Source organism: Natator depressus, chromosome 3 (assembly GCF_965152275.1).
Source record: "Natator depressus isolate rNatDep1 chromosome 3, rNatDep2.hap1, whole genome shotgun sequence".
Lineage (NCBI taxonomy): Eukaryota > Metazoa > Chordata > Testudines > Cheloniidae > Natator > Natator depressus.
This window is the reverse complement of record NC_134236.1, coordinates 193,755,574-193,827,662: the sequence shown is the minus strand read 5'-3', so window position 1 is coordinate 193,827,662 and position 72,089 is coordinate 193,755,574. Positions and strand designations below refer to the sequence as shown.

General features: G+C 45.8%; 1 protein-coding gene and 1 long non-coding RNA gene across 2 annotated transcripts; one reads left to right on the top strand and one right to left on the bottom strand.

The window, feature by feature from the left end:
• Nucleotides 1-18,035: 18,035 nt before the first annotated feature.
• LOC141984226 (uncharacterized) lies at nt 18,036-23,278 on the bottom strand. Its single transcript, XR_012638694.1, has 3 exons — nt 23,159-23,278; nt 19,342-19,718; nt 18,036-18,300 (listed from the first exon to the last, which is right to left on the bottom strand). It is a non-coding gene; the product is annotated as an uncharacterized LOC141984226 (long non-coding RNA).
• A 10,184-nt stretch (nt 23,279-33,462) lies between these two features.
• On the top strand, nt 33,463-71,797 carry SLC1A4 (solute carrier family 1 member 4). The gene is made up of 8 exons (XM_074949567.1): nt 33,463-33,998; nt 46,702-46,744; nt 48,735-48,797; nt 55,300-55,466; nt 59,157-59,390; nt 60,078-60,272; nt 61,905-62,039; nt 63,798-71,797. The coding sequence occupies exons 1-8, from the start codon at nt 33,463-33,465 to the stop codon at nt 64,030-64,032; spliced, it is 1,608 nt and encodes a 535-aa protein (XP_074805668.1). The 3' UTR covers nt 64,033-71,797.
• Nucleotides 71,798-72,089: the final 292 nt, after the last annotated feature.

Below are 72,089 nucleotides of genomic sequence, written 5' to 3'. Positions count from 1 at the left end.
AGGGCCCCCAAACCAAGAGGCATTGCAACCTGGTGCACCGGGTCACAGAACCACTCAGGATTGGCCAAGTGGCCCTCCATCATAATGGAGAGCTGCCAGGCCAAACCTGAGTGGCACTGCAACCCCATGCACCAGCAGGGGTGGTGAGTGATATCTCCATGCGGTGCCTTAGCATCAGCAATATTCAGAGCCCCGGGGCCCAGCTCCACCTGCTGCCCCCCCGCGCCTCCCCCGAGTGTCCCCTGGCCCCCTCTTGCTGCCCCCAGCCCCCGCCGCGCGCCTCCCTGGGCCCTGGAGCAGAGCGTCTCTGCCTTTTCCGTGCAGCTCCGTGCTGCCTCTCTGCAGCAACTTCTGCCGCAGGGTCCTAGTGCCCCATCTAGACTGCCAGGGCAGACTGACTGACTGAGCCTGCCCTTCCACCTCAGGCCCTTCCCTTTTCCGGCGTGACCCTCCACCAGCACAGGGCCTCCCCCCCCCCCCCCGCAGTCACCGCTCCTGCCCCATGCTGGGCAAGGAGGCAGCCCCATCCCTCGCCCCCCAGTGAGGCTACAGTCAGGGGCAACAGCAGGGGAGGAGGCGCGTACAACACACCTCGGCACCCACCATGGGGGAGGCGAGGGAGATTCCTGGACCTGAGATGGGCCCTAGGAGCACATGCAGTGACTGGGGTGGGGGTGCTGCTGGGGGGGCGGGAAAGGGGGGCTCCTCCCCCAGAGCTCGCTCCTCCCCCAGTCCTCCTCTCTGGCCCCCATCCCGGAGCAGCCTGCCTGCACCCCAAACTCATCCCCTGCCCTACCCCGGAGCCCACACCCCAAACCAGACCATTCACCCCCCCCCACCACACCTTCAACCCTCTACCCTAGCCCTGAGCCCCTCCAACACCCCAAACACCTTATCCCCAGTCCCAGCCAGAGCCCTCATCCCCCTGCACTCCAACCCTCGGCCCCAGCCCTGAACCCCCTCCCACACCCCAAACCCCTCATTCCGAGCCCCACAAAAAGCCCTCACCCCCTACACCCCTACTCTTACCCTGAGCCCCTCCCATACCCCAAACCCCTCATCTGCAGCTACACTCCACAGCCCTCACCCCTGCACCACCTCCCTCCGCAGCCCTTCCCATCCCCAAACTCCATCCCAGAGCCTGCACCCCAATCCCCTGCCCCAGCCTAGGCCCTGCACCCAGACCTCCTCCCCCACCCAAACTCCCTCCCAGAGCCTTGGGCAGGTGCGGGGGGGGGGGAGTTTGGGCGGGGGTGGGTTCTGGGCACCACCAAAATTTCTACAAACCTGTCACAACGCCCAGAGTAGGGAGCCAGGCCCTGCCCTGTGGGACTAAAGCTGCTGCTGCAGGGTGATTGCAGTGTGGGTGCACTCTCCAAACCCACCACCCTCACCCTCCCAACTGACCACACCTCAGTGGTAATTTTTTTGGTAGGGTAGGGGGTCTCAGTTTCAGATTTTGCCACAGATCCCTGAAAACCTCTGTGCAGCCCTGTCTTAATCCCCCTCTCTGCCCCATCTCTAGCACCCTTTGTCTGGATCCTTATCTTGCTGTCTTCTTCTAGCCCTTCACTCTTCATATAAGCCAAATTACACATGTGCTTAAACATTTGCAGCATGAGGACTTAAGACCTGCTCTCCTTATTACAGATCTCTGTTGTATGTATCTGCTTTATCCTTTGTCCTGGATAACTGTGGAAGAATAAAAGAAAAGGAGTACTTGTGGCACCTTAGAGACTAACCAATTTAGTTGAGCATAAGCTTTCGTGAGCTACAGCTCACTTCATCGGATGGAAGAATAATTTAGAAAGACAGACATACCATCTCCACCATGTGGAGTGTTGTACTTTTCTCTGCCACTAAGTGGCACTATGCAATCAACATAGCTTGGATTCCAACAGCAATCAGTAGACTCCTGAATGAAAGGATCTCATTTTTCTAAAAGATTTTCATGGTCTCTGGTTCGTGGTTTTTTTTTTTTTTTTTTTTTTTTAAATCGCTGATCACATCTGATAAGCCCTGCTAATGGTAGGGGAGTTCATACAGCACACAGTGGGCTGACAAGATGACCTTTTCGAAAGAAAAATAAGAAATGATGATTAATACCGGGACTGCATCTGGTTTGTGTTGTGATGTCCAGAACATTTTTCTGGGCGCAGGAAGCTTCAGTTAAAAATGGTTGAAGATTCTTTAGCTTATCCCCATTTTTGTCACACAATGTATGGAATGTCAGCAGAAATATAGGCCTGGACCCTGAGAGGTGCTGAGCACCTACTATCACCATAACAATGATTGTAATGATGACTTTAATAGGAATTGCACTAGGTCTTGCGAGGGCTAAAGTTGGTCCATTATATTTAGAGTTGTCCCTACTTTAAAAAAAAAAACAACTTTATCTCGGTCAAAGAGAAGGGCCCAAGCTACAAAACAGGATCAGGCCTAGAAAGAATATTCTATTATTATCACTTGTAAAGATTAGCAACCAGGAGACCATTAATAATAATTAATTATTAATTCCTCCTCCTTGTAACTAGATTCTGCCACCTTCACACACACTGCCTGGCTCTTCCTTCCTCCAATAGTTCCATTAATTTCCATGGGACTACAGGAGTTAGGCAAGTGGCTAACTGTGACTTCTGCTTTTCTGCTAAACTCTGTTTGTTTTATTGTTACGTCATCATCCTAGCCCCCCTCGACCCTGTGTGTCTGTTTCATCTCCCTGGTGGGTCCTGCCTGTGCTTGTAGATTGTGAGCTCTCTGGGTTGAGGACTGTCTTCCTTGTTCCATCTCTGTACAATGCCTGTCACAATGGTGCCCTGATCATTCAGTGGGGTTCCCAGGCCCTCCCTTCATACACAATAATAACAACTGAGGAGTAAGGGACTCTTTAAAGTTAGATAAGGATGATAGAATCTGGCCCCTAATTCATTAATTAAAACCATTCTTTCAGTGTTACCAAATTAGTTTTGATTAAAAGCTTGTCTGGAGATGGCATTGGTGAAGTCGCTACACCAAGAGGATGCTCTGCAGAAGTATCGTTACTGAAATGAGTAAATAAAAGGTGTGAGATTCATTATAGCCAATGGTACTTCGGCTTTACAGCTGTACATAGACATCTAAATGACCTTAATCAGACAGAAAAAACAGAGACCAGTGTGTGAATCTCTCTTCTTATGTAGCTTGCTCAAGGTTACCCAGAAAATCTGTGGCAGAGCTAGGAACTGAAGCTGGGTCTCCTGATTCCCAGTCCTGTGACTCAGTCACAAGACAGCCTGCCTCCCCTAACAGATATAGCAATTCTACTATCTCACAGCCAGACACCCGGGGCTACATGACATGCTCTATGCAGATCCAACACTCCATATTCCCAGTAACACTGTGCGTTTGTAAAGTTTCTCAGAGACAAACAACACAGAAACAGAAACAGCATCAGCATGCCATGCAGAGAGACACAGTCATAGACAAGACCCAAAAGGGGCTAGACACATATATGTAATGGAATATTACACAAGCATCCTGTACTGTCTTACCAGCAGAGAATCTTGAGAAAGATTACAGAAGGGTAACCTTCTTGATCTCAGACCCAGGTTAGAGAAAAGAAACCCTCCAAAGGGGTGAGAACTGCACTTTACAAATCAGTTGAGAGGCACTGGGCATCTAATTTCCATAAAGCTCAGTGAAAGGTTGCCAGATCTGCTTGTACTCAGAGTTTATTCAGCCCGACAAAGGAGACCCTCACAAATTTTGCAATGCTTAAGAGGACATGGCGCTAATGAACTATATTTGGTATGGCAGTACTTTCCTACTTAGAGAGAGGATCTTCTTAGCAGCCAAAGTAGCTCCTGAAAGCCATCCTTTACCATGACTGTCCAGGCTTAGTAAGTGACTAGTGTCTACAATGCTGTGGATCACCTGAAGCTCAAGGAGTAACTGCTGCTGCAAGACTAAATTAGTTCTGGCTCAGTTCACTCTGTCCTCTGGTCTGCTGTCAGTGGCATCCTCATCTCTGTTCTTTCCTAGTTGTGGTGGAACCAAATTCTTTTCTCATTTACCAAAGAGTAAATGAAATAACTCTACTGGCCTCAGTCCAGCACATTTAGCCCTCTAATGGGCCAGTTCCTCAGCTGGCATAAATCAATGTAGCGCCATTGACTTTGGTGGAGCGATGCCAGTTTGCACCAGTTGAGGATCTGGTGCAGTATGTTTACAATTTAATATAATTCTAAAGAAGGGAAATGCACATTCTGTCCAGAACAAGTAGAAAGACAAAGGACTGTTGACCCATGAGGATCTCTAGGGTGCTAGACAATTTAAGTTGCTCCAGGAGAATTAAAGTTGCAGACAGATCAGATACTGAGGCCTTGTCTATACTAACAAGGTAAGTTACGCTAGTTAAGGTATATAAGTAACTTAAGTCAACAAAGCTTATATCAACTTAAAGGGATGTCCACACCGTGCTATGTCAACGGGAGACATTCTCCCATTAACATAGCTTCCACCTCTCATTAAGGTGGATTAATTAAGTCAACTGGAGAAAGTTCTCCCATAGACTTATTGTGTCTTCACCAGACCTGCTAAATTAATGCCGCTGTATTGATTGCAGCACCGATGATTTAGCCTGTAGTGAAGACAAGCCCTGAGTTACATAAAGGAACCAATGAGGCCTCTGAGTGATTGCCCCTCCTGGATCCTCAATGGATAGCGGTGCACATAACTCAATCACAACATGCTGGGCCAGATTCTCCCCTCATTTACACAAAGTGCCACGCAGGAACAGCACCAGTGAAAGCAATGGCATTTAACTGGTGTGTGGGAGAGGAGAGTTCATGGCTTGTATAAACTTCTCAATGCACAAAACACGACATACGTTGATTTGAGGGCCATTTGGGACTATAATGTTAGGCAGGAGCTGACTAAATCCTTAGCCAGAGCTGGACAACCTTTACTTCCCCAAAGCCTGGATCTGTCCAGTGTAAAACCATGCAGAGGGCACACTCAAACCAAGTGCATTTTTTGAGATGGTCAGCAGGAGGGAATAGGATGGGAGCTGCAGGAGGAAGTAACGGGCCCCCTGTGCCCATATGTGCCTGGGCCCAAGGTCCAGTTCAGAGGCCCGTGGAGTGGGGGAAGTCTGAGCATTCAGGCTGAGGGACAAACTAGACCTATGTCTTCTCAGCACTCATTCAGCCCGAAATGCTAATGGACACCCAGGGCTGTTCTCCGGTGGTACCGTCCCTCTGGCTTTCCTTGGTATTGACTGTAGTGATCCTCTTTTGTCTGTCAAGTGCTGAGCTTGTGCTCAGTGCTGTGTGGGACATGTGGTGAAGGTAGTCCCTGCTGGAAGAATCCCTTTAATGGAGCACTTACCCATCTGGTCATCCACTGAGAAATATTTTGCCTGCTGGGCTGCTTGGTATGTGCCAAACATCACTTGAAAGCTCCTGAGGTGACATCCTGGCTCCAGTGGGGCCAGGATTTCACTCATGATACGTTGACATCAAACAGTGGCTTTTGTCTATCAGATTAGTCAACTGGCAATCCATTGGCCTGAGTGGATCCAGCTAGATAGATTTGCTCATGATGTGGATTCCATTCCGGATAGACAGCTTGTTCACTTCAGGCTTTAGCAAAGCCCTAGATGGTGGCTAGTTGTCAGCAGCCAGCCAGCTGCACTGCCTTGGACCAGCTGCCGAACTTTGCTGCTAAGCAACCAATAAGCCCAGCTGCACTTCCTTGGACCTGACAGAATGGCCAGAGCCCCTGATTGGTTGCTGGCTCAGCAGCCCTGTTTATAAGCCTGGCCCCCACAGCAGGTCAGTGGCTGCTCAGCTGTACCATGCCTGCAGCTGTGCTTGCCCTTGTTCCAGCACCGCCCCTGGCTCTGATCCTCGGCTCTGCCTCTGGCTTATAACTCTGTTGACCCTCCAGCTCTGGCATTCAGCTTCTGTCCCTCCTGTACTGACCCTTGGATTGTTCCTGGGCCCCAGATCTAACAGAGAGCCCACACTCTTGTTTCAATCACGAGGCCTAACCACTCACAGCCCAGTCAGCTACACTAGTGGCATTTGGCATAGGGGCTCTTTGGTTAACTCCTTCCTTTGGCAGAAAGAAGTGGAATTTAATTTTGTCCCTGTTACTGTGAGCCAAAAATAACCCAGTGTGGTGCAGAGAGGGTGGAAAGGGACAACATGAATAAACATGACCTGAGGTGCAGAATAACCATCCACAATTTGCATGGGACTTCTTACTCCCCATCATCCTCTGGGGCTCTCAGCTTGTGAGATAGTGGGGTTGCTGCTCTGCGGCAGGCTGATGTTTTCAGGGGCAGGCTCAGTGGCCATGGTGACTTAACACAATCTTTGGGCTGTTTTTTGAGACTCCCAAGAGCCCATCCAGTGAGTCTTCATTTTGCCTGAGCCCACGAGCTTTGCACACAGAATCAAATCCACGTGCAAGTTGGAAGGTTCAGGGCGAGCTGGTGCTTCCATGAAAGGGAGGAGAACGAGCACTAGCAAACCAATAGGTAAAAATTCCCAACCCTGTCAAACTTCCCCTTCTTGTCAGACATGCGCTTTGTGCACGGTGGGCTGATAACTGAAGGTCAATTATCCTAGAGTATGCACAACATTAAATTGGAGTCCATGTGATTTGCTGTATTCCTACTGGCTAAAAAAGCATGGGAACCGTAAATGTCACATACATTGTTTCAACTAACAACCTTTCCAGCACCTGGATTTAATGAATTAATTGGGAAACAGAGCTGTGTTTGCCTGGGAGCTGTCAGGGGGCCAAGAAGTGCAGCGGTGAGGCCGGACGCTCCTAAGATAGTTGGAGCTTTTGCCCTTTGGAATTGTTTTTCTTGTGTAAACTAAAAGCTAAGTATTTTGTTAAGGAACGCCAGGAGTGCCAGCACAAAGCACTTTCCACAGAGTGCCGCTCTCAGGGAATGTTTCAACATGCCCCCCAAGTTGCATACCCCAAAATTGTTGTTGTGCAACGGTGAGAGGGACATCCCACCCCATGGGGCTCGGGTCCCAGCCGCGTGGCACCAGCCGTTGCCTCAATAGGCTCGACGGCCGTCAGCAGGGTGCCACCCGCGGCCGGGCAGATGGAGGAGCCCAGGGAACCCTCGGAGGCAGGAGCAGAAGCAGCAGTTAGGGGGAGGGAGCATGGAGAAGGGGGGGCCGGGGTGAGATCGCTCAGATCGAGGCCCGCTGGCAGAGGGTCGTCCTCCCCCTGGGTGACCAGGGTCAGACCCAGGGCCTAGACCTCCTCGTAGATGGAAGGGAGCTCTCCTTCCACCACCCTGGAGTTCTCCCTGCCAGTGCCCGAAGCAACGCTCGCCTCAGGGCTCACAGGGGCTCCAGATGGTAACGGGGCAGGAGGGGCTCCATCGGGGGCCTTGGAGGGAAGGGACTCCAATGGAGGGGCGGTACTGTTCTCCCGTGCTGCCACGTCTTCCCCAGCCGGTACCAGTGGATGGAACGCACCCGTGGGCAAGGCAAAAGGCTCGGCATCGGTGCCCCCCTTTCTGGTCTTCCAGGGGGCTTCCGCATCGGTGGAAAGGAGCGGAGTTCGAGCCTTCCGCTTGCCCCGCTTCCCCTAGACTATGGCCCAGCCCTCCATGGCATCATCCGGGGGCCGGCTAACAGGGGTCGGGTCGGGCCGGGGGGCAGGGGCGATGGCTCAGGGACTGTGGGAGGCAGCGGTGGGGCAACATGAGGGAGGGAAGATTCCCCCTGGGGTGGGCCCTCTCCCATGCTCGGCGGTATCCCTGCCCCACCCTCCTCTAGGGGCCCCGCGGGATTGCAGGCAGCAGAGGCGGGGGCTCTCCCGTTCATCTGGGCGCACTGGGGGAAGCACCCCTTGGGCCTGAGCGGGAGCACTGGTGGACTGAGTAGGAGGAGGGGCGGCTCTGGGCGTCAGGCAGCCAGCGATGACGGGGCCGGTGCCCTGCCGGGGCTCGGAGGTCCCGGATGCCTCTCCTTGCCGGGCCAAGGGGCAGTCCCTCCGGACGTGCCGCATCGCCCGGCAGAGGTAGCACCGGGCCTCCCCCATGGAATAATGCACCCGGTAATGGGCCCCCTGGTAGGGGACCAAGAATGACCCCGCAAGCGCCTCTCCACCACGCACCGCCAGCGGCAGTTGAAGCTGCACTTGCCGGCGGAACGAGAGGACGTGATGGAGGGTGGGGTCCTTGCAGCCCAGGGAGAGAGGGCTCAGGACAGAGATGGCCTTCCCCAGGGTAGAGAGGGCGGGTAACAGGGCGGCATTGGGAAGAAAGGGACGGAGGTCAGGACCAGGCAGACACCCAGGTCCTCTAGCGGCTCCAGGGGGACGAACACGCCCCCCACCGCCAGGCCCTTCTCCATCGCCTCCTGGGCGGTGGCCTCCAATGCTAGGAAGAAGACCACCTTTCCGTACATTTTGGAGGCTGCCACAAAGGCCGTGGGCCCCACCACCCTTGCCAACGCCGGCACATAGGTCTCCACGTGGGGCGAGGCGGGCACCAGGAGGCAACGGACGCCGTGCTTCCTGGTCAAGGTTGGGAAGGGGCCCCGGCTGCTATAGATGGTAGCGTGGTGGGCAGGGGAGATGACATAGCAGCAGGCGGGGGGGCTGCCACCGCCTGGGCATATGCCCTGGGGGCCGGGCACCCGCAGGGCTGGTGGAGGGAGCAGTGGGGAGGGACGCTGGGGCAGCCCCTGCCATGGAGAGCCTAGTCTTTTTAGTGGGGCCTTTCTCCTTCTTCTTACCCTGGCCCTTCCCGCCGGCTGGGGGGCTCCCCCAGAATCTGAGGGGGCAAGGGACGTGGCAGCAGCGGAGGTCACCCCGGAGCCCTCTACTGCCGGTGTCCCAGTGTGGGTGGTGGCAGGTGGTTCGGAAGTGGCGGTAGAGACTTGGGGGGATGATGGAGGGGCAGCTGGGGTTGCTGGACGGGCCCCACCCCCCATGTCCCCCACCATAATGAGCAGGGAGGGAGGGGAAAACACCAAAGAGAGGAGGGGAAAAGGGAGGCAGGTCGACCACTCCTCTCTGCTAGGCTGCAGGCAGGGGAGGAGGGCGCCAAAAGGGGTGGGCTGGACAGGGGGGCTATCAAGGGCTTGTGGGGGACAGTCACTGACTCAGGATAGGAATCCGGCTCCTCTAGCTGCACTAAGGGAGGGGAGTCATGACAATGTTAGGGGGGTGCAGTGAGATGGGGCAAACTCAAACAGGGGGAAGAGCACAAGCGCATGGGAGGGGGCATGGGCGCAGTGAGTAAGGGGCTAATCAGGGCAGGGGGACCACGTGGGGAGGGGGGAGAACCAGGCTGGAGGTAGGACAGGGCACCAAGGAGCTAGCTTCAGAGGCAGGGGCGGGGCAAACAAACAAAGGCTGCAGAGGGAAAAGGGTGGAGCAGGCAAACAGCCTGAAGCTAGCGAGGTGCTGGGGTAAAAGGGAGGGCAAAAAGGCTGCAAGGGGCGAAATGGGGCAGATAGCAAGGGACAAAGCTGGGGGCTTGCTGAAGGGGGCCAGGCCGGGGGGGGGGGGGGGGCACATGCGCCTGCACAAAAAAGTCAGTTTGGGTTGGCTGCTGCTTCAGGCCCAAAGGGTGGTGAAAGGGGCGGCAAGCCAAGCAAGCAGCAGAGTCCCAGAGGCAGGAGCTTGAGGCAGATGGTAAGTGTCCACTGGGGATGGTGGAGGGGGCAGCGCCGACAATGGTGGTGGGAGTTGGGGGGGACACACAGATGGACTAGGGGGCAGGCTCCACACCACACCCCGTGTCCCCACAAACACAGTCAAAACCCCCACCACAAGAGCACAGTTCAAAAGTTACTCAGCCTTCAAACCCCCTCAACAGTGGTCTGCAGAGTCCCTGTGTGCTCCCCCAGCAGCAGATGGCCTCGTCCCCTCCTCCTTCGGGGTCCAGCAGCTCCCAGGCAGCAAAGGCGGCAGCAGCAGCTCCAGGCAGCAGCCCGGTGGCCAGGCAGGCAGAGAGGACCCCTCACAGGTGGTGGTGTCCACAGTAGCAATGGCTGGGGTAGGGGTCCCTCACTCCCCCCCTCTGGGGAGCAGGCCAGCAGTCCCCCTCCCCGCAAGGGGCTGTAGTTGGAGCAGTAGCAGCAGCACCCAAGGGTGTGGGGGTCCAGCAGCTAGCTAGCAACCAGGTCACAGAGAAGGGGGGTGGGTGGTGTCCGGCCCAGCCAGGGGAGCAGTTGGGGTGGTAGCAGCAGCAAGAGCCCAAGGCCCAGCAGCAGTCTCCCTCCAGGCCAGTTGGGTTCACTAGAGGAGCCAAAGATGGGTCTACTGGTATCTGGATGAACAGATTTCTGTTGCCTAACTGACTAGAGCACTGGCTGCTCCAGGCTAATGAGAACACCTGACTCCAATTAACCTGCAAAGAGTCAGGTGAGGCCATTAAGCTAATGTGACCACCTGACTCTAATTAAGGCCCCTCTGATAATATAAAAGGGCTCACTCCAGGCTAGGGGAGAGGAAGTGTAGCTGAAGGGCTGGTTAATGAAGATACCCTCAAGCCAGTGGTAAGGGAGCTCTAAGGTAAGGGAGAAGTAGGAGAGCTCTGGGAAAGTGGCCTAGGGAAACGTAGCAACTCTGGCAGTAAAAGTTTGGCTGCCAACAGCTGCTACCATTAGGGTCCCTGGGTCAGAACCTGGAGTAGAGGGTGGGTCTGGGTTCCCCCAACCCACCACTATAGAAACATCTCCTGGGAGGGGAAAACAGGCCCCTCTCAGGACAGGAGGCTAAACTGTTTTGGCATGAGGCCATAGGAGCAACAGAGACTGTGGGAATTCTCTCACCAACCTCCATTGCAGGCTTATGATGAAAAGGGCTCAGTAGACTGTATCCCTGGCCCTAGAGAGAGAAGGGCTATGTGGAGGGTTGCAGTGAGCCTCTGAAGCTAGCATAAACTGCCTGGAAGCGTGGGACCCACAGGGACAAGCTTGGAGCTCTGCCACAAGTGATAAAGGACTAAATTCCAATAGAGTGCATTTGGATGGGGTATAAGGCTCTAGCCAAACTTTACTAAAGTCACTTTTCTATAGCCTATCCAGCCTATTTAAAATCATGAGGCCAATTTGATCTCTTGCTGCTCTTATTTCTCATGTTGACTTGGTTATTGTCTGAATGCCTTCATCAGCTTCCTCTTCCTTTACATATTCAATGTAAGGTCTTTCCCTCCAGACTGCCTTGAGTTCTGCTTTCAGTTTTGGGTTGTCTCTAGTACCTACACCCTTACCACCTGCCAAATCTGAACATGGGTGCAGCCTTTGGCCCCTATGGTCCCACTGTGGTGGGATTCTCCACCTTGCAAGGTCTGTTTTATTGACTCATTTTACATCTAAACTTACCTTTGGTACGTCCCAACATTCTAAATTCACCTTATTTCTCTGGGTAACGGTTTGTGCATGGTACTTGGCAACTTGTGAAAAGCTCCTACCTACATTTGCATGAGTAATAATTTTCACTTCTAAAGCACCTTTCATGCAAGGATCTCAGAGCGCTTTAAAAATGTTAAGGCTCCTGTGAAGAAGCTAAGTGACATCCTTGCTGCCAGTATACAGATTAGAAAACTGACTCTCAGACAGTTGAAAGTTATTTGTCCAGAATCACACAGTGGAACACAGACTTGCTGACTCCAAGACCTTTGCCTTAACCACCCAGAGCAAGACTGCACAATTTCCCCCAACCCCTTTTTGGATGATTTGCGTCATGGAGGGAACAAGGGTTAAGCAGGCCCTGCTCACAGGACTGGTTGTTACCATCAGCCCTTGTGCAGGTCATGCAAGGAGATGGATGTTTCTCTCCCTCTCACCATTGCCACTGCCTGTAGAAGGCTGAGCACAATCCAGTGCCAATGAATAAATACAATTCCCCCCTCTATTTTCATTTTAAAAGCAAAACAAAACCAAAGACAAGAGATGGAGAAAATCCATCCCATCGGAGATGCTGTCTCCTGGTCAGTCCCAGACAAGAATCGCAACTTTTAAAAAAGCTGACTCAGAAAGGGAAAAGTGATAAGAATGAGACAGGCCAAATCACATGACCTAAAGAAGAAAAACTGGAGTCAGAGGACATAAGCCCTGGTCTACCCTAGGAAATTAGGTCGGAGTAACTACATCGCTCAAGGGTGTGAAAAATCCACACCTCCAAACAACACAGTTACACCGACCTAGAATCATAGAATATTAGAGTTGGAAGAGACCTCGGGAGGTCATCTAGTCCAATCCCCTGCTCAAATCAGGACCAACACCAACTAAGTCAAGCCAGGCCTTAAAAACCTCTAAGGATGGAGATTCCACCACTTCCCTAGCTAACCCATTCCAGTGCTTCACCACCCTCCTTGTGAAATAGTGTTTACAAATATCCAACCTAGACCTCCCCCACTGCAACTTGAGACCATTGCTTCTTAATCCCCCCTGTGGACCGAGCTACCACCTCTTGAGGAGGTGGAGTACCTACACCAATGGACGAAGCCCTCTCGTCAGCACAGGTAGTGTCTTCCCAGAATCACGACAGCAGTGCAGCTGCAGCATTTTAAGTGTAGACAAGCCCGTAGTGAGGCTACTGAACGAAAGGTTGGGCTGCGACCATTAATTTGCCACAGAAGTATGTCCACACTGCATTTACTCCTCAGCCATTTTCCAGGGACGCACCTAGCTTTGGAATTCCAAACCTCTAGCTAGAATTCATTGCCTGCCTTCATCCCCTCTCCCCACCTGCCTCACTAGGACTCATTGGCAGGGTCCATGACTGCCTAGAGCAGGGGTGGCCAACCTGTGGCTCCAGAGCCACGTGCGGCTCTTCAGAAGTTAATATGCGGCTCCTCGTATAGGCACCGACTCTGGGGCTGGAGTTACAGGCGCCAACTTTCCAATGTGCCGGGGGGTGCTCACTGCTCAACGCCTGGCTCTGCCACAGCCCCCACTCCACCCTTTCCCACCCCCTCCCCTGAGCCTGCAGTGCCCTCGCTCCTCCCCCGCAGAGCCTCCTGCACACCATGGAACAGCTGATCTGGAGGTGCAGGGAGAGAGGGAGGGGAGGTGCTGATCGGTGGGGCTGCTGGTGGGTGGGAAACGCTGGGAGTGAGTGGGAGAAGCGGATGGGGGGGCTGCTGACATATGACTGGCTCTTTGGCAATGTAAATCGGTAAATTCTGGCTCCTTCTCAGGCTCAGGTTGGTCACCCCTGGCCTAGAGCATGCGCAAACACATAGCTGTGTGATAAACTGTAAGAAATCCAGAGACTGTAAGTCCATAACCTAGGTGCCAACCCTTCTTTCCCCAAGTGATAGCGTTAGATGGTACAGCTGCTGTGTTGATATTGATGTTTTATTGCAACTTACTATTGCTCTCTGCATAAGCCTTCATAACATGTGTAAACACCTACTGTTTGACAGACATGCAGAGGTGAAGGCCTGAAATTCTAACTTCTCTCCACCTCTTAAAATGTTCTGTTCGCCATTTGGTTTTCTCTGTCTTCTTTATTGGCCAACAGAAACATGCACCCCTCTGTTATATTCAGTAAATGTTCTTCTCTGTTTTTACTGGAACTAAATATTTTTCTGTATTCTTTCTCTTTTACAGTATTGGCCCTTTCCCCAAATTCCAGGAGCAAGTACTTTATTTTCTATGGTTTTCTGCAGCTCAGCATGGTTATTTAATGTTCTTTCTTGAGCGACTCCTCAAGCTGAAAGAGAGCCCAGGACCCTGGCCTCTTTTTTTCCAAGACGTTTTTCCATGTCTCTCCTCTCCTCTGCTTTCAAAGATTCAGTTTTATTCTTTCTTCCTCTAGATTCTTCTAGTGGTTCTAATAACTTTTTACATCTGTGTCTATTTTAGTGGCCAGTTTTAGATTCTGGATTTGCACTACTGTTACCTGCTTCATTAGGCTCATTGTCAGTGCCGCTAGCTCTTGCAATTTTACTGGGTGTCTCGTGATATTTACTGTGTGTCTTGCAGCCTCAGCTCTAGGAGGCTTCCGAGTAGGTGAGAAATTCAGCTTCCATTTAAAATATAAGTACAAGTCGAGCCCTCAGGGTTGTAGAGGAAAAACTTGAAAATGTGAACTGACTGACCCTCAGAGGCTCAAAACTCAGAAAGCCGATAAGATACTGTCCTCCCCCCGCTTTTTGTAAATCTCATGATTTTAAAACTAATCTAATTGTTTCAGGGAGACCAGACTGATGATTTTTAAACTCTTGGGGCAGGAAATACGGGTGTCGATCACTGTATAGCCATGGCCTCATGGCCCTATGGCCATGATGACCTTCTGTAGCCAACCTGAATGGGGGTTCTACTCCTGAGTCCTGCTCCCCTTATGTGCCAGTTCAAGAGCAGCTCCACGGGCAGGAGGAAGTGTTCTATTCGGTCTAGTGGCAGTTCTTCATCCCCATGCAGCATATCAGAGCGGAGAGGGATGTGGCTGACAGAGGGGCTGCTAAGGCAGCAGAGGAGAGAAGGGAGATGGACAATGGTGGGAGGAAGGAAGGAAATAGGAATGGGGAAGGACAGGAGAGGAGGAAGGAACACTACATTTCCCAGGGATACCCAGGGTTGTGAGGCCCTTTGCTGTCACCTGCCCTTCACATGAGGGAGCCTTGTCTGTGCCCACTGCGGGTCAGCTTCCCTGACTCCACCAGCTTAACAATAGGCACATTCCAACCTCGAGCATCCCCCCCGGAGTGCCCAGCCCCAGTTCCACTGGAGACTCCCAGTGTTTACCCCTACGCTGTTCCCAAAGCAGCAGGGCTCCCCAGCTACGCCTCAGGACCGCCGCTGTGCCTAACTCAGAGCACTTAGTGAACGTAAGTGTGAATTTATTTAACAAAGAACAGAGATTTGACTAATAGCCAGTGGTCAGATGTATTAAAAACAATTGGTTGCTTCTAATACAAAATCATAAAATGCCTTCTAGACCGTAGGCTTAACTAACAAGACGCTTGCGTAGGAGCTGGAGCACCCACCGGGAAAAAAATAGCGAGTGCTCAGTACCCACTGACAGCTCTGCAGAGATCAGCTTCTCCCTCTCACCCCCTCCCAGAGCCTCCCGCCCACCACAATCAGCTGTTTAGTGGCATGCAAGAGGCTCTGGGAGGGGGAGGAGCTGGGGCAGGAAGAGGCAGGGGAGGGGGTGGAACAGGGGCAGCAAGAGCTAGGGTTGCCAGGTATCTGGTTTTCGACCAGAATGCCTGGTCAAAAAGGGACTCTGGCAGCTCCGGTCACCACTGCTCGCTGGGCTGTTAAAAGTCTGGTCGTAGATGCAGCGGGGCTATGGTAGGCTATCTGCCTGCCCTTGCTCCACGCAGATCCTGGAAGTAGCCAACATGTCCCTGCGGCCCTTAGGTGCAGGGGCAATCAGGGAAGCTCCGCGCATTGCCCCTGCCCCCAGCATTGGCTCCGCAGCTCCCATTGGCTGGGAACCACCAAGGGCTCTCAATAGAGACCTCTTACATGCCACCCTTTGACTAACTATTATGTAGACATCGGTTCCAGGGGATCCCTGTAAATCCTAATGCATCCATTCTGCCCTCTATCAGTTGGCATCAGAGGTCCCTGGGTCACAGGGAGTAGGTAGAAGAAATAGACAATGTACGGTTTTGGGGTGGGGGGAAGGAGAGAAAAACAAATAATTCAACAGGAAGAAAACTAAAGAAGGCAGAGAGAATGGGAGACTTCTTCAGCTGCTCTGCGTTCACACTTGGTGCAGGTCGGGGAAGGTGGCTCTATGCCACTTTTCTACTTCCCTGATCCTGGAGCAAGAACAGTCCTGGTGCAATTTAGAGCAGCCCAAGAATCAGGTGGAGTCCATGAATTCTGTCCCTCCCTGCCCCGACACTCACATAGAGCTGGCTGACAGAGTGCAGATATTCACTACCTAGGCAGGGCTGCTCTTCCCTGTCATGGATGGACTTCTCCAGGGTCCTAGAAATGAGGTTATTAGTTTATGGGAAGTAGCGTGGTCCAGAGGATAGGACTCTAGACTAAGGGATTGTCTACTCTACACAATTAAGTAGACTTTATCTAATTCGACCTCGAGCCTCCAAATTAATGAAGTCTGTTGTGCCTGGCTTCTTGGGGAGAATGCTCATTGTCTCGATGGAGTGTGTTCTCACTAGTAGCGCCTGCATCGATAAACAAAGCAGTGCATTGTGGGTAGCTATCCGAAAGTGCAACTTGCTGCAGTTTGCTTTGGGAAGTTTGTGCAATGCCTCATAGGACCAAAACACAGTTGCAGGGGAGAATGGGAACATTGCGTCGGCATCCCTCTCTCATATCAACAGCAAACAACCTAGTGGTTTTTGTGCCTTAAAACTGCTGTACATACGCCATAAACCCAGAAGCATGGAGCCTGCTCAGCTGTGCACTCTTGCAGTGAGCATCTCCAACACCTCGCGCCTTCTCCTGCAGTATTTCCAGAGCTGAAGTAGGGCCTGCCGCACGATTTCCTGCAAGCAGTGCTGCTGCAAGCCAGTGGAAAAAAAACAATTCACAGTTGCTGATGGCAGTCACAGAGCAGCTGCAATCTGTGGAGCACCGCTTCTGGTCCTGTGAAACAAGCACTGACTCGTGGGACCGCATCGTTTTGCAGGTATGAGGTGACTAACAGTGGCTGCAGAACTTTCAGATGCCGAAGGCCACCTTCCAGGAACCATGTGCAGAGCTTTCCCCTGCCCTGCAGTTCAGCAACACAAAAACGAGAGCTTCTCTGACAGTGGAGAAGTGAGTGGTGATCGCTATTTGGAAGCTTGCAATGCCAGACAGTTACCAGTCAGTAGGGAATCAACCGTGGGAGCTGCTGTGCTCCAAGTGCGCAGGGCCATTAATCGACTTCTGCTACGAAGGATAGTGTGTCTGGGAAATGTGCAGGACGCAATGGATGGTTCTGCCATGATGGGGTTCCCTAATTGCGGTGGGGCAATAGATGGCATGCACATCCCCATCTTGGCACCAGACCACCTTGCCAAAGAGTACATAAACTGAAAGGGATACTTTTCAATGGTGTTGGAAACACTGGTGGATCACAGGGGGTGTTTCATCAACATCAACGTAGGATGGTCGGGAAAGGTTCATGACGCGCACGTCTTTAGGAACTCGGGTCTGTTTCTAACAAAGCTGCAATCCGGGACTTTCTTTCTAGACCACAAAATTAACATTGACGACGTTGAGATGCCTATAGTTATCCTGGGGGACCCAGCCTACCCCTTGCTCCCATGGCTCATGAAGCCATACACCAGCCATCTAGACAGCAGTAAGGAACAGTTCAACTATAGGCTCAGCAAGTGCAGAATGGTGGTTGAATGTGCCTTTGGTTGTTTGAAAGGGTGCTGGAGAAGTTTACTAACAAGGTTGGACCTTTAGTGAGGAGAACATCCCCATAGTTATAGCTGCCTGCTGTGTGCTCCATAATATCTGTGGCAGGAAAAAGGTGGGGGGGATTTTCTGCAGGGGTGGGCAGTTGAGACAGGTCGCATGACAGCCATTTTTGAGCAGCCAGACACTAGGGCAATAAGAAGAGCACAGCAAGGGGTGCTGTGTATCTGTGAGGCTTTGAAAAGCTGTTTCAGTAACGAGTCACGGTAATGTGAGCTGCTTGTCTGCGTTGTGCTTTCCCAAACCTTCACCTGGCTTGTATCACTGTCCCTGTAAAGCCAACCCCCCACCCAAGCCCACTGCTTCTATTCAATAAAGAACATTTATTTCTTGAATCCGTTTACTTTATTTAACAAACATAAGGAAAGAGGGAGAACAGAAAGAAATGGTCCCTTTGGGGAAAAGGGATTGTAAAGTTGGAATAGGAGAAACATTTTCAGCTGTGTAACATAACACCACATTCCAGACCATCAGAGCTCTGTGAATGGGCACCTTCTGTTCCTTATACCCTCCCACCCCCCCAAGTAAAGTGAAAGAGATAATGGACTTTTCACCCATGTCTCATGGAACACTTAGGGGAGGGTGATGCTGCACCAGGCGATGCTGGTGGGCTGTCCACCAGGGTCTGCAGAGGGACTCTACCCTCCTGTTTCTGTTCCTGCAATTCAACCAGACGCCTCAACATGTCTGCTTGGTCCCTCATAATCCAAAGCATCTCATCCTGCGCCAAACACTCTTGCTCATTGGAAGCTTTCCTGCTCTCCATGTCTAACTTCTCGGACAGTGAAATCCTCCATGCTCTCAGCTCTGTGTCAGCTGTCCCGGAGGTGTTCATTATCTCAGTCCTCCTGCGTTCTGTTTCTCCTTCTAATCAGCGAAAGTCTGCTTTCAGGTGTGGCTGACATGTCGAAGGACACATTTCCAGCTGTCAGTCAGGGGAAAAAATAAAGGAGCCATTGTACATGAATAAAATGTTTCCTTAGGAAGGCCATTTTCATAAAAAAAAAAAAAAACAAACCCTTATTCCACTAGGTGCAAGCCATAACATAATCAGAATCCGTAACCATTCACTGTGCCATTTTGCTGCTCCAGCCCTGGTGAGCGTGCCCCTCCGGGTCATGGGTGACTTTTAATGAAGTTTATGGCAGGCTCATGGCAGAAGCACAGGTAGCTAGTTGAACAATAGCCCTTCCCCATATCACCACAGGAAGCTGTTTAGGAAGGGGGTGGGGGTGAGGGGAAGTTTTCACTCCCAAATTGCGGAATCTCTCATGTGGGGCCCCAGTCCCCTATCAGCCACTTTAAACTACTTGTCGGCTCATGCTGAGCACAGTAAAGGCACATTAATGGCCGCATGGTCTGGCAATCCGGAATGTGGGGCTTGGGGTGGGTCTACATGCTCTCTTTCTTTTTCGTGTAAGAGCACTTTTAATGAGAACTTCCCCCGTGCCCCCTAGGCAACCCTATGTGATATCAGTCTCCTAAGGGTAGCAGAGGCGGAAAGGAAGGAGATGCTGCAAGCATTTGGGTATAGACCTGGTCCTTATGCTGTGTACGCAATGATGCCAGCAGAATTAATTCAGGAGTTGCGTGGGAAAGTGTCCTACCATGGTGGAAGATATAAGACTGCCCTGCCCAGAAACCTTCTGTAAAGGATTGCAGAGTGTCTCCATGAAAGGTTCCTAGAGATATCCATGGAGGATTCCTGGGGTATCCCAGGCCACATAAACAGTCTTTTCCGGAGGCCACACTCTGCATAGCTGGAGCGGCCTCTTGTAAGCAGAGAACCACAGCACCTCACTTTTTCTTCACAGTAAACAGGCAATACCACCGAATGTGTGGGCCCACTAAAGTTTAACTGGACTTTCATTGTAACTGCAAAGTCACCAGAGGTGCCTTCCCCGGTATCACGGTCGGCCACCATGATGCCCTGTGACCCACAGGGGAGAATGGTTCCACCACTCACCTGTCTCCCATTCTCCTCCCCTCCTCTTCCTCATCCACCATATCATCCACCTCTGAGGTGTCCACATTGCTTGTGGGGGTGCTGGTAGCATCACCCCCGAGAATCGCATGCAGCTCATTGTAGAACCGGCGTGTGTGGGGTTCAGCACCAGAACGACCGTTTGCCTCCCTTGCCTTCTGGTACGCTTGGTGAAGTTTTTATTTTCACACAGCACTGTTGTGTGTCCCTTGTGTAGCCCTTCTCCCCCATTCCACGAGCGATCTGCATAGATGTCAGCATTTCTTCTGCTGGATCGGCGCTCTGCCTGCGCAGACTCTTCTCCCCACACAGCGATGAGATCCACCACCTCCTGTGCAGAGCACGCTGAAGTAGGAAAACTGAAAACAAAAGCCAGCAGGGAAGGAGTCATATGCCCTTTGGCATTAAAGTGCTTCCCCATTGCATCTCATTTTCTACTGTCTTTCCCACCCCAACGCCCCTCCCCCAACACACACACATTTCAGCTAGGGCTGTCAAGTGATTAAAAAAATAAATCGTGATTAATTGCGTGATTAAAAAATTAATTGTGATTAATTGTGTGATTAAGTGCACTGTTAATAATAGAATACCATTTATTTAAATATTTTTGGACGTTTTCTACATTTTCAAATATACTGATTTCAGTTACAACACAGAATACAAAGTGCACAGTGCTCACTTTATATTATTATTTTTATAACAAATATTTGCACTGTAAAAAAAATATAGTATTTTTCAGTTCACCTCATATAAGTACTGTAGTGCAATCTCTTTATCATGAAAGTTGATCTTACAAATGTAAAATTATGTACAAAAAATAATTGCATTCAAAAATAAAACAATGTAAAGCTTTAGAGCCTACAAGTCCATTCAGTCCTATTTCTTGTTCAGTCAATCGCTCAGACAAACAAGTTTGTTTACATTGGCAGGAGATAAGGCTGCCCGCTTCTTGTTTACAATGCCACCTGAAAGCGAGAATAGCGTTCACATGGCACTGTTGTAGCCAGCGTTGCAAGATATTTACGTGCCAGATACACTAAAGATTCATATGTTCCTTCATGCTTCAACCACCATTCCAGAGGACATGCTTCCATGCTGATGACGGGTTCTGCTCGATAACAATCCAAAGCAGTGCAGATCGACACATGTTAATTTTCATCATTCTAGTCAGATGCCACCAGCAGAAGGTTGATTTTCTTTTTTGATGGTATGGGTTCTGTAGTTTCCGCATCAGAGTGTTGCTCTTTTGACTTCTGAAAGCATGCACCACACCTTGTCCCTTTCAGATTTTGGCAGGTACTTTAGATTCTTAAACCTTGGGTTGAGTGCTGTAGCTATCTTTTAGAAATTTTACATTGGTACCTTCTTTGCGTTTTGTCAAATCTGCAGTGAAAGTGTTCTTAAAACAAGCAACATGTGCTGAGTCATCATCCGAGACTGCTATAATATGAAATATATGGCAGAATGCGGGTAAAACAGCAGGAGCCATACTATTCTCCCCCAAGGAGTTCAGTCAAAATTTAATTAACAAATTATTTTTAATGAGTGTCATCAACATGGATGCGTATCCTCTGGAATGGTGTCCGAAGCATGAAGGGGTATATGCAAGTTTAGCATATCTGGCACGTAAATACCTTGCAACGCCGGCTACAAAAGTGCTATGTGAATGCCTGTTCTCACTTTCAGGTGACATTGTAAATAAGACACCGGCAGCATTATCTCCTGTAAAGGGAAACAAACTTGTTTCTCTTACCAATTGGCTGAATAAGAAGTAGAACTGAGTGGAATTGTAGGCTCTAACGTTTTTATTCTTTAGTTTTAGAGTGCAGTTATGTAACAAAAAATCTACATTTGTAAATTGCACTTTCACGATAAAGAGATGGCATTATGGTACTTGTATGAGGTGAATTGAAAAATACTGTTTCTTTTGTTTGCCATTTTTACAGTGCAAATATTTGTAATAAAAATAATATAAAATGAGTACTGTACACTTTATATTCTGTGTTGTAATTTAAATCAATATATTTGAAAATGTAGAAAAACAACCAAAAATAGGTAATAAATTTCAGTGGCTATTTTATTGTTTAACAGTGCGATTAAAATGCAATTAATCACAATTAATTTTTTTGAGTTAATTGCGTGAGTTAACTGTGATTAACTGACAGTCCTAATTTCAGCACAGCCAGCTTTCCTTAGCACTCCCCGCTTCCCCCATTTCATACAGAACCAGTTGCAATGTCAGCGCTTATTTAGAGCTCCCAGGCATGGCTTTGTCAATGGGGCCCCCCACAGAAGTCCAAGTTCCCCCTCTCCATAGACTCCTTTTTAAAGTATTTCAAAAGGTGGGCCTGGCACAAGTACCCATCCAAAATCACCGCTGCCAAGAGGTTGAGGGGGGGTCTTTGCAAAGGGCTTAATAACCCCCTGGTTGCTCTGGGTGGCAGCTTCAGGCATCCCTCTGACATTCTTTAGTTCGGCTTTCCTTAGCAATGAAAGGGCTTTTAGTGCTCTCTAATAATGGGGTCTTTTCCTGCAGCCCTCAGAAAGCTTTCAGCCTGCTCCAGCTGCTGTCTCTGCTGCCTCTCTTTATCCATCAGAAACAAAGTACAACAGCCATGCTCTGCATTTCTTGTGCCTCTAATACAGTGGCTATTTCACCCTAAAAAGGGGGGCTGGCTTTGCAAGTGCCTACTTTCCTACAGCTCCTTTGCAAGAAACATGTTGTTCAAGATGGGCTTTTCTGCCTTGCCTGTCAACTGGCTACATTTGCGAACTTATAACCACTGCATTGTGGACATCTAGGTGCCCAAGGGGAAGCACATTCCTTGAGACCCTGATTCAGGGAAGCATCTAAACATGTACTGAAGTCCTATTGATTTAAGCACACGCTTCACTCCTCTACTGAATAAAGAAGCTTGCCTAAATCAGGATCTGAGAATCCCACAAACCTTACTCTCTTTCCCTCCCTCCCCCATCCCTTTCCATACATAGTGACATGAATAATGTTCCTGGACTCCATTCAATAAGTGTTAGTAGCACATCCATGGCACTGTTGTTTCAGCATTTAAATTCTACCAACGGCACTCAGAAGGGATTGTTCTTATTGCTTTTGGGGTTGAGTATGGGCACACACACAAGTCTCTGTTTGAAAATGTGGGGCTTGATTTCCAGCCTCCTTTCCCCTCCACCCCCTCAGTTCCTCAGGCATAAATCTAAGGTCCTTAGCATGCCTGAGTGAGCAGAGCAAGAACTCTGCAAATTGTGAAAGATGGAGACTCTAGAAATGGAGCTGAAACCTTGAAAAACCAAACACACACACAATTACACACACACACAAGTTGTGCAGCACTGAAGCCAAGAGTAACTTGCAGCAATAAAGGGAAAACTCCCCTTCCAGATATACACAGTGTGTCGAATTCTGCTCTTGTTAACACTGATGTAAATCCACTAGCTTCAGTAGAGTTACTCCAGATTGACCCTGGTTAACTGAGAGCAGAATTTGACCCTATATGGAGTATATATAGCTGGAGGTCAGCTTTTGTGTCATTTCACACTGCTCTCTAGCAGCGATAGACCAGTTTCCTTCAATGGGCAATGATAACTGAGCATTGCCGGTCATTTAGGAACAACTCATTTCTGATTACATGTTTTAAAAAGCAAATCAATGCAGTTACAATTACTGTCATTGCAACTTTCCAAAATGATTGAAAGATCAGGCCCACTGATAGCCAGTCACTCTTGTTTTCAACAGGAAGTGAGAAAAGTGCTCTGGAGAGAACAAAGTTTCTTTCCCACTCACCCTCAGGATTTAGGGAGGACTCTTCTCTCCGAACACTGCTTTGAACTCAGTCATGTTGAATTCAAGCAGTTCCAGTCGTAATCTCTCAGGGCTCTGGCAGGAGTTGCTTGGTGTTGAAGTGAGGGAATGGGGTCATGACAGTCTGATAAGTAATCTGGAGAAAAGCAGGCTCAACAGAACTACCATTAAGTGGATACATAATCGGTTAAACAACCGCAAACAAAGAGTAATTGTTAATGGAATGATGTCGGATTAGAGGGCGGTCTCAAGTGGGGTTCCACAGGGATCCGTTTAGGGTCCAGTGTTGTTTAACATCTTTATTAATGACCGGGATGTAGGAATAGAGAGCACGCTGATCAAGCTTGCAGATGACACAGAGCTAGGTGGGGCTGCCAATACTTTGCGGGATAGAGCTAAAATTCAGAGGGATCTTGATAAATTGGAGAACTGGGCTATAGATAACAAAATGAAATTCAACAAAGACAAATGTAAGGTGCTACACTTAAAGAAGAAAAATCAAATACACAAATGCAAAATGGGGGAAAACTGGCTTGGCAGCTGCACTGCTGAGAAGGATCTGGGAGTTGTGGTGGATTATACCCTCAGCATGAGTCAGGAATGCAGTACTGTTGCAAAAAAAAGATAAATGCAATGTCAGGCTGCATTAAGAGAGGCATAGCATGCAAGTCATGGGAGGTGATAGTACTGCTCTGCTAGGTGCTGGTTAGACCTCAGCTGGAGCACTGTGTCCAATTTTAGTCACCAATGTATAGAAAGGATGTAGAGAAACTGGAAAGGATCCAGAGACAAAGATGATCAAAGGGATGGAATGCAAGCCATATGAGCAAAGGCTGAAGGAACTGGGTATGTTTAGTTTGGAAAAAGAGGAGATTAAGGCGGCGGGGAGAGGGGGAATGATAGCAGTCTTCAGGTACTTGAAAGGCTGCCATAAAAAAGATGGAGAAAAGTTGTTCTCTCTTGCCACAGAGGGCAGGACAAGAAGCCATGGGTTCAAACTACAGCACAGCAGATTTGGATCAAATCTCAGGACAAACTTTCTAACTCTAAGAACAGTAGGACAATGGAACAGATGCCTCGGGAAGTTGTGGAAACTTCTTCACTGGAGGTTTTCAAAAGGAGACTGGAGAGTCATCTGTCTTGGACGGTTTAGATACAACAAATTCTGCATCTTGGCAGGGGATTAGACTAGATGACCCCTGTGGTCCCCTCTAACCCTAACATTCTATGGCTTTGCCTCCACTTCAGAACTTCATGCCCCCCTTGGGGTGGTTGGCATCCCAGGGTGCACGAGCAGAGGGCAGTATCTATGCTTACCAGAGCCTGCAACCATTCCTGGCTACAGTAGAGGGTGGGAGAGGTATGATAGTGGGGAATGCTCCTTTTATCCTTGTATACCCATGTCGGTACCAATTTAAAATTTGGCCCCAATCTAGGCCATTCAGTGAAATCCTTAACCAAATAGCATTTACCTGAAATAACAATATGCAATGGTGTGTAATTTAGTCCAGTGGTTCTCAACCAGGGGTATGCATGTTCCTGGGGTACTCAGAGGTCTTCCAGGGGCTACATCAACTCATCTAGGTATTTGCCTAGTTTTATAACAGGCTACCTAAAAAAGCACTAGCAAAGTCAGTACTAACCATAATTTAAAAGACAATGACTTGTTTATACTGCTCTATATACTAGACACTGAAATGTAAGTACAATATTTATATTCCAATCGATTGATTTTATAATTATATGGAAAAATGAGAAATAAGCAATTTTTCAATAATGGTATGCTGTGACATGTCTGTATTTTTATGTCTGATTTTGTAAGCAAGTAGTTTTTAAGTAAGGTGAAACTTAAGGTACATAAGACAAATCAGACTCCTGAAAGGGGTTCTGTAGTCTGGAAGGGTTGCAAACCAGTGCTCTAGTCTGTGTTGTTTCCCTCCTCCCCATCCAGATCTACATACTGGTCATGGGCGGTGGGTACCATACACTGTGCTTCCCCAAATAGCCAGGCGTGGCCCAGCCCACATTCCACATCCAGTCCCCACTCCTGCTTCCCATTCTGCATGTGGCTCCAGTCCCACAGTGTTCACCCCGCCTAGGGCCGGGGCCGGGGCCGGGGCCACGCTGCCTGCCCTCCCAGCGCTCCTCGGGGCCGGTGGCTGCAGTGCGGGGGGGTTCTGGGTTCTAAGTCACTTAGGCCTATTTGAATATATTACCCATTGACTTCAACAGCAGCAGGACCTGGCCCATAATCCTGACTGCTATAGCTGTGTGAAGAACGAATAGTGTTTAGTTCATCTTCTTCCCCTTATCACATCAACTGGGGTCAGGTCTTTGTCCAAATGCATGCGCCACCTTCATTTGTCCAAGGCAGCACTAAGGTCCACCTGCTTACCACCTTCTTTGCAATTCATCCCTCACTTTCTCAGTGTTCCTTAGGGTCTCTTCCCTACCACTCTCTCTTGCCATGCTGCCCTCACCAGGTACCCTTGGTTTATCCTCTGCGTGTGTCCAAACCTGCCAAGTCACACTCCCGGGAGTTTGTCAGCAAGTTTACATGGTTTGAAAATGAAAGTGGCAGTTTTACTATGACCTAAACATTGCAGTGGAAAGCGAGGCAGAGTGACATTAGCGCCCATGTGACATTTTGTTGTAATTATCTATTGCCTTCCAATGGTTCATCGGTTACTTTGACATTGTGCTGCATTCATGTTACACCTGGCTTGCGTATCAGTGTTTTGACTTTCCCCCATATTTATCTCTGTTCCTGTGCCAAGGGAAGGCAATGAACAATTGTTTGCCCTTCATCCATGCAAACAGAGTTTTGTATCTCCCATTAAAGTGATTCATCCTGCATATAACTTTCATTTCTTAAAAGACAATAAACCGTAAAAACACACACTGGCATTGGGGCAATGTTTGTCGTGTTTGGACAGAGACTAAGGACAGCAGTTGAGTCTTTATAGTGCTGAGCCACTTTATAAGCCTATACCTGAATGGAGCCAAGTTACCTGTGTTTGCACAGAGAGAGTTACTCCTTAGTACAGAGGGAACCCTGGGCAAGGAAATAAAGGAAGAATCACTTTCTGTACCTCTGCCAAGTGCTGGTGTGTGCCTACCTCTCTGTCTAAGGCAGGGATCAAGGATCTATCTGAAGTGGAGGTATGTGGGATCTTGCTCATTGAGCCAATTATCCATCCTTGCTGCAGTAAAGGCTGCTTACCAATCCCTTCTTCACAAATTGATGACACTGGCAGTGAGTCTGCCAAAACAAGGTCAATCATCGGTGATATGCATAGCTTGACTAAGATAAGCAGAAAAAGCCCCCAAGGCAACCCTTACCCCTACACACATGACGTACAAGCTGCCAAAGCTCCATGTCATACATATAGCAATGCATCATAGCACATAATTGCAGCTGGGAAGTGGAACAAAACACACACGGACATGATTGGATGCCTGCATAACCCCAGAGTCCAGCTGTCTCTGTGATCTTCTGTCTAGTGGTCACATTGCTGGACCGATGTCTGGCAAGGGAGAAAGAGGAGTTGGCATGTGTCATTTGCTGATCTTCCACTGTTCCTCCTGCATTGGCTAGTGGCTTCCTACAGCTGAGAGCTGGCCACCTTCTCAAGATGCCTGCATGCCATTTGATCCACCCGCTCTCAATCCCTCACATGCCCACTGTCTCTTCCACCCCTGGAGCTGGCCACGAGTGCAAGAGGGAGTACTTAAGGGAATACTACACAGGCCATCATGTGATGTAGGATGGGCTTTGTTCTACAGAATAAGCCTGGAGGTACTACATGTGTGGGTTGCTCCTAGGGATGCACAGTACACACGCCTGCTTTACCACGTACCAGAGTCAGGGATAAAATATGTAAGAATAAATATTGTGTTTGCTACTTACATCTACTAAGTCAATGGTTTTCAACCTTTTTTCATTTGTGGACTCCTAAAAAATTTCCAATAGAGGTGCAGACCCTTTGGAATCTTAGACGTAGTCAGTGGACCCCCAGGGTGTTCACAGATCACAGGTTAAAAAACACTATTCTGTGGTAACAACAAACTTCCACGGACCCCTTAGACATAGTCCGCGGACCCTTGGGTTGACCACAAATTGAAAACCATTGTACTAAGTCAACACTAAATAGTTTTAAAACAGTTCAAACTATTGTTCTCCATAAGGTGGCTTTTTACTGAATGTTCTATTCATTTTATGCAAATCAGGCTGATACTACACTTTTCCAAGTTATATTTAGCTTGGGTATTAATTTGGATGCCTAGAGCCAGCTCCTTAGCTAGTGTAATTTAACATAACTCTACAGACTGTAATAGAGTGTAGCTGACATATGCCAGCTCAGGGTCTGCTAGTTTTTCCTTCTATGATAATGGCCCTCTTCTGTATTTGCTAAAGTGAGTCTAAGTAAAAAACAAGAATATCAGATAAAGTACAACCTCTAGGAAACTAAATGCAATAGTAACATCCCACCACTGGGAGTGCACATTATTAAACACTCATACAACCGAAGAAGAAATCGACACTCTCCACTTTTGACACACACGCGAGCTCTTCATTCAAACTATTAAAACTCAGATGGTTCCAGCATCATTTGAAGTTGTTCCTCTGTATCTTTCTCTCTCCTCCCCTCTCCATCCAGAGCTTGAGGATGTCCTGCCATGCAGCTTAAGAGAGCTAACTACATTGCCTTTAAGACCAGTTTGTTTTGAAAAAACTAAGCCCGGCACTCGATACCCACCACATGCTGGATACCGCATACCCAGCATTATTGAGAGACTCACATCTCCTGTCTCTTACTGTGGTATGTTTCCCTGTTCAGGGGGGACTATACCTCCTGCTTGTTCCTCTTCCTTTCTTCTTCCCACTGTCCCCTTTCCTTGCCCCCCAAAGAACACTCCTTGAAGACCCCACAGAGGAGGACTCTGTTCCCCGCACTGGCTTTTCTACACAGGGGAACAGTCTTGTCTACTTTGCTTTTCAGTACTCTCCTAAAGCCTGATTCTCATTTACCCTAAGGCCCCTGTGCACCATTCTGGCAGTGTAAAAGGAAATTTAAGCTGCTTTGTGACTGTAATCTACTCCCACCTCAAGTCCCCTTTACTGTGCCAAAGCACTGGAAAGGGGCCTTCGTGTAAATGAGAATCACACCCTTAGAGTTTTTATTTTTTCTTTTTCTCCCTGGTAAAACTGCCTGGCTTTTTGGGAATAAAGTTAAATATTCACCCTAGATCAACCAGCCCTGTCTGTCAAGTTTATATTTAGTTAGAGTTTGGGCAATCAAGTGATATTTGCAAAGCTACTGTGTGCTTTTGCCATCTGACAATGTGCAGGTGCATGCGTGTGTTTAATCAGAATTTTTTCCACTGCATGTGAGAACATAAAAAGACTGAAAAGAAGGTGGATCGACGTGGACAGGATTACACTGGAGGGTCTTTTTAACTGTTAGTAGTAATTCTTTATGTAGTAGGACATTAGCAATATTCTTGGGACCTCACATTAGCAGGGGTTACAGGTCCTTGTTTTCATATAACTTGGAACCACCCTTATTCAAAGAGCCCAGATCACTGTGTGGGGGAGGATATACTCTGCATAGAGTTTACAATGGGACCGGCACTGCAAGGGCTCTGGAAAAATGATTGCAGAGAGGTCTCTTTTGCAACAGTCCCCATTCTATCTAGGGAGATGCCCTTGGTAGGAACAATTCATGGTAGGAAACCATCCAAGTAGTTTGGCACCCTAGGCATAATATTGTCTTTTTGCCCAGGTATAGTCTGCACCTCAAGGAAGTGCTCTGTGTCTTCCACAGATCTCGCTAGGTCACTATGCTATGGCTTGGCTGGAGAGTTCAATTTGGAGATAACCCCTTTTTGCATAGTCCGTGGATATTCTCAGAAGAGTGTTACCCTGTGGGACGGCCCTTTCAGGACACTGTTCTCAACCATTCAAACTGTCTTTCAAAAAAAAAATTGGAAAGGGGTCAACCTTCCAATAACTTCAGATTCCTAAAGGAATACTGGGGAATGCTGACAGCAAGCTCACGACACAGACAGGCTTGTTCATAATAGAGGATCAGATCCGTAGCTGTGCCTCGGCAGTGCAGAGGGGCCAGAAAGAAGCCAGATCCACACACAGCTGCCAGTGTAGGAAAACTCCCAAATGGCACAATGGCATGGCTGTAGCACTCCTCTCCCCAAGTATGTACAGCTGGCATAAAGCACCTTAGGGAGTTAGACAACCAGCATAGATCAGAGCAGACCCAAGACTGCTCTAACCTATACCAGGGCGGGACAGATCTACCCTGAGAATCAGGGAGTCTGAAACAGCTGCCCGACAGCGCCCCCGTTGCTGAAGTTCAGCATAGCAGAGAATCTCAGGCATCTTTCTTTCAATCTCTGAATTGATCACATCAGAAATAGGATGAGAATGGAAAGGATTTTGATGCAGATCCTTTCCACTCTGCTTTTAATGGACTCCCCTGTCCAGCCATGCTCTAACAGAGCTTAGCAAAGTGCCAGTTTTTGTATCAACAAATTAAAATATGGGAAAATCTAAGTGATTGTGGGGAAATCACTCATGTATCTGTTCACTTTACTGATCTACAGCCAACTCGTGAGAGTTGAGGGTACACCCACTTAGTACCTTGCAGGTGTGGATCTGTAAACAAGATCTTCCTTTGCCCTCACTGCATGCCTAGGGCTGCATTTGAGAATTGTTATAGGTTGAATTTCCCCCCCGTTTCTCTTATGCATATAGTCTTTGTCTACATACAAAACTTGCATTGACTTCTGGAATTGATTTTCAGTATGTTTGGACTCCACATATATAGTGATACTATATATCAATATACTTACACAACTGAACACACACAAGAAAGGAGCATATACCTGATTTATCTATATGTATTCTAGTTCTGATGGGAACGCTTCATCAAAAGATGCATATTTACAGCCTGCTTTAAAAATGATCCGACGTTGGCTTAGTCTGGTTTCCTCTGGCAGTTTGTTCCACAGTCAAGCTCCCTCACCTAAGACCATTTTATCTGACGCAATATTTCATGCTGAGTTTTGTAAGTTGCATCATCATAGAGAAGACCAACTATCTGGGAGGAGGATCATGATAAAGCATTCCCACCATAACTGGCATTATAAGAAGCCCCCAAGAAGAACTTTATAGAATCTAGGGACTTAGAGCAACTGAAAGCTCCATGAAGTCCTCTGTGGCCTTGAAATGTGAATCTTATTTACTTGGTCACATCTTAGATACTACACTAACAGGCTCTATAGAAAACCTTAAAATAGATTACCTCTTTGGGCTATATACATGTGTTAGTTTTACATGTAAGAAGGTGACTCCATCACTTCAGTATGTCAACACTAATAACAATAGTACTCTGTTCCCTGATACCATTCCTCTTAGGCTCTCAAAGCACATTCCAGACATTAGTTTAACCTTACATCCACCATGTGAAGAAGGGAAGCACAGTGTTACTGCTTCCATTTTAAAGATGAAAGGTTGAGAGAGAGTGAGAGATTCTCCCAAGGTTACTCAGGACAGCCATAGATGAGTTGGAAATTAATCCCAGGTCTCTATACCCACATTCCTCTACCTTAACCACAGAACCCTCCTTCTCTAAAAACATGGCAAGTCAGAATGACAATAGAAGCTTGTCTATCACTGTAGCACAATGGCCCTGCTACCAATTTCTCCCCACTTCAGGCCCGTTAACCTCACAGTCCATAAGTAATTACAACAGCCCCCTCAAGGGCCCAAGGCCAGTTCAATCACTCCCTCAGCCCCCAGAGCTAAGTCCCAATGCAAGGTGTCTCACAGGCTTTACCCAGCTGAAGCGTGGCCCTCTGGTTCTGGCTTTCAGGGCCAAACCCTTCTCTCAGTCAGGGTCTCTAACAATAGCCTCCTGCTTACTGCAGCTCCTCTCTGTCACAGCTCCCTTAATGACAGGGTCTTCCCTACCAAAGTCTTTCACACTCCCTGCAGTCTTTCAACCATTTCCTGAGTGACCCCAGCTTCTTGGCAGGCCTCCTGTCTCTAACAGCCTCAACTACTCTCTGCAGCTTCCTCCTGACTTCTATATTAGAATCACCCGAGTCCTCTCAGGTGCATGTAGCTCAAGGCAAGCCACCCTGGGTATGTCTACACAGGGATAAAAGACCTGTGGCATGGCTGTGGCTGGCCTGGGTCAGCGGACTCAGGCTCATGGGGTCTGGGCTGTGAGACTAAAAATTGCTGTGTAGACATTCAGGCTCAGGCTGGAGCCCAAGCTCAGAGACCCTCCACCTTCACATGGCCCCAGAGCTTGGGCTCCAGCCCGAGAACTGAACATCTACACGGCAATTTTTCAGCCTGGAGCCCAAGTCAGCTGACCCAGGCCAGCCACGGGGTTTTTAATCACTGTGTAGATGTACCACCTGTTACATTCACCCTAAGAACTGACGTAATTTGTTTAGAACACATCTGTGGGATCCATTCCATTGGATTTCCATTTCAAATGAGACATTTGTCTGGCATAGAAAGGATATATAAAGCATGTAAGTCATAGAATGGATAACAGCCAGTATTTTCAAAAGTGACTAGTTATTTTAGCAAAAAGAAAAGGAGTACTTGTGGCACCTTAGAGACTAACAAATTTATTTGAGCATAAGCTTTCGTGAGCTACAGCTCACTTCATCGGATGCATTCAGTGGAAAATACAGTGGGGAGATTTATATACATAGAGAACATGAAACAATGGGTGTTACCATACACACTGTAACCAGAGTGATCACTTAAGGTGAGCTATTACCAGTGGGGAGGAACCTTTTTGTGAATACAGACTAACACGGCTGCTACTCTGAAACTAGTTATTTTAGGTGCTTCAGTCCTTGGGTGCCCAACTTGAAACATCTTAAAGGGGGCTAATATTCACATAGCAAGTGTTCAGCACTTTATAAAAATCAGCTGTCTTGGGTCTAGTTGTTTTTGCAAATTTTAGCCAATGTATACAACTTTTGCCTTGTTATATATCTTGCCCACAGACCTCCAAGTATATTTTAACTGATAATATTTAATAACGCAAAAAATGCTTTCTTTCTAAAAATTAGGTGTCTATTTTTTGCTAAACCACAGTGATTTGCCCAGGGTCACACAGGAAGTCTGTGGCACTCAGGGAATTGCAGCTGGGTCTCCTAACACCTAAGGTAGCACCCAGTCCACTGAACCATCCTTCCTTTCTTTGTCTTTGTATGGTAAGACAACTCCTAGAACAATGGGGCCCTGATCCTGAGTAGGCTCCCTGGGTGATGTTGAAATAAAAATACTGCAGCAAAACCATTATTCTAGACACGTTCACCATCATTTTTGTAAAGTCCAGTATAGGAGAACAAACTAAATCGTGGGAAGGATAAATAAATTGTCCTTGATTCACAGGAAAAGATATGCATGCTCAACTTCATTTCCATGAGTTTTAATTTCCATTGGCTGGAGCACTTCTTTCCATCTATTTCAATGGTCCTTTGGTTTTCAGTCCATTTTCAGTCCGCACAGTGAGGTTAGTGTTGGTAGCCTGGATGGAGATTGTAAATCTGCCTGCTTTGTACTGTTCTACTCCAAGCAGGCTGCCAGCAGTAGGAAATGTCATCCCCATTCGCTGTTGCCTGGAGCCTGGGCCCACAATGATGATGGTTATTGGTTTCTGTCACTGTGTATGTTAAGGTAGAGTTTAGACTAGCATCCCCAGACAAGAGGAGGGTTTCACTGGGCTAATGTGCTGTACAAACACAATCAAACCTGAGCCCTGTCACTGTCTAGACCCACAGGGCAAGAAGCCTGCCCGGTGCAATGGGCTGTGAGCGGGAGGCTGGCTCTGTGGCGTGATGCGCTGCTGGGAGCATCTCTCCCGGCGGCTGCCTGACCCTTTATGGGAAGAACCGGGAGGCCAAGGGGCGGAGGAGGGCTCTGGCCCTAAATAAACCTCAGCCGGGATTGCGACCCCCCCCTTTGGCCCAGTTCCCCCCGGACAACTCGCCCGCCCCCGAGCGCCGCGGTTCCCCGCCGGCTCCGAGCCGCTGTGACAGCCCCAGCAGCCGGGGGGGGGGGGGCAGCGCCCGGGGGAGGGGGCCCTCCGTGCTCTGGGGGGCGGCGGCGGCGGCGGCCGGCGCGAGGGGCAGGGCCAGCCTTGCATCATCCCCGCCGGGCTGCCGCGGCGGCGCGGGCGCCCTGCTTAGCCGGGGCTGCAGCAGCAGCGGCATCGAGCGGCCCGGCCGGCGGCATGGAGCGGCCGAGCGAGAGCTGGAACGGCCACGTGCGGAGCGGCGCCCTGGCCGGGCCGGAGGCGACGGCGGGCCGGGCGCTGCCCGCGGAGCCGGCCCGCCGGCGGGGCGGGGGCTGCGGCCGCTGCCTGAGGAAGCACTGCCTGGTCATCCTGACCGTGGCCGGCGTGCTGCTCGGGGTGGCCCTGGGCGCGGCCGTCCGCGGCGCCCGCCTGAGCCGGGCGCAGGTGGCCGCCCTGGCCTTCCCCGGGGAGCTGCTGCTCCGCATGCTGCGGATGGTCATCCTGCCGCTGGTGGTCTGCAGCCTGGTCTCCGGGGCCGCCAGCCTGGACACCCGGGCCCTGGGCAAGCTGGGGGGCATCGCCGTCGCCTACTTCATGGGCACCACCCTGGTGGCCTCCGCGCTGGCCGTAGCCTTGGCCTTCATCGTCCGACCCGGGGCCGGGGCCCAGGCGCTGAACACCAACGCCCTGGGGCTGGCCGACGCCCTGCCCACCAGCAAAGAGACGGTGGACTCCTTCCTGGACCTCGCCAGGTACCTGCCTGCCCCCTGTACCCGTGCTAAGGCGGGAGCGGGCCCCCCACCTGGGGGGGTGTCTGCTGCTGGAGCCGAGAAACCACCTGTTACGGGATCAGCCCCAGCTAGACCCTGGCGCTGACCGTGGCTAGCACTAGACGCTTCAGAGGAAGGATGTGCAGTAACCTGCCCCCAGGGAAAGTTTTCTCCTAAGCCCCTTAATTAGAGGTTGGTTTATGCCCTGAAGCGGGAGGGTTTCTAGACTTTTTTTTTTTTTTACTATTATAATTCTACCCATAGAAGTGTCTGATCCCACTTTGAATCCTGCTCAGCTCTTGGCCTCAGTCATATCTTGTAGTAGTGAGTTCCACTGGTTAGTTATGTGTTGTGTGAGAAAGTTATTTCCTTTGAATTTGGCTCCTTTTGGTTTCATTGAAAGCCCCCGGGGTTCTTGGGTGAATACAAGGTGTGTAGACCATTCATTATTCTGCATGCTTTTATCATGTCCCCTCTCATTCATAAATCTAAGGTCAGAAGGGGCCATTGTGATCATCTGTCTGGTCTCCTGCATAGCACAGGCAACAATGGGACTTCCCCAAAATAATTCCTAGAGCATATCTTTTAGAAAAACATCCAGCGTTGATTTAAAAATTGTCAGTGAGGGAGAATCTACCAGGTAAATTGTTCCAATGATTACTTACTTTCACCATTAAAAATGTACGCCTTATTTCCAGTCTGAGTTTGTCCTGCTTCCACTTCCAGCCACTGGATCATGCTATATCTTTCTCTGCTAGATTGAACAGCCCATTATTAAATATCTGTTCCCCGTGTAGGTACTTATAGACTGTAATTAAGTGACCCTTTAACCTTTGTTAAATTAACTAGATTAAGCTCTTGGAGTCTGTCACTATAAGGCATGTTTTTTAATTCTTTAATCATTCTTGTGGTTCTTCTTTGAACCATCTCCAATATACTAACATCCTTCTTGAATTGTGGGTGCCAGAACTGGACACAGTATTCCAGCAGCTGTCGCATCAGTGCCAAACACAGAATTAAAATAGTCTCTCTACTCCTACTCAAGATTTCCCTGTCAAAGGCATCCCCTGGTGAAGGCAAACAATCCCAGTCTTTTCAATCTCTCTTCATATAAAAGTTTTTCCTGCTCCCAAATCATTCTTGCTGCATATCTCTGAACTCCCTCTAATTCTGCAGTATCCTTTTTGAGATGGGGTGATGAAAACTGGTCGCAGTATTCCAGTTAAGGCTATCCCATTGACTTATACAGTGGCATGATTGTATTTAATATGTTTTGTATTATCCTCCACCCCACTCCTTTTTCATCCTGACATTTGGTAGGTTCCTTCCACCTATTGCAGAGAAAGGGAGCCAGCTGAAAAAATTACAGCCCCATGAGAACTTCCTTCAAAGGGAAGGCTCCCATTTCTAATTACGTAGCAGTTATTCTTATTTTGTCTTATTGCGTAGTTGGTGTTGTTATTTAATTTTAAATAGGTGCTGGGGTGGGGGTCAGGGTCTGTAGCAACACTTCTACAGTTCACTATTTTTAGTGTGCAGATGCTGGGAAAATCTGAATAAGAGAGATTTGTTTTTTTAAAAAGACACATTTCAGTGAAACGCACAGAGCCAATGTTTTCATCATCAAAGGGAGAGACTCTTAATAATTTCATAATTATTTCAAACTGCAATCTCTTATTCAATGATTAATCTTTGTTCAACACTTTCAAAGTGTAACACACAATATATTAGTAGTATTCAGGACCTGATAGTGTCATCTTACGCTGAGTAATGCTTTACTCTGTGAGTAGTCCCATTGCGGAGGTTAATCAATGAGAAAATTACTACATAATCTGAAAAAAGTGGCAGAATGAATGAGAACCTGCAAGTTGGAGTGCAGTGTCTTCAAATAAAAATATACTGAGGGAAATTGTTATAGTATAATGGGTGTGAATGTATGGAGATAAATTCCCTTTTATAAGAATTGATAGTCTCCTGTTTATATTTTGTCTATTTTTGGGCTGGGGAGAAGAGTTACAATATAAAAGCAAAGTGACCGAGCTCTTATGTTTAACAAACATGTTAGTTCAAAGGTTTAGTTGTTTTTTTTTTTCTTTTTTTTAAATATACATTTTGTTATTGTCGAGGGCTATAGAATGCCCATTGAGAGGAATTGGAATTGATGGGGTAGGGGAAACCAATCTAAGAAAAAGAAAAACAATTTGTTTAAAATGTAGAAAGAATCTACCTGTCACTGCTAAACTCTGAGAGTCTAGAAGACCATGATGATGACCCAAGCTGTATGCTGCACATTCATAGGATGCTGGGCATGTGTGTGGTGTTTTCTTGATATATCATCCTGGAGTTCTGAGTGTTCTGAATGCATACAGGATGGACGGGGGCCGGGCACTTCCAAGTGTGCTTGGCAGGATTTCTGAAGTTCCACCTAAACTTGGGAGCAGTAGACAGATTCCCCCAGCATCATCTAAATGCAAATGCTGAGTTTAAATGATGTAGATAGAGCTCAGAGTCAGGGGTTTGATAAAGTGTATTGTGATGGTTCTCGGGGTTCCCAGGACTGTGAGTCATCTTGTTCCCTACCCTCTGCTTCTTGCGAGAGAGAGTCTTCCCTGTGATAGCGGGGTGTTAGATTCCTAACACCACCAGCCTTTTAGCCACTCACCCACTCTCTTCCAGGTTGTGCCAGTATCCTGTCTTTGCTCTGCAGGTAAACAAGAGGTGCACCACAATCCCCTTGAAGTGATCCCCTGTGATATCCAGCCCCTGACATGGGCTACTCACGGAAATCCCAGATCCTCTGCTCCCAATGGAGCAGTTACCCCACTTTACCAGTTTTACCTTAAACTACTGCTCGCTGTATCACACGCAGCACTTATGAGCACTTATAATAAAACAAAATAATGTGTTTTTAAGGAAGAATAGAGGTTCCACTAGAAACAAGAGAGTGATGGAAACAAATGGTTACAATACAAAACAAAATCTTAAAATGCAAACTAGGGCCCTCCCTTATTAATAGTTACATTTTTCTATCTCATAAAGTAGGTTTTCCCCCCAAAGGTTTAGAGCTCGCTGGCTTCACAGGAACCAGGATCCAGTGTTTCATGAAACAACCCAACTCCATCAGATGTCTCCTCAGTGAATGGATGCAGAGTGTCTTTCTCCACCCTGTGATGTATCCATCTTTTATCTTTAGTCACAGACCGGGTGACCCCCCGGAATGTTCCTTTCTACCCCTAAGTGGTTTTGATTGTTTGCAGTTGTCTTTGATGGTTTTCCATTGACTATTTTGAGATGGGGTAAGGGTAGACAATTGAACCTTACATTACATCACTGGCTGACCAAGGAGGGATAACAACTCTCTACCGCTTGAATGGGCCATCATCAGGCCATATTATCCTCTGGTGACTAACTTTTACTCCAATCCCATAGGCATAGTTTTCAATATAGTTCTGTTATTCCTTAAATATTATGTGTACAAAGATCTCACAATGATTGAGTATTGATAAGTTACAAGCTTTCAGTAGAGATCTGACGTGCTACCTTTTATAGGTAAATACCATGAAAGCAGTGTATTAGGTGTAGTGAGTTTGTCAGGTCTGAGACAGGAGCTGCTTGTAAAGAACAGTGATCCCTTTGCCCAGTGGGTTTCTGTGTCACAGTCATCAATGGAATTTAATCCTTCATGCTAAAAAACAAAACAAAAACAACACTTGCTGGCTCAGTAAACAACACTAGTGTGCACATTGGTGCCATTTCTAGAGAAAAAGCATTGACTGATTTTTTTCCCCCATTTTGGTTTATACAAAGATAACTAAGTGCCTAGCTTATATTCAAGGTGCCCATACATAGTTTAATCTAATGAAATATCCTAAGATAATGGACTACTCTTCCCATCCATATGAAGAAATACACACCAACCATAAAAACCTTCCCCAGCAGACAGAAAAATCCCTTCGTACCTCAGCCAACCTGTCCTCAAATGTCCTGGAGAAAAGAAGATCCATGCAGCATGTCCTGATGATTGACAGATCCAGCCTTTGGTGAATGAGGGAAGGGAGCAAATTCCAAAGTCAAGAATCCCTTGAGGAGCATGCTCTGGCAGCAGTGCCCCAACTCTGGCCCTCTGCATTGATTTCAGTTGTGGCAATGTCCCACAGGGAGAGGAGCAGTCGGTCTCTCAAGTAATCAATCCCTAGCAATAAGCACCCCTCTAAAACACACTAGGGGGCCACTATGATAATGGGACAAAATCCAATTTGAAAATATCAGATGAAATGGATTGTTCCAACACACCATCGCCGCCCTCCCCCATGTATCACCTCCAACACACTGGCCCGCTCAACACAGAATCCCACCCTGAAACCTGGAAGCACCATCCCTAGACTGTTGCTCTGTCCCCTCCCCAAGCACCATGTTTTGTTTTTGTTTTTAAAGAGCTTTGCACTATGTCCAGAAGGTTAACAAATCCAGGCTCTGGCTGACCGGGGCAGAGCAAGTTATGTGAGGGACTTGCATGGAAAACACCCCACTGATTATTTCCCTCTCGCCCTAGTATTGCTTTTTAAAATGTTTCTGCTGATCTCAGCTGTGGCAGAATGCTACAGGAGAGGAGGTCTTTAAGCTGGCAAAGTGTCAAACCATTTAGGGCTTCACAGGTTCAAATCAAGACTGAACTGTGCCTGGAATCGAACTGGCAGCCAGTGCAAATCACTTTCACACTTAAAGCACACAACACTGATGCACTATGATATTTTTTTTAGTATGAAACACTTCAGTTAAACCCAAGGACACGTGGCTTTGATTTTTTTGGCTGTTATCTGTGGTGTCTGGAAACGTCCTTTGAGATTCTGCTACGCAGTTCAGTTCAAATTGGGGCAACAGCAAATGCCAAAATATGTAGACTGGTCAAAAATCAATTAAAACGTTTTCAGTGGTATCAAGACAGTTCATAATTAGCTTGTGAAAAACAGGTGGCAATGACACACCTGAACATCAAGACGGGATAGTCTCTCTGAAAGATACACTCCAGCTCAACCCGAGGTTATGGGCTTGAGGCAGGAGTTAGTGGAACATGAAATGGTATAGCCTGTTTTATGCAGGAGTTCAGACTAGAGGATCATAATGGTTCCTTCTGGCCTGACAAGCCATATATCTGTGAATTGGACCGTGAGGTGATTATTAGTGACATCATAAGTGGCACTCACACTCTTAGTGCACTTTTTAGGCACAACAAGGCTTGAATCCTAGTGTAAACCTTCCCCTAGGTGGAAATAGTGACTGGGAACTGGGACCCAGCCTGGAGAGTCGATATTTAACATAGATTCTCTGGAGATTAGAAAAGCTGTCTTTTACCAGGACATGCAGTTCTGGTTTTTTAAAAGTCTATTGCTTGGTGGCCAGGAGTAGTGCTTTGCATTGTTCCATGGGAGGCTGGGGTTTGGCTCTGTTCCCAGGCTTGGCCACTGATCACTCATTCACTAGGCCAGACCTCTGAAGTGGCGACACATATGAAAATGAAATATTTATTGAAGGACAAAACAAAAGAGAATATTTTCCTCCCAGTTGAGATGAAACCAGATTTCAAAATCTTGGCGTTTTCTGCAGGGTGGAAATTCCAATTTTTGGCTAGCTCTAGTTGTAACACCCTTGGGAGGGAGTGAAAAATTATCATCCCCATGTTATAGATGGAGAAACTGAAACAGACTGGATCGAGACCCCAGGAATCAGTATCGGAGCCAGGCTCAGAATGCAGGAGTACTTTTGCTCTTAGCCCCATTCTCAGTTGAGCTTGCAGAGAATACTCTGCCTTTGGGTTTCAAGAGGGGGAACCTTCAGCCGTAAGGATTGAGATCCCCAGTCACTGACTGGAGTCACCCTGAACATGGACATTGGACTATAACCTCTGGATTATTTCTAAAAGGTGGCCTTAAATCAACAATCTAGTGGCACTACATCTCACAGTCATGGATTAGCCCTGTAAATTGAGGGATGGATAGGCATGGGTTTCACAGATCCCAGTGGCTAGCCCTAAGCAACTATGGTGGAGTAATGGGCCTTAGAAACAATCAGCGGACTGTTGTGTGATTAAATGAATCTGTTAAATCAATCTGTTTTTGAAAGAGTTATAAAAATGAAAATGTCAGTAAATAGCAACAGTCTACTCTGAGACCAAAAGGGATAAAAGTCTTGCATTGTAATGACTATGATGTGGGATGGGAATGGTGGGTTAGTAGTTACACAGCTCAAGCAACTGTATAATTGTATTTTCAAGAAATGCTAAACACAGAGTGTCATGTATTGGCAACAGGCTATGTCCATTTCTGTAACCTCATAATTATTGCATACACTATGAAAAAGGGAATGTTGTAACTTAAACAGGAATTGTAGAGTCTGCACTTGCTTTTTGCCGCATTCTGATTCAGAAACTAACATCCCCTACATTATTGGTGGAACTGATTCTTTGTAATTATTAGGGAATGGAACAGTAGCTGTTTTTACAAGGTTGTGCATTTGTGAACAGGATAAAAGCTTCCAAATGAGTGTATATCTTTAACAGAGAAGACTCCAGTCTAATCTCCTCTAACCGTAGTTATCTCCTTATCTAGGTTCCTTTTAAAATGATTAAATTAAGTTGGGTGACAGTGCTGTCTTGCATCAGGTTTAGGGCGGGTATTTTGCAGGCTTCCTCGCTGAGCTCTGCCAGTGCCCCAGACCCTGAGGCAGTGCTGTCCGTTCATGCTGAATGATGCCCCCTGTGAGTGGTGGCTGTTTTTCTTTTTGCAAAATGTACACTGTGTTGTGACAAGTGGAGAGTTCTCTGCCCAGCTCGCAGCCATCCTCGCTGGCCTGGGCACTGAGGAGAGGCACAGTGGGAAGCATTCCTCCTCTTCAGAGCACAGAGGTGGTCTGCATTTGCTACCACACCCCTGAGGCTAAAGTTGCTCCTATGTGTGAGGCAGTCCCCTTTCCTGGGGAGGGGAGGATCTGTAGCAGATCCTCTGAGTTAAACAGGAAATACATCTCTAACTCAGGCATGTTGACATGCACCGTATAAGTTATGTAACTCTCTTCCTTCCCAGCACTGACAGCATTCAGTTTTACCACCTCGGTAATGGTAGCAAGGACTGTACTATCACTGAACCACATGCTGGCAGGATAACCAGCATACTCAGTATCAGACAACCCCAGTGTTTGCTCAAGGGTGGCTGGTATAGTGATAACACTCATGTGCTTTTGTAAAATGTAACAGGTACTTCAGGGTTTGGGGTCTTTTTAGAGCAAACTAAACTTTTAATGTTACACATTCAAATAACTCATTAATCTAACCCTACTACCCAAGCTCATCACACCCCTTATCCACAACTACTGTGGACCTTCTGGACCATTCCCCTGTGGTTCCCTTCCTGAGTTTGGATTGGCCCTGTTTCACAGGTTTCTAAGGTCTGTCTGTGGAAATTGCTATTCTAGAATAACTTCCTATGTGGACACTCTTAATTCCAGAAAGGAGGGTTGTCAATATTTGAAAATTAATTCAGATTAAGGAAGGGTGAGAATTTAAAGTGCAATAGCTGTTCAGGAGTATCTCCCCGTGTGGACATTCATATTCCAGAATAAGAGTGCCATGTTCCTGTTTAACATAATCCACTTCTGAAGAACAACTTTCCTATCTAGACAAGCTCTAATTGGAGCAGCATACTGTGGGAAGCTGTCTATCCTTCATGGCAGAAAATAGGCTAGGAAAAGAGTACTAGATACGGGGGACCAGTAAATGTATGTGTGTGTGTGTGTGTGTGTGTGTGTGTTTTTGTGGTGATCCTAGCAGTTATTTTTTTGTCTCATCACCTGAATTACTTCTATCCTCCCCCCCCCCCCCCCCCAAAAAAAAAAAAAAAGTTATAGGGAAGCGGTGGATCCTAGTGGATAGAGCACTGCTCTGTGACTCAGGAGACCTGGGTTCTGTTGCCGCCGCTGGCCTGGGCAGGTGACCTTTGGCAAGTCACTTTCCTTTCACCGTGCCTCACGTTACCCCTCTGTAAAGTGGGGATAATGATACTGATCTCCTTTGTAAAGTGTAAAAGATCTGTGATGCTCTATATAATTATTTATTACTTTGTTTCATAGGAACCCATGTAAATTCCAGGTGTAAAATGGTGTATTGAGAAAAAATGTTGTCCAATGGCTGTATCTGATTTTCATGTGCAATTACACATTCGCCTAAATGCCGTCCTTCCTTTATGGTGGCACACGTGAATGGGAAGTATGTTTGTGCTTCTCTGTGTGAATTTTCCATTTTGAATTGGGGACATAATGAACACAGACTCGTACTGACAGAACTGGGGCTGGCTTTCCAAGGTCTCTTAGTTTTGCTTCACTGCGCATGATAAACACTGCCTGGGATGTGAGCACATGATCAGCCCAAACAGCCAGTCAGTTGTGGGGTGACATTTTCCTATGGAACACATTCGATTGAACTATGTACTGTGCTTTATATGGGGGTGTTTGCACAGATTCATCCTCTGATGAAGTTGAAAGCCTGTGCGCTTTCATACTGGCCTGTCTGTCATCAAAGGCTGATTTAATTCACATGATGACTTATCTTAATGAATTATGACTCTACTGTGTGTAAAATCGCATCTTAGTGTATATCTGATTAAACCATTTATTTGATAATAGGCTTTTATGACTTAAAATGTTTTTTCCTAAATAGTAGATTGCACAACAAATAAGAATAACACATTAAATTAGATGCTTCCATGAATCTATAGTCTAAAGTGACTTTGTTATTTGAGCAAAACATCCAGTGTAATGGGGTTCCTTTTGATCTTTCTGTGTTAATTAATTTGGTCCATAATTATACCCTTGTGTAACCTAAAATGTTCTTTTCTGTCTTCAAGGTCAAAATCAGGTCAGGTGATTGGGGAAGTACAGTCACATTTCTGTGCACTGCATTCGCCAATGTTCAGAATGGCCTTGAAGCATTATCTAGCAGTTGGAGCCAAAAATGCCACTTGCTTTGCTGAATTGGGGCTTTCAGCCACACTAAGCCATCTACTAAAACCCAATGGGATTTAAGCACATGCTTAAATTTAAGTATGTGCTTAAGTACTAGGCCTAATGCTCTGATCCTACAAACCATTACATGTGCACTCAAATTGATGCATGTGAGTTGTTCCATGGAGGTCAATGGCACAACTCACATGCATCAAGTTAATCATGTGCATAACTGTTTGCAGTACTGGAGCCTGCTTGAATTTCTTTTTCTTTTTCTTTTCTAATAGCTCAGCAAAACATTTATATTGTGAATTTCTATTAAATAAAATCATATTTCTCAGCTACAATGCGATCTGACTCAATAAGCCCCAAATTAGTCCCATCATGCTTTCAATGCTGCTGACAAAAGCAACAGGAAAAAAGGCTGAGTGTTAACAACCAGTTGTGTTGTGAAAGTCTGTGTACTTCGTAGTATCATCAAGGCTGTGGGAAAGTCCATACAGTGTGACTGGATAAAGGAGCTATGAATAGAACACCAAACAGGGTATCAGCTGAGTTGATAGCATATGTTAGGCTATGTCTACAGATGCAGCTGTGCTGCTGTAAGTTCTCCCCTGTAGCTGCTCTGTGCTGACGGCCTGGGCGAGAGCTTGCCCATCGGCATAATTAAACCACCCCCAATGAATGGTGGTAACTATGTTCGTGGGAGAGCATCTCCCAATGACATAGCACTGTCCATGCCCCTGCTTCTATTGGTGAAACTTACATTGGTCAAGGGTGTGGTTTTTTTCACACCTAGACTGACAAAAGTGCTAGTGTAGACATACCCTTACCTTCAACTAGCTTCTCTTTCCTTTCAAAGACATAACTTCTCTGCTTACTTTCCCTTCGCCGCTCCCTGGATTTACTAGCTTCCATTTCTTCCCTACCCTAAGGCCTCAACTACACTTAAAAGTTTTGCTGTAAAGCTATACCTTTATAGTGTAGACTGATCAGGTCTACTGATGTTATAGCCATATCCTCCTAGCATAATACAGTTATACTGACAAGACTATGTTTTTGCTGGTATAGCTTATAGTGATTTGGTGAGTGAAATAAACAGTGCTGGCAAAAGCACTTTTTGGGCAATATAACTGGTGACATAGCTATGTTTAAAAAAAAAAAAAAAAAAGTCACACCCCCTAACTGACATATTATGCCAGCAAAACTTTTAAGTGTAGACTTGGCCTAAGACCTACCTTTTGGCAGTATTTTCACCACAAATTTTATCCTCCGATTCCTGTCATGTCCTAAGTGATAGGCCTGACCATTCCCCATCTCACCTCAAGACCCAAGGTAAATAAACAGCATATCATGCATACTGTGTGGTAGCTGCCTCAGGAACCTCCCTTCAGAATCATGCCAGCTGGCAGGATGTCTTTAACATATCCAAATAGAGTAGACACTTCTCTTTAAAGCTTTTTCTCTTTCTCAAAAAGGTCATTTACAGATAGGTGGAAGATCAAGCCTACAATTAGAAATGCGGGTAACTCGCTACATATGCTTTTACATACGTAGCGTACAGATGAATATTACACACAGACAGCGGGTACAGGCTTGTTAAGCATCACTTAATACAAAGGTAGGAGATGTAATAGAAACCTTAACATCCTATGTTACAGTTTTAAAACTACAGGATTGTTAAGTATTAGCTGGGATGGTAACTGGTTAAAAGAGAGGAAACAAAGGGTAGGAGTAAATGGTCACAGTGGAGAGAGGTAAATAGCAGGGTCCCTGAAGGAGCTGTAATTAGTCCAGTGCTGTTCAACATATTCATAAATGATCTGGAAAAAGCGGTAAACAGTGAGGTGGCAAAGTTTGCAGATGATACAAAATTATTTGAGATAGTTAAGTCTAAATGTGACTGCAAAGAGTTTACAAAGGGATCTCACAACACTGGGTGACTGGGCAACAAAATGGCAGACGCAATTCAATGTTGATCAGTGCAAACTAAGTACATTGGAATACATAATCCCAACTATACATACGAAATGATGGGGTCTAAATTAGCTGTTGCCACTCAAGAAAGATATTTGAGTCATCGTGGATAGTTCTCTGAAACCATCTGCTCAATGTACAGTGGCAGTCAAAAAAGCTAGCAATGTTAGGAACCATTAGGAAAGGGATAGATAATAAAACAGAAAATATCATAATGCCACTATATAAATCCATGGTACGCCCACACTTTGAATGCTGTGTGCAGTTCTGTTCACCTCATTTCAAAAAAGTTGTATTCGAATTGGAAAAGGTGCAGAGAAGGGCAACAAAAATGATGAGGGGGGTGGAACAGCTGCCATATGACTTGAGGTTAAAAGAACTGGGACTGTTCATCTTAGAAAAGAGATGACTAAGGGGGGATATGCTAGAGGTCTATAAATCCATGAATGGCCTGGAGAAAGTGAATAGGGAAGTGTTGGCCAAGATGGTCAGGGAGGCAACCCCATGTTCTGGCTATCGCTAAACCTCCAATTGCCAGAAGCTGGGACTGGACGGCAGGGGATGGATTGCTTGATAAATTTTGCCCTCTTCTGTTCATTCCTTCTGAAGCATCTGGCATTGGCCACTGTTAGACACAAGATGCTGGAGAAGATGCCATTTGTCTGACCCAGTATGGCCCTTTTTACATTCTTATGAAAAAATTTCACATGAAGAGAGATTGAAAAGGTTGGGATTGTTTACCTGAGAAAAAGGAAACAAATCAGAAGAAACAAGATAAAAGTATATAAAGTAATGAATGGTCTCAAGAAGGTAGAATACGAGCTTCCATAACACAAGAACAAAGTGGCATTCAGTGAAATTAAAAGGCAGCACATTCCAAAAAAAGAGAGCTATCGAACAAATGATTGTAAAATGGGTTCATGTTGTGAAACTTGCATAGATCTGACAGTCTATTGGTGTGCAAAACACGTGTAATTTACCTACTGAGAGAACAGAAATGAAGTGTAGCAGTAAAAATAACTGATGGGGAGCAAAATAAAATAGGGGGTGTGGCTTTATCTTATAACCACCAACTATTTGTTTTTCCTGTTAGGCTTGTTTTACACTTTTGCACACACACACACACACAGAATGCTAAATTTAAATGAGTTATTACTTTGCACTTCATACCCATTTTCAGGACTCTTACGCCTGATGTGCAGTTTACACTGCTATTTTAAACCAACATTGAATTTAGACTACAGATTTCCATGGGATTGCACCTTCTTAAACCTAGGATTTTTAACCACTTCAGTGCTGCAGGCAGCAGCTGTCTGTGGTATTGTCAGGTTTTATACTTGGTATTTAGGGAAGCAGATTTCCTGGATCTACTCAATGGCCCTTGCAATATTAAAGGGTTAAATGGTCCCCTGAAATTGATTTCGCTGATTATAATGATGCTCTTGCTATGAGAAAAAAATCACATGAGAATTAGGAGAAAGAATGGGTATTAATTTAACTGTAATTCAATTACATGCTATTCAGTAATGAGGAAAGTAATAGCTTCACTTAAGCATAAAGCTGATGGAAGTTAATTAAATATAGAGCATTTTAATGCCAAAATATTTGCCCTTGCTATAGGTTTGGTGTTTCTCCAAAGTAAAAAGCCATGATACTCTCTTTTTATTCTTTAGACAGGAAATATTTTATTTTGTTTTGTTTTGTTTTGTTTTTACAGAAATCTGTTTCCTTCCAACCTGGTTGTTGCCGCTTTTCGAACGGTAAGGCCTATGTAAGCTTTCAGAAATGAGCTGCACTGAGCAGGCAGGCCAAAGGAATGCTGGCTTTTCATAAATGACTGCACATGTGGTAAATTGTAAAACAAACAAACAAAAAAAACCCACCACAATAATTCACCGTTTGGGGGCATTTTCAAAAGCACCTGCGGTAACTTGGCACCTAGCTCCCTTTGAAAGCCAGTATGAGTTAGGTGCCTGGCTACATTAGGCTCTCTTGAAAATCCCACACAGTGGTGGTGTATTGATGGGTCTGCAAAATGGCTAACATACATCCACTGACCAGCTATTCATATGGCCTATAGACAATGGTGTGGAATTAAGTCTGGAATGAACAGAGCTAAAACGCCAAAGGTCCACTGGAATACAGCAAAGAGCTTTACCTTTTGCTGCCTAATATTATTCATTACATCACTTGTCCCCAGTTCAGTCTCATTTCTCATCTGACCTACAGTGCTATGAGCGAAGCATGGTAGTACACTAACTGGCACCAGAATGTATGAACTCGTTTAAACTAGATGAGCCTGAGCTGTGAAGTTTGAAGAAGATGTTGGTTTGGGCCCATTTCTAATTTTAGATGTATGTAAAAGATACTTATTGCTGAAGATACTGTATTGCTATAAGACAGGGTAATTCTTTCAGATAGCCGAGCTGAAAAATAACAGTTGTTAGCTCCATTGTGCTCTTTTCTTCAAAGCAAGATCAAACTCCAAAATCAGGTTTCATATAAAACCATAAAATAGTACAGGTCAAAGTCCCACATGAAATAAAAGTGGGAAATATAGCCACAGTATTCCTTGGTGTAGTGGTATTCTGTAATAAGATTTAAGTGGGGAGATTCTGCATTTCTTTACACTGTCATTGACACAATTCACAATTATTCAAATTCTTTGTTTCCCTATTTTAAAAAATATAAATCAAGAGCTTTGCTCCTGGGATGTGTTTAATTTAGGCATCAAAGTAAATTTATGGCCTTGTTTTTGTGTGCGTTAATTAATATTCTTGATATCCCAATCTAACTTACAGGTAAGTTTTAAGGGTGACACTTACATTTGTATAGGTGGCCAAAATACGCACCATATACATTCCACTTAAGCCGTCAAAATAGGATGTAGGTGTTGCATAGGCCTTGTGCTTGTCCTCTGCATCAGGGTGAATTTCAGCTGGCTAGAGCTTTTCAGATAGTGACTTCATTTACTTTAATTCTCTGGGCCATTTGCTGTTTGTTTTTCAAAGAATACTAATTGAAGTCAGTATATTTGTCTGAAAAGCTGCCAAAAATATATTTGAGAGACAAGGCTCAAAAGCTCGTCCCTCTCACCAACAGAAGTTGGTCCAATAAAAGCTATGACCTCACCCACCTCGTCTCTCTACTATCCTGGGACCGACACAGCTACAGCAACACTACATACCAAAAATACATGCCAATCCCAAAATACTCTTCGGTTTTGAAAATGTAAATCATGACTTTTAGTTTAAAACTGTTTGTCTATAAATATCTATTTCTGAAATACCAATGTACGGCAGTGGGGAGGTTACAGCTATTGGGCAACTTAAAGGAACACTGTCACTTTAAACCTGTGCAGTGGACGATTGTGCTCTGGTATCTCCACACAGGGAGGGAACTGTATACCTAATTGCTCCCTCCTCTTATGCAAGAAGGGTCAAAGTCAAGTTGGGTTAATGGGCCTGATTCTGATTTCTATTGCACTGGTATAAATTAGGAATAACACCATTTATCCATTACCAGTAGAATTATTTCTGATTCTCACTAGTGTCCCCTCTCTCTCTATGCAAGTTTAGCTTAGTTTGTAGAGATCCTTTTTTATCCTGATCTATAGCCTGGGCCCAGATCAAAACAGTCTGGTGAAATCATACTGGTAACCTTACAGTGATGAAATGTCGTACTAACACAGATAGGGTCACAGTGATAATCTGATGCCCACAGAAAACGTGTTGTTTTTTGTATCCACAGTATGCAACGGATTATAAGATGATAGTAAGAAACATCTCCATTGGAAATGTTACATTTGAGAAGGTAAGGCAGTTTCTCTCTCTCTCTCTTTCTCTCTCTATCGTACTTATATGGCCCTTGCTACTGTAGTATCTGAATGTTTCATAGTCTTTAATGTCTTTACCTCACAACATCCCTGAGAAGTAGGGAAGTGTTATTACTCCCATTTTATAGATGGGGAGCTGAGGCACAGAGAAGCCAAGTGACTTGCCCAGGGTCACACAGGAAGTCTGTGGAGGAGAAGGGAATTGAAATCACAGCTCCAGAGTCAGAGGTTAGTGCCCTACTCGCTGGAGGACTAATCCATAGCCCTTAGTTTCTTAGTCCTTATTCTTGATAAACAAGTATAAGAGAAGCGCAGACGTGACTCCTTTCCTCCTTGCATTCTTTAAACCAGTTGGTTGGTTGAGATTGTTTCTAGTTACAGCTTCATTGCATCTTTATTTTATTTAATCACTGATTCAAGGCAGCAACAGTTGGTTCAAGGGGATGAACATGACAAATTAAGCAGAACAGAGGCATATCTGCAAGTAGCCGGAAAATGACATCTGATTTGCAGGTGCTGCAGATGGCTGCCGTCTTTATTTTCAAAAGTATGGCCTGTGGAGACTTTCGGTGTCATTTCCAGAAGTGGTCAGCATTGGCCTACCTCTGCTCCCACTCAGGGGAATCTTGCCCATGGGGTGAGATTTTCAAACATGCCTATTGTTAGTCTTGTAAACTTACTATATTTGACCTGGAAGTTATTTAGAGACCAACACAGGATTCCAGGATACTATTTTTCATGGTCACTTTCCCAAGCATAACAGGACTTTCAGCCCATTCTGGTGGGGTGGAGGGGGGCTTGTTTATCACACTGAATTTTTTACTCAGTTAATGTTTAGCTTGAATTTGGAGTTTAACGGGCCCCTGCATGCATTTCCAGTTCAGGTCTAGACTCTCACAGCCTCCACCAGCAGCAGCACCTCCAGGGTACAGGGGGTTGCCCACACTTTCTCTTGCTCACTGCTAGCAATAGGGCCAGGGGAAGGCAGTGGAGGAGAGGAGATAGGAGCTGGATCCTGTCAGTGCTGCAGATACAGAGCCTCGGCCTGCCTCCCCCTCAGGTTTTCAGCACTTTCCTTCTCCCCTGGCTGGTAGCTGTGGCAGCAGCATTCTCTCACAACCTATACTGGCTTGAAGGTGCACTGGCCAGCCTGTTTCTCAACCCACCAGGATAATGAGACTGGGAATCCCCACCGCATTTCTTCTGTGGCTGGATCCATGATTCTAACATGCTCCAGCAGAGCAGCAGCTGTCGCTTGCCCTCTTCTGCTGGTTCTCATCCTGGCTGGCCCCTTGGGTCTGCAGCCTGCTGGAATTTGGGATTCTGAGTCTCTCACTGGGTTCCTGGAGGCAAGGAGAAGAGTGCTTCATCCACAGTGGGATCTGTGCCTGGCAGCTACAAGCTTGTCAACTGCTTCCCTCATCCCCATTTTCTTGTCGGGCCCCTCCCAGATCCTGCTGCCTCCAGAAGTCACTTTTGTCCCATTGGGTCAAATCCTGAGCAATGCTGACCCCTGAGAGATCAAACCCTTCCCCCCTGCAGTGGAAGACTGCAGTGGAAGTTGCAGGTACTCATTGTGACAGTTCTCAGGGTACCCAGGATCGAGAGTCTTCACCAGCCTAGTAGCCACCCAAGCACTCTCCTCCAAGCTATGCCAGCCCTGACTTTGCCCTGCAGGTTATCAGGAGGTGTACTCCAGTCCGTGTCCCTTTGAAGTGTCCCCTTGTAGTGTTCAGCCTCTTATTCATGGAACACTCACAGAAATACCCAGTCTGGTGTCCCCAAATGGACAGTGTACACACCAGCTTTTATGATTCAACTCAGGATCAGCACATTGCTTAAGATCACAGCACTGAAGTATATTTATAGAGAAAATAACAATAAGTTTATTATAAAAGAGTCAAGTGATAGTGAGTAAGGAGACTGGAAACAAAAGGTTATATGGAAAACAAAATTATAACACACTTCCTAGAGACTAGACTAGACTTAACAAGTTGTTATCTTGCCTAAAGAAGCTTATCTCACCCAAAGTCCTCTGCAGCATTTCACCCAAGGTTTCATCCCATTTCCATGACTGTAAAGACGCTGCCCATTTATTTCCTAGGCGCAGGATCCGGAGGTGTCTTCTTTGCCTTCTGCTTATATCCCCAAAGTTCATGTATGTTTCAGAGACAGCATAACCCCCATGGATTGTTTTCCTATGTGCTGCTGCCCTGTTGGCTTTACCTCTCTTTGATAACTTCTGTGTGAATGCACAACCATTGTGTTCGCTTACAATGCTTAATTAACATCTCAACAGAGACAGGTGAATAGACATCTTTTGTTTGACAGAAAGTCTGTTTCTCCATCTCTGTTGTGATACAGAATATAAGAACACATTTCAATATATAAACATGACTCCTTACCTGATATCTGTACATACATTTCACAATGATATCAATGACCAGTGTAACCCTGGCTTTCGTTTGAGACCTCACATGACATTCTTTGGTAAACCAGAATGCACATACCAGGATCAGGATTATCCTTGTAATCCCCTTGCCAGTTGTCATTAAGAAGTCCTAGCAATTTACTCCAGGAGTTTGCTCCCACTGAGTAATCTGCAGTATTTAGAGTCTTTCACTACACCTTGAAAAGATGGAGAAATGAAAACACCCACTGATAAACTCTTGGAGGAAGATCCTTTTAATTCCAGTCTCTAAAACTGCCTGACACTGAAAAGCCTTTTCTGTTCTAACATTAGAGTGTATCACCCCTAAAAAACTGCCAAGCAAAGCAGCATTATGGACACAAAACAAAAATAGCTTTCATGAGAGCTTTGTTCGCTGGTGTCAGACAGGACACACATCTTGTTGCCTTAATTTAAGTGTTTAGCAGAAACATTATTGATCACTGTTCTGTTCCTCAAAACTCTCTGAAGAGCTTACAGTTTGTTTATTTTTTAGCACACTGAATGAAATCTATATCCCAGAAAGGGTCTGCTAAGATATAGACCATACAATTTCAATATGTAGTTAACATAAAAAAAGGAATATAACAATTAAAAGATGACTAGTATTATCTATATCACAGGAGCATCTGTGAAGCTCAGTCCAGGGCCCCTTTGTGGTGGGCAATATGTAGACAAGTAATAAAGGTGACAGTCCCTGCCCCAGAAAGTGACAGAGAGGATGCAACAGCAGTACAAAACAGATAGATGGGGTGGAGTTGAGTGGGAGCATGAGATAATAAAATGAACATAGCTGAGCAAAAATATAACTCCCCTCTAGCATAATCCACCGATACTACAGGGCCTGATCCAGTAGCCATTCAAATCAATGAGAGGCTTTACGGTGACTTCAATGGGCTTTGGATCAGGCCTGTAATGTAATTAACATTGGACGCACGAAAAGGAGAAGAAGGAAAAAGATTGCCCCATGTTAAATTGAATACTTTGTATCTTGATGAAGAATACTGCTGTAAGGCACCTAGCACATTCAGATCTAGTCTGGAGCCCATCTTAATACTAAATGCTATGTATTGTTAAAAAATAAAAAGTCCCTGTCCAAATGTAACTATCATCCATCCATAAGTAACATGGCAGCAGAGTTGAAATGCAGCTGCTGAATGATGCTTTTAGTTTCCTTTTGTCTGACCAGCCTTCACTAGAGGCACTAGGACCACTCCCGGTGGAATTAAAGAGGCTCCACCCTGGCATAATTCCAGTGTTTGAAAAAAACTTTTTATACGTGATCGGGAAAAATCTTTATACAACATCACGGGCTATAAGAGCCAGATATTAATGTCAGACTACGAATACTTGATGGTGTTCCAGGAAACACAGCACTCCATCAAAAAAGAGCCCTGCGAGGTGTAAAAATTAAAAGAGAAGAGAACAGAAAAGAATGCCACCTTTTAAGCTGCCAAAAGTCACATTCAAATCTTCTGAGAAAAAGAAACAGAAACATGGTTTTCAAAGTGCATCCCAAAGCGTGCTTGGCAGCTAAATCCCAGTCAGATAAGTACAGTGGGCCTGAGTCCATGCAGCTCACTGGGGTGTCAACTCCTGGCAAAATTTGGCCTGGTGCACTGGTAATGAAAATTCTTCTCTCAATTGAACCAGTGTAAATTAGGAGTAACTCCACTGTTTGTGTAAATAAGCATACATAAGTAAATATACTTAAATAAATCCTTGCATGTAGAGGAGAGAAAACATTTCTTGCAAAACGAAAATTTCAAAAATGAAACATTTTGTTCTGATTTTAATGTTTGAAATTTTTATATTATAAGATTTCAAAACAAAAAATCATTTCAACGTGAGTAATCAAAACATTCTGATAAGGTCATTTTGACCTTATTAAAATGATTTTTTTTTCCCGAAATGAAAATTCATCAAAATGAACACATTCCCATGAAAAGTTTCGAGTTCAACAAAAGGGAATTTTCTGATGGAAAAAATGTTCAGTTAGAAAAAAATTTAGCAGCTCTACTGACACTCCTTTTCCTTACTGCCTGCAAGCAAACGAAGCCTGGAATCTGATTCAGATTGGCTTCTTTCTGACCTGTGCATCACCTATTCCTGAGGGAATTCCACACCGAAGCGTTCAAAATTCTGTGCACAATATTTTAAAATTCTGCATATTTTATTTGTCAAAATAACACAATATAATCACACCATTTTCAACTATTTGCTGACAAGTATTTGGAAATAAATTACCAAAAGAATTGAAAATGGTGTGATTACATTGTTATTGTGTTTCTGTGTTGTTTTGACAATTAAAATATGCAGAACTTTGCAGAATTTAAATTTTTTAAACTTTTTGGCGCCGTATTCTCTCAAAAGTATCAGTATTCTGTGTGGTTCAATCTGGGTGCGGGCAGCTCGGTGCGGGGTCTGGGTGCAGGGGGGAATCTGGATGCACAAGGGCTTGGTGCAGGGGGAATGGGACTCTGCAGGAGAGTCCAGGTGAAGGTGGTTAGGGCTCAGTGGGGGGCGTTGGGGGAGTGGGGCTTGGTGCGGGGGGTCAGTGTGCAGCTAGTTCGGGCTCAGTGGGGTGAGGGTCTGGGTGTGGGGGGTGCCTGATACACAGGGTGAGACTCGGCGGAGTGAGGGTTTAGAGAGTTGTTGGTGGGGTTCTAGGTGTGGGGGGCTCCTGATGTGGAGGGGGCTCAGTGGGGGGTGGGTTTTGAGTGCATGGGTTGGGGAAGGGGTCACTGTACAGGGAGCTGCTCCCCTTCTCTGCCCAAACCCTGTGCACCCAGACACCCCTGCACCCAACCCCTGCCACTCTTCAAACAAGGATTCTCTCTCTTAAAATTGCTGGTTTTATTTGAAGTGCATCAGTGTTCTGAATTTTTGTCAACATTTATTCTACATTTTAAACTTCTATCTGGGAATATATTTATCTTTCTGGTGTTGAGCAGATGTCTACTTCAACTAGGCAGAAGTCTAGTTATTTATTACCTCTAATCTTTTATTGTGCTTAGATGAGCTAATAAAACAACCTGGGCTATTAAGAAGCATGTGTTGTCAACGGGAAAAAATGGTTTGTCAAAACGATTATATTTTTATTAAGCCATGAGAGCACTCAGTCAGATCCTGTTTTGTTGTTACGCCAAACAAGTCCACAGTACTTCTAGGGAAGTGAGTTCAAAAGGACTGGCAGAGAGCGCTTGTCAGCACATCGTGAGCTCGTTTATGTGAAAAGCTAGATCAGTTTTATTATCCTCTTACTTGCACCAATTAGCCAAACTATTTCTGAGAACATGAAGCATGTTTTCATTTGCACCGCCTAAGCCTGATGGTGCTGACAGAGAAAGATGGATTAAGAACTTTTCACTATTTCCCACCTTTTTTCTAAATACCACCTGTAGAATGTATCTGTAGCTAACCAATAGCAAACCATGAGTCTAGAATGCATGAGGCCGTTTTCTTAAACGAGTTATTATAGGAGGTGGAATAAGCCTGAATAGGGGTTTGGTTCCTCCCACTAACTAATGCTATGTATTATCAGTAGCAATGGGTAATTAGCTATGGCAGATACCTGCTTTACAAAAATATAGGGGTAGCTTTGATACCTGAAATATCTTACAGAACATGCTCCCTCCCAGGGCCATGGAGAAGAGACTTTCTAACCTTTAACTAGTGCCCCAGTTCTGTCCTGACCATGAATGATTTGTCACCATTTTGACCTGTACCAGTCCTTCTGCCCTGATGCCTGGATAACTACTGCTGGAGTCAATGGGGAAGTTTGCATGCACAAGGACTGCAGGATCTGACCTTAACTAGTTCCCATGAATACTGAAACAGAAGCACATTCCCTTTTATTTCCTCTGCAGTGTTGTTGGGTTGCTTTGCATAATGTCCCTTTCCATTCCTTGGGAGGTTCTGCTATGCTGATTTCAGACTTATCAGACAGCAAAATAACAAGAGGTTCATTTTTATTCAATTCCATATCAGTATGATGCCTAACAAACATGCTGTTTATTTTGATACCACAGATCCCTATTGGCACAGAGATCGAAGGGATGAATATTCTGGGACTGGTTTTGTTTGCTCTGATTTTGGGAGTAGCTTTGAAAAAGCTTGGCCCAGAAGGAGAAGATCTGATTCGTTTCTTTAACTCATTCAATGAGGCAACTATGGTCTTGGTGTCTTGGATTATGTGGTAAGTGTGGTTGTAAATATGTTACCACGACAGCAGTGCTTCCTGGTTTAGGAATGTCTGTCTTTACCTGCCTAGCTGGGTTTTTGATGCCACATCCATCACCAGAGTAAAGAGTGAGTGGCATGGCATCAGTGGAATGAGTCTGGTACTTTGTGGCTGTTTTGCCCACTATATTTTCTCCCGTGTTTATCTGTGTTGCCTCTTGAAAATAAAGAATGTAGCCTCTTTCTTTGCACATGAGCAATATCCAGAAGGTCGCTTGCACTGTAGGCTGTCTCTTGAGAATGACAGGCAGTCCTCCAGGAATCAGCTGCAGGACTCAATTTTGATTACTTTGAAGATCAAGCCCTATTTTTTCTAAGCACCAGAAGCCTGGGTGAGTACACAATTACATGCCCAATTTTTATGCAACGTTACTGTGACTGCACAAGCAAGTTGGGAATTTGTACATGCAAAACCCCAATTTGCATGCACAGTTGTAATAATTGCATGTGCAAACTAGGTGCACAGTTGTGATCCCATATTTTAGTTCATTCCTTTATCTTATGATTATTTGAAATTCAGGCTCTGAATACAAACTAAGATATAGCAATACACTCGGAAAACAGAATATGTTTAACTATAACACAACATTACTCGGGTTCCAAGGAAAGTCTACTTTTGAAGAAGTGCTTGGGTACAGAACACAGAACTGACAAAACACAACTGAAAACCTCGGTCCCTTCATATAAGAAGAGTAGTTAGGAGTTCCCATTAGAGTGACAAAATAGGTGAAAATCTTGACCCTATTGAAGTCAACAGGAGTTTTGTCATTGACTTCAGTGGAGCCAGGATTTCCCCTTAGATCTTATGTCTCAATTCATATAGGAAAGACCTCTTTCATGTTCCTGGGTGGGAAGGGAATATGGGAGCCAATACTTTCAACATACAGATAGGATTGCCAATTTTAGTTGGACATATTCCTGGAGGTTTCAACACATGACATAATCTTTAACTAAAGATTAATCTTTAATTCCTGGAGACTCCCGGACAATTCTGGAGGGTTGGCAACCCTACCTACAAACCAACATCTCATTAACATTCCTAATCTCCCAGAGATAGCCCTCCTCCCACATCTGCTGGATGTCTATGTATTTTCTAAGGAGGCTGAACCTCTGATGATAGTTTATTTTATCTCCTTCTGCAGAATTGTAATAGCGGGACCTCCCCTTCACCCCCTTCTCTGGAGTCCAGCCATTTCCAGTCAGTGAACACTCGGAGACCAGTCATGCATACATTTCTGTGTGACATTTGCCATGAGAGTTTTAGATCCCTGCTAAAGTATGAGGAGAACTAACTATCCTACTATGCAAAGTATAGAAATGAAAAACCATAAGTACAATTACAGTAAAAGATAGCTGGAACTCATTTGTCCCAACATTTTACAAAAGCTAAGGTCAATCATAAATGTTTCCAAGATTATATATATATTTTAATCCAGTGGTTTTTTTTTTAATTTCAGTTTTTAAAAAGTAAATATTCATGTGTGGTAGTTGCAACTTGACCCGTGCAACATTAAGACTATAAAGGAAAGTAAAAGTGAATCCACTGATTTGTTTTTCATTGTCTAAGCTGAGAGTAAAACAAGAAGTAAAGAAACAGTGGAAAGAGGAAAGTGGAATTTTAAACACTCATCCAGGTTTACTAATCTAAGGTGTAATTATTGATGGGGTAAGAGAAGGTGTTAATTTTAGATCAGATTTGCCAGCTGAAACACTCACTGTCCATATGGATAGGTTGGTTATGACTCTTCACAGTGAGCAACGTCATACTCAGCAAAGACCTCTGAAAAGTTTCAAAGCATGTTTCTAAAATCGCTCTGCTAGAAGAGTAACTCGTTTTACACCAGTTTAAGTGAAATCCCAATCAGAGCCCCAGATGTCATGCCTGCCATTCATTACGTACTGTATACTGAATGGCTGGAGGTTACATCTTATGTAAGAGACCCAAACTGCTAAACTGTCTATGGGAATATCATTCTGCCAATCAAACAATGCTTAGCCAATAGCATCTTACTCTAGGTGCTGAAACTGCACCCAGAAGAACCACAACCATTCAGGAAGTCTCTCAAATTATGCTCTGTCCTTTTCTAACTCCATGTATATACATCCTGACAGGTGCGGTTTTTTTTCACTTGAACTGCTATTTTTTCCCCAAGAAGTGGAATGGATTCAACAAAATATCTGACCTTATAAATACAGACCTTTCTGTTCATTTCTGTCATTAGGGATTTAAATTTAAAAGTCTCAAAGCAGCTTAAGGCTTTCACTCTGGAGTATAATTCCTAGGCTATCAAAAACTGATAGGGGGTGGTTCTTGTACTCAGCTCATTAATGAAGCTAACTCTCCACATTAATCAGCCATGTGTAATCCTTTTCTTTGTGGATTATTGGAATGCTTCTGAGCCTGACATGGCAATGTACAGTAATTCTCACTTCTCTTTCCTTCTCTAAGGCTATCGGTGTCCTCCTGATATTTATCCAAAATCTCTCACACTTTTCAAGTAACAGTTAGGGATGGGCAAAACTGTTCTTACAAGATAAGTGTCTGGAATCTCCTCCCCTTCTGTGAACCAAACCCAACCATCAAACCTTTAAGGGCTGTTGTCAGCCAGTGGTTAAAGTAAATTGAAATAAGATGAGAAGCCTTCATCATACCAGCCAAGGAGGGGGAGCTGCTGCTCACACAGGCCAGGGCAAGGACTGGGGTACTGTACAAGAGGTGACATTGGTTCTCTCTTGAGGGCAGGGGCAGATTGTGGGATGGAAGAGGAAAGGACATGTCAGTGGATCTACTCATATTCTGATCCACCAGCTATTGCTTTGGGGGCCCAGGGACTAGAGTAAGCCTGGAAACTGGAGTAGCAGCTGCTGTGCTGTGGTGAGAATTTCTTCTCTTTTCATCTCCAGGGAATTCCCCAGCACACAGCCAGGCTCCTTGGGCTGGAGATGTGTTTGGGGCCTAAATGCAGCTCCCAAGGAGCTCCCTTTGAGGACTGTAAACTGTTGCTGACAAAGGAAACCACAAACAAATTATTGATGTCTGAAGATTTGGTGTGTCCGTAGATGGGTGTGTGTATAGAGCTGTAGGCCTGAGTGAGACTCCAGACGTGCAGTTGTTGTAGACAAATACTAGAGTTAAATGCCTTCCCTGGGCTGGCCCTGTGCCTTCTGAGCTTCAGGAACTAACCTGGCATCCTCGCTGATGGAATAAAACTCCACAATACACATCTTCTCCTGCACTCTCTCCTATGGGCATGCAATCTCCCTGATAGCTTCTGCCAACATTCCTGTACCATCTCCGCTCCTGGCAGTGCCACTTTACAGCCTTCCTGGATGTTACTTTCAGGCCAAGGGCCAATGACAGCTTATCCAGCCTGACAACGTCCCCTTTAGCAACCAAGAGAGAGCACAGTTCATGGTAAATTTGTTTAGTGTAAGTGTATAGAGCGCATGGCCCCATGTAGTCTGTGGTTCTGGAGGCATGGAATTCACTGCATTTTTCACCCCTTCAGTAGGGGAAGAGTGCTGTACACAAGTTTCCTGGTGGGAAGAATTTGGTCCCTAAAAACGAAAGTGGCATGTGTCTTTTTAAGGCTTGTTCCTCTTGCTTTATATTAATCAAAGACAACCCTTTTTTTTCTTTATATAGGTATGTGCCTATTGGCATTACGTTCCTTGTTGGAAGCAAGATTGTGGAAATGGAAGATATTGTCCTTCTGGTAACCAGCCTGGGAAAATACATCTTTGCCTCAATTCTGGGTCACGTCATCCATGGAGGAATCATTTTGCCGCTTGTGTATTTTGCATTCACACGCAAAAATCCTTTCAGCTTTCTCTTAGGACTTATAACGCCATTGGCAACGGCCTTTGCCACTTGTTCAAGGTGTGCTATTGTGCTTGTTTCTGAAATGGAATAATGGTATGCTAAATCCACGTTTTAATTTGAACAAGTTTCAGATGCAAATATTGGCCCTGATTCTGCAAAGTACTGTGGTTAGACATATGGTATCCCCCTTACGGATTCCCACTGATGTCAGTGGGACACCAGGAGGGTTAACTCTATATCCGGGCATAACCTTTTGCAATATTGATGCCATTATTAGCAATGATGTGCAGCCCACATTTCAACAACTTCAGCGACACAGTGTGTGGGACGGGGGAATCTGTTTGCTTTCCCATTTAAAGAAAATCTCTTTCCTAACCATAACCAAGGAAGAAGGCAATACCACTTTGCAAAGAAGCTGTTGCTTTTGCTGAGAATAGTTATACATTGCTCTTGGCCAAGCTTTTCAAAAGGGACTAGTGATCTGGGGTGCCCAATTTGAGGCATTATAAAGGTCCAGATTTTCAAAAAGTTCTGACCCCACACCTGCCCTTTGAAAATCAGGCCCTTTTAAGACCTCTCATATCAGGCACCCAAAGTCACTAGTCAGTGTTGAAAATCTTGGCCTAGAATTCTATGTAGCAGTACTAGGGAAATACTAAGAATGATAATAAATTGACAGCTTATGCACTGGGTTGGACAGGACTGCACTGCTCCATGGTTGTTTTATTTCCTGTCTGTTTCTAGCTCAGCTACTCTCCCATCAATGATCAAGTGTATTGAAGAAAACAATGGAGTAGACAAGAGGATCAGTAGGTTCATCCTTCCTATTGGGGCCACCGTGAACATGGATGGAGCCGCTATATTCCAGTGCGTGGCAGCTGTGTTTATTGCTCAGCTGAACAATGTTGACCTCAATGCTGGACAGATCTTTACTATTCTGTAAGTTACTTGTAATTCAAACCACATCTCCCTGGCCCCCAAACACCACGCTAAGCCTGGGGTCTTTCTGTTTTTAAACATAAATCATTTTTTAATACCTAGCAGTTCAAATTCCAGACCTACAGTTGCCAGTTTTGGTTGGATGTATTCCTGAAGATTTCATCACATGACATAATCTTTGATTCCTGGAGACTCCAGGACAACCCAAACCAGACCTCTGAACTGTAGTTGTACATTGCTGTGGAACGTATTATCCAACAATACAACAGGAGTCTTTAAAGCTTTATAAACCTCGTTTTGACGTGTACTGGAATTTAGGGAGGTTTGATAAATTTGGAGATTAAGGGCTAGATCTGAATCTTAAATGGATACTGAGCATCTCAAAAACGCCATTTGTGCAGAACTCTTCTCTCCAGCTCAAGCTCCCCTTTCCCCATCCCCTGGCCATCAAGCAAGGCAATTCCATGGCCTTTCCTATGCCCTTGCCTGCCATATCCTCCTTAACCCCTTATTCTCCTTTACCTCTCATGTTTGGATACCTATAAGTCACTTCTTTCTTTACAACCAATCCAAACCCTGTCCTTTCCTTCCCCTCCTCACTGCTAATAGCTGTGTTCCTTCCTGCCTTGATAATTTCCCACCTTGTCTACGGTAACTTCCCTTTCTCTGGCCTTTCCTGTGCCCTGCCTATCCAGAACGCTGCCCTCGCGTTCGTCATCCACACGCAGCCCTTTGACCACATTGCTCCCCTCGCGCTTGCTTTGGCAGCTCCACATCACCTTCTGTGTCAGTTTCATACGCCTTACCCTCACGTGCCGTGTGCCTCTGCCCTGGCCTGTGTCCCATCCCTAGCTTTCCATGACTGCCCTCTTCAGAGCCGTTATTCCGCCTATCCTTTTGCATGCCCCTTTTTTGCCCTCCTGTTTGTCTATCAATACTGCACCCATCCCTGTGTTAATCAAACACCTTCTCCCTCAAGCACCCTCATGCTGGGCTGTCCCTTCCACACCTGAAATAGCCTATATACCATGAGCCGTCCTTTTCCTCCTTCAGATCCCTCCCCAAGACCCTCCAAAATTCCTCAGTGATCCCACAAGTAATTTTTAGCACCCCGAAGACACCAACATTCTGCATCCCGCAGACATCCCTGGGACATATTCTGGGTACTCCCCTTCCTCCCAGCCATCCGCTTCCTTCCCTTGCTCTTTTGCTTGCATGTTGTCCATTTGGATCACCTACACTCCTCTGGGCAGGAACAGGTCTAATTCTGACTGCAAAGCATCCAGCACACTTTGATTGCTGTTATCATTTTTCATGTACATGGCAGAGATAAACTGTGATGCACGTTGCTCATCTGAAAATACACTGGTAGTATTAGCAGCAGTCATTACTTGGATAGCTAGTTTTGATTCTTGCAGAATAACAGCATTCAGTACCCAACAGTATTCATTTCCATTACTGTACATCAGCAGAACGCATGGCCCAATACGGAAGAATCTGTAGACAAAGAAGTTACATTTGCCCCCCTCCTTTTGCTTTGGTTAAAATTGCCCCTGTAGGAAAATATGCACTGTAACCATTGAATGAGTGTGTTACTGAATTTACACTAACCCGTGTTTGAAACGTTCTCAGTGTGACTGCCACTGCAGCCAGCGTTGGAGCGGCTGGAGTCCCAGCTGGAGGCGTTCTGACCATTGCTATTATCCTGGAGGCCATTGGACTTCCCACCAACGATCTATCCTTGATATTAGCAGTGGACTGGATTGTGTAAGTACTGTATAATATATATTATCTGCTGCGGCATATGTAATTGGAAGCACAGCACTGGAGGAACAAAAGCAATAGTCTTGAAAATAAAAACTCAACTCACACAGTTGTATATCGAGTTTGCGCACACACTCTTTCTCTCTCTCTTCACCAGAAAAGGCCGAGAATAACATAATTCTGTTTCAATTAAATAAGAACTGTGGGGCAGATCCTAAAGTACTTATTCAAATTTTACTTAATCTTTGTTGAGATGAAATTCCCATTGACTATAGTTCCCTGAAGAGGAATTATTTAGAGCTGTACAAGAGGGTATTGTAGATAGAAGAATTAGATAGAAGAAAAAGAGAACTGAGGCTGAATAACGGAGAAAAGCTTCCTGAGCATTGGCTTCATTAGGCAGTGTGATGGTCTCCTGGGGAAAGCAGTACACATCCTGTTGCTTCGGACATTTAAAACTAGGTTAGACAAAGGACTGGGGAATATACTATAGGGAACAATCCTACATTGGCAGAAGTGTGGAGTCAGGGGACAGCCAGTGATCATAAAACAGAGCTAATGCTGCTGCATGAACATGTTACGGGGCAGGTGCAATGTTCATCAGGATTTAGTTAGCTATTTTTACACCTCTCCTTTCTTTGCTGTTGGAAAGAGCCAGATAAGGCCCAAATTCTGACATTCTTATTCAGTTCTGCTCAGTTCTTACCAAGACAAATCTCCCTTCTGAAATCAGCCTAACAGATCCCAGTGTGAAGAGTCTTATCCTGCTATTCAGACTAACTTTCTTCTCATGACTCCTAGATTTACCCTCTTGTACTGCCCTAAATAACTCCTCTCCCAGGGGGAAAGGTTAAAAGACTCCTTGTGTGTAGCTCTGCTTAGTGACATGGGGACCATCTGCGAATACCTGAGAGGCGTAGATAGCTCTCCTGTCACTTTAACTGAGCTATCCAAAATGGGGCTCTTAGACTTTTCGCTCAACCAATCCCTTACGCACTTTAATCATTGCTGTCCGCCTGTGAGCTCCCACCAATTGGTATGTCTAGCTACAGCAGTGTTTCACCCACTGACTCTTAACCCCTCCCTGCCCCGACGGCCAGAAAATTTATCAATCAATCTTAATAACCCAGAAAGCCTAACATTAAAGTACTTTACCACCGACACTGCTGTGCTAGTGAAATAACAGGTTTACAGTGCACTGACCTAGTCTGCAGTCAAGACCATTGGCCGGAGAAGGCTATTGAGGCAAATCCTTGGGCCAGGTTATTGTTGGATGCACAAGGCAAGGGAAAAGGGCAACAGTCATTCTTCCTTCCCACCTCACCCCCACCCATTTCATTCTCATTGTGCAGGGGACTCAAGTTCAGGAATGGATTCAGGGCTCTCTCTTCCTTGTGCTGGTGGAGACAGCTGTGGAGGGAGGGAAGTGGAAGCAGTAGGATAGTGGAGAAAGCACATCTGTCTCGGGAGATCACTTGTGTGTACTCCCCTGTCTAGAGGGGAAGTGTTACACTGGCAGCTGAAGAAGAAGCATAGAATGGCCAACACTAATAGTTGGAACCACCCGTAAAACACTGTACACTTCTATATTAAAACTGTGATGATCCCTATAGAGAACATCTAACGCCACTGTCTATCCACAAGAATTCCTTCTGTCTCCATTGACTTCAGTGGTGTTACACCAGGGATGAATTTGGCCCCATATATGGAATTGTATTGCTTATGTTAAAAGGGTGCCTTTGTGCTTTTGCCATTGACCAGGGATCGAACCACCACTGTTGTGAACGTTGAAGGAGATGCCCTGGGAGCAGGTATCCTTCATTATCTGAATCAAAAAGAAATGAAGGCAAAAGAGCAGGAGCTAAATGAAGTCAATGTAGAAGCAATTCCCAACTGCAAATCTGAAGGGGAAACATCACCTCTGGTAACACACAGGAACCAAGTCCCCACCCCAGCCAGCACTGCGGAGCCAGAGTCAAAAGAATCAGTACTGTGAACTTGGGGAAAGCTTGCAAACAGGTGGACTGCTGACTTGTTAACATGCTAGACCATTTGCACTGCTGTTAGGGACTGGCTGTGTGTTCACCTTTTGAGTTTCAGTGGCAATGATTTAAAGCTACAGACTTGTTAGGCATGTGTGTGTGTGTCTGTCTCTCCCTGGAGAGAGCAATCAACTCATAATGATGTTACGATGTTTCCTACAACACAAGTATGCGTGTGGTGTGCATACATGCATACATGTATATGACAACGGTACCAATAAGGATTCTTTTTTGGGGTTAAAAAGATATTTATTAGTAAAAGTCTGGGGGGACAGGCTAAACAGAGAGCGCATACTGGTTGTAGATGGAATTTGCACCACAAACAGGTCTGAGAGCTAGGGGATCCCGGATGGCAGGGTAATGTTATGCAGGTGCCAATCCTTTCTCAGAAACACCTATTTAATAGTATCTAGTGGGAAAAAGAAAGTGCATTTCTAACACACCACTCCCCTTGTCCTTTGTGCACACGTTACCGCAAATAAATGCTGAAGACCAGAAATTTTAAAATCCAAATGAATAGCTCAAGGGAGTCTGATCCTCAGTCCATTGCCATGCAACTTTATCCAAACATCCCCAGGAAGCAGACACTGTGGCAGCATTCGCTCTCTATTCTCCTAGCTTTCAGTGATAGAAATCAACCCCGCAACTTTAAACTCTAAAATAACAAAGACTGGATGCAGACAAAAGATCTGCTTTGCTCTGTATTTAAAACTGACAAACCAATTTTAACCCAGTTTTGGCAAAGTAATTACACTTGGGCTGAGAACTTCTATAGCAAGTTACAGTATAACTGTGTCTACAAGAGAATTGTCTATAACAACACTGAGTGACAAAGAATTAAGCTCTACGCACCTAAACACACACATGCATCTACTGCCACTAGAAACTCTTCATGTTTCTTTAATGGCTCAAGTCAGACATATTGGAACACATCCTTTTCCAAGCAACATTTCTCAGACAAGAAAAGAATATAAAAACTCAAAATGTTTAAACTGATGAAAAATCCAAAGCATTATCCCCTGGATGTCCAGAGTAGGGACTACTGATGGCATGAGAGGGAGAAGGAGTGTGGAGTCCAGTGATTCTTGGTAATCCTCCTGGCTCTTGGGACGGCTGTGCCTGCCCCTCTTTGTATGCTGCCCTGGTGTCCCTGTCCCTTCAAGAAGCATAGCCAGCTTGGTGGATGTGCTGCTGTTAGGCCCCTTGTCTGCAGCAGTTCACTCTTATCATGTCTGTTCTTACCACAGGAGGTGGAAGAAACCATAGGCCAGGACTTAATGGTGCAAGTTTTAATTTCTACAGGGTATTCTGCCTGAAACTGAGTCAGCTGCTCCCTGACTTCTACACTGCCCCCACAGGGTCAGAGCCACAGCTCATTGAAATCAGTGGGCAGACTGCCACGGAGACAGGGCCTCAGAATGAACACTGTTCAAATGGTGGGGCTTCCCTTTCCCCATAAATCAATGCAAGGCATAACCCGGCTCCTCTCTGTGTGAGCCTCGCACGCGTGTTTAGCCTGATTATTGCTTGTGGAACAGCGGGGAGCCGTTGGGCTATTGTTGGCTTGTCTCAGCAATGAACGTTTACTCTAGGTAAAAAGCAGCATTTCTCTCCCTTAGTCTTCCTTTACAAACTGATACACAAGGTGTACACAGGGATCACAGCCTCCACCAATGAAACGCAGCCAGCTGTGAGGTGAAATGCAGCGCATGCTTAATTGTGCACAGCAATGCTACACACATGCTTAAGATAGAAAGCGACGAATGAATCAGTCAGCTCTGAAACTGCACGTAGAATTTATTCTTTTGATTTAAAACCATGTTCATAAAAAAGAGCACATGACACTCCTTGACTCATTTTAAAAATACAGTGGTATAAAAAGGCTCCTCGCAGGACGCCCCTTTGCCCAGTAATTATCATGTGCTCACCACCCAGCACCTGACAGTAATGTCACAATCTTACAATCCCCCATAAGATTCCTCCCAGCTCAGAAACACAAAAGGGGCATTACCACCTGCCCTGAAGGTCAATACGCTAGTGATATTTTGGACCAAGGTGGGGTATGACCCTTAGATGGGAGGGCCCCGACCGAATACCCTGCCCCCTCCCTCTGGGGTTCCAACCCAGATGTCCCTATCCCACAGTCCCAACTGTGGCAGCATAGCGTGTTCATTAGGTCCCAGGCCATTGAGGGCCTTGTAGGGCAAAGCTCATAGTTCAGATTCTACACGGTGCCTGATAGGTTGCCAGTGCTGATCCAAAAGCACGGGTATCATGTGTTCCCCAAAGGGTGTACCCTGTAACAAACGAGCTGTGGAATGCTGCACCAGCTTCAGTTTCTGGATAGATTTTAGATGGAGCCTCATATAAAGTGCATTGCATTAGTTAAAGTTAGAGAGCTAGGCTAATTACTGGAGTTGGAATTTAACCAAGGCTAACGCTCCTGCTTGTGCAAAAATGTGCCAGGGGATTTGTATGGCCCACAAGATTGTTCAGGACCATTCTTCTTAATGGTCAAGAAATCTGGAATCTTGCAGGTAGCAAAACTGTATTTTAAGCTTGTCAACTGAGCCAGTCCTTTCATTATTCTAATGTAGCAAGAGACAACGAAGAGATTCCCTGGAAAATCACTTTCTCAGTGCCAGTCACACTACATATTTCTTTTGATAATCCTTGTCATAAATAATATTTCTCATTGTCTGCTCTTACACATGATGTTACTTGCCTTAAACACTGTGCAGTCCTAGATGACGACTTTGTCATTTCTATTTGGGTGTTCCTTTTGTTTGTACTCTTTGAGTTGCATGTACTATGCAAAATTGTAATGGATCCAAGGTTATAGTATCTTTTATGCAAATAACACTGGACATTTTAGCATCTGTCCCTGTTGTAACATGGGGCCTGATCCAAAACCCAATGAAGTTGATGAGAAGCTTTCTGTTTACTTCACTTGGCATTAAATCGGGTCCTTAAAATAACATCATTGCAAAAAATATTATATAAAAGGTCCTGGTATTCGGCTATAGTACTTATGATGCACCAGACCGTATTACACAAAGAACACCATATTTCAGAGCACTCTACAGAATCTGCGGCAAAGGGACTGCATGCCGGCAGACAAAGCAGCTGTTGTGTGCTCAGCAGCCCGGCCAGTAAAGCCAATCACATCTGTACTGCTGCCAGCACAGATCACCAGGATTTCATTGTAATATTGATACGATCTGTAAACAATTCAAATTACTTTGCATTAACGTGTATAATTGAGTTGTACAATTTCACTAGTCGCTGCCATGATTTGTCTCCAGGCTGGAAACATGTTGAGTCAATTGATTTTCCTTCCATTAATATACCAGTTCCCTTGTATGAAATAAGTATATTTTGGCCTTTGAATCAGAAGGGGTCATTCCTGTCCCTTCTCCCTGGAGCCAGTGTACCCCACAGGGGTTGAAAGATAGCCCTCCCCAACAGACTCCAGGATGCCATGGCATCTTCTGAGGTTGTGCCCTCCCTTTCCTGTGGTTGCACTGTCTAAGGGGCGGGAGCCAGGGGCCAGGATCATAACAGCATAGTTTAGGTGCCAAGGCCCTCACTTAACCCTATTTAGCACTGGTGCAGCTGTGTGGATTTCATTAAGGTTACGACTGATTTATACCAGTGAGAGGGGAGGCAGAGAGGGACCGTAGGTGGGATTAGAGGATCTACCAGGTTATCCACAGATATCTCAGACTCTGGTTTAGTGGTGGGTTTCTCTGGCACAAGACCATTGTTTTCTTGACATCGCTCCTGGAAACGTTATTGCACAAAGCGATATTTCAACGGGATCACCTCATTACGTCAGTCAACCAGCCTATTCCAGCCAGCAACGCTCATGCAAATACTGATTGCAGAGGTGGCTGGCACTTCTGAGTGTGACATCAGAGAAGAGTGTGCCACATTGTTGTTCAGCGGGTAGAGGGTCTTTGGAGACTTCAAGGAACCTGCCTTTGCTTTGGGTAGGAGGCTAATGGGAGGTATCTAAAGTTTCCTAGTTCGAACAGTCCAAGAAGTTATACAAACAGGAGTATTCTCGTCCTTAGGATAGCAGGGGTCAGCATATCGGGACCTGTTGGTTTCACTCTGGTACTTTGAACATCGCTCAGGCTGTCAGTGTGAGGAGCAATCTTTATATTGCAGTTCCAAAGTGCTGTTGTTTTTATTATGACGTGATGTGGCCCTTTTCCCAATTTGTCAGTTTGCTGTGATTCAACGGTGGGATGTACTATGGGAGGGAATGCTTCCGGTTTGGCGACACGGCCTATGAGAGGCAGTGTGGGCTAGAGATAAGTATGGGATTGGTGGCCAGGAACCCCTAAGGTCTAGTCCCAGTTCTGCCACTGACTCAAGTCACTTAACTTTTCTGACCCAGATTCTCATTTACACATAGGGCAGGTCGACACTAGAAGCGCTACATTGGCGCAACTTCACTGACGCAGCTGCTCCACTCTAGAGTGTCTGGTGAAGACGCTCTGTGCCAGTGGGAGAGCACTCTCCCATCGGCACAATTACTCCACTTCTGTGAGAGGCGGAAGCTATGTTGGAGGGAGAGCGTCAGCGCTTAGGTCGCTCTAATTTGCATCGCTCAGTGTGTGTGTGTGTGGGGGTCTTTTTCACACCCGAGTGACATAAGTTACATCGACTCAAGCAGTAGTGCAGACCTGCCCTAAGACTCCTTTACAACAGTTTGACACTGGGGCTTCAATGTCTGTTTAAACTGCCAGCATGGTGTAAACAGGCCTTAGGGTAAAAAAGAGAATCTATTCCTCTCTCCTCATTTCCCTCTGCAAATGGAGACAGCGCAGTACTAAGCCACACCTGTGTGTGTTAGTCACTATTGGTGCATTGTGCCTCGGCAGCATTGCAAAGAGTGAGCCTGAAACGCAAACTCAACGCAGGAAGTGCTCCCGGAGTTGCCTGATGCGCAGTCTGACAAGGCTCAGTGCTGTTAGCGTACGGCTCAGTCATCTTCAGTGGCCATTTTTTAGAATGGGGTGTGCCACATAGCCTTCCTGGTTCTGTGAAAAGTAGTTCCTGGAAGAAGACTAGAGGAAAGAGAAGCAAAGTGGTTATAAACACCACACACATGCACAATTTGTGTATATGCTCTTTTTAAAAATGTTTCCTGGAGCAAGAGTTTGGCTCCAAGGCTGCTGTGGTATAAATGCTAAAGGTAGAAGGTTGTTGAGTTTCCAGTGTAGCGTTTACAGTAGAAAGGGGGTTCCAAGTCTTTCTGTGTGGGTTGTACAGTACCAAACACACTGTGGTCCTGGCTCCTAGTCCCTAGAATGTAATAATAATGTAACAGAAGGGGCTGGAGTCCCCAAACTGCTACCAAAATGGAAGCTTGACACCTTCACTTCCCTTGGCAGCTGTCCCTCTTCATGCTCACATTCCCCCTACACCCCCAAATGCCTCCCACCCATGTATTTATCTGTGGTTAATGCCCAGCTGTGCACAGGTGGATGTTGGTGCGTGAGTGTGGTATAGACAAAGAAAGCCCCACCAGCCAGTCAGCATGGGATTTTGGACAGTCTGTTCCCAGCCATATGCTAATAATACCTACCTACCTCATAGGGGCATTGTGAGGGTTAGTTAGTTACTGTCTGGGCAGCGATTTGAGCAAGTGCTGTGCTTTGGAAATGCTCAGTCGTACCCGTGTTATCCTGAGAAAGGGGACTTTTCCCCCTGCTGGTGTGATCGGGGGTTGCCTAACAAGCTTCTTCTGTTTTAAGCAGAGGAAGTGTCAATATACTTCTCACGGGGTGAAACATTTGAATAAAGTCGTTTATTGTTAGTAGTTGAGTTGTCGTGGTGCCGTCAGGCTGCATGAAACGCCGTAATTGTGAGTACTTAAGATCCTCCTGGGATGTCCCTCACGGTTGGTGAGAATGGCTACGCCTGCCTGCTAGACACAAGTTTAGACGGACGATGAACGGTGCTCAATAGTTTTGGACGGAAAGCTCCAGGAAGCAGGGGCTGTCTTTACAGTTGTGCATTGTACAACGCTGTGCACGTTGTTGGCCCTCAAGAAAGAATAAAAACAAAGGCTGCTAGCCATAACCAAATTGACTGATAAAACCAAACCCCTGCCACCTTCTTGCCGGATGATTTGGCTCCTATGGCATGGTTGCTTATCTGGTGAATCCCTTTTTCTTATGAAAACGTATGTCGTATGCTGCAGTAAACAAATAAAGGCTGAAGCATTAGGCAGCTATTGAAGAAAGAGCTTCATCTGTCAGGCAGGCCACACACCAAATCCAAAATTATAGAGCACTGGGCTCTGTCCCCTTTCCTTGTGTTACATACCAAACTTCTGAGGTACAGATACATGAGGTACCTTTTGCAGAGAGAGTCAAGTTTGAGAACGCTCTGGGGCTGAATCTCTATTCACAGCATTCCACAAGCACAGCCCCGTTCTGTATGGCACAGCCCACTGACAACGTTCTTGATTTTGAGATCCATCCTTTGCCTCTCAGACTCGACAGGTGCCACCCTTATAAATAACTCCCCTCGAAGGAGTGAGGAACAAGCACAGGACGAGGAGTCGGGAAACTTAGGGACAGATCCTCAGCTGGTGTAAATTGCCTGAGATCCATTTACTTCAGCAGGGCCCTGCCACTTTACACCTGCTGAAGGTCAGCCCCCTAAATTCTAATCCTGCCACTGATTCGCTGTGTGGAGATGGGCCAATCACTGAAATCCTCCATCACTCAGTTTCTTTATCTGTAAAATAGGAATAACAATACTTTCCTGATAGGGGTAGCGTGAGGAGTAAGGAGTTAAAATGTCTGTGAAGTGCTCTGAAGATGCTAAGCCCTAAATATTAATAATAATTAATAAAACATAATAATTAACCAAAGACTAAACATTATCAGTCTGTTGTGCAACAATTCAAGTCACTGGTGCAGTGTACAAGGTGCAGCGTGTTCTTTATTGGACAGATAAAGGAATCGACCTCTTACAGGTTAGATTCACTGTGCTAGTTCAGTGGATGCTTGTGGGGCAATTTCAGATTTGCTTGCATGCCAAAAGCGGTGTGCTTTGATCAAACAAGGGAGTGCAATGCCCTGTGAAATCACAGCCCTCCATCCTGATGCTGGATTACATGAAGGCCAAATCAAATGGAATAACTAGTGCTCATTTAGAGCCACAAGGCAGAGTAAGTACTGGGAAAATGTATTTCCCCACATATATCTTGGGTCCTGCTTTGAGCAGGGGGTTGGACTAGATGACCTCCTGAGGTCCCTTCCAACCCTGATAGTCTATGATTCTATTCTATATCTGCTAATATAAGGGTCCCCATGCACATCTTAACGCTGGTGAAGGAGAATAGGGATTTAGGGCAGTGGCTGGATGGTTTAAGTTATATAAATACTTTCTGGAAGCTAGGGAAAAATCTAATCCTGCTCTCATGTGTCTCTTCATCATTTTAATTACATATGGATGAGCAGTGACATCACTGGAGGGAAACATTAGATGAAACATTGAGGGAACTTTCTGTGTACTAGGCAATAGCCACCGTATCCTAAACAAACTCCTAAGACCAAAGAGGTGATGAGATGTTAGACGAAGGCAAGAGAAGAAGCTTTACAACTGTGAAGGTAATAAAGGAATCCATTCATCTGAGATATGTGGGAGGGGACACTCTTTGCTTGTGAGGAAGGAGGAGGAGCTGGGGGTGGGAAGAGATTGAGAGGAATGTGGGGGGTTGATAGAGAAGGGAATGGGCTGAGAAGCAAAGGTGGCCATGTTTGCTATGGGCAAATGGACAGGGACTTGTATGGACTAAAGTGTAAAAGATTGCAGGAATTTGCATATTCCACTCTGGCAAAGATTTGTGGGAGGCCAGGCAGAGTGCAGAGATTTGTCTGGTGTTCAATTATTGAGAAATAAGCATACAGAGTATGCTAATTCAAGGCCTCTGATAAACCGCTACTGGCTATTAGCCATGAACATGGAGAAATAACAGTACAAT

Excerpts from the sequence above, each read along its gene's own strand:
- SLC1A4 (XM_074949567.1), top strand. The coding sequence starts at position 33,463 with ATGGAGCGGCCGAGCGAGAGCTGGAACGGCCACGTGCGGAGCGGCGCC. Across the intron at positions 46,745-48,734 it reads TTGTTGCCGCTTTTCGAACG|TATGCAACGGATTATAAGAT; the intron begins GTAAGGCCTATG and ends TTGTATCCACAG. Across the intron at positions 59,391-60,077 it reads GCCTTTGCCACTTGTTCAAG|CTCAGCTACTCTCCCATCAA; the intron begins GTGTGCTATTGT and ends GTCTGTTTCTAG.